The sequence below is a fragment of the Protopterus annectens genome, chromosome 1.part2 (genome assembly GCF_019279795.1).
Source record: "Protopterus annectens isolate FY-2018-M chromosome 1.part2, PAN1.0, whole genome shotgun sequence".
Taxonomy (NCBI): Eukaryota; Metazoa; Chordata; order Ceratodontiformes; family Protopteridae; genus Protopterus; species Protopterus annectens.
Window position 1 is genome coordinate 1,182,650,947 of NC_056727.1, and position 72,089 is coordinate 1,182,723,035.

The window sequence follows — 72,089 nt, forward strand, 5'->3', positions numbered from 1 at the left end:
TTCAGTGCAGGCATGGCTAAGCAAAACAGTCATTGTCTAAGTATATAACTGACAGTGGTAACATGAGTATAAATGTAGTGGGTGAGAAAAAGAGTAAAAACAGGTAACAGATATATACAGAGAGGTAAAGAGAAGGGTTTTATTGGGTAATGAGGAATAAAACATAGCAAAACACATTGATCATGCTACAATATTAAGATGGCTAGAAGGAGAAACTTGTAGAAGAGGTTAGTAGATGTGTAATGTGTGAGCAAGAAAGTGAGATTGATGCAAAGACATATAGCCTTGGTATGGCTTTGGTTGTTGATGGTTGAAGGTATTGGAGCAAGTAAAGGGAACCTAAGTAGATTACATAGAACAGAATGAAAAAAGGCTAATGATTTAACCATTATAAGACGGTAATTAAGGTATGACTATACTAGGTCAATAGGTGCAGAGCTGTATGACTGGTTATTAATCATGATTTGTCAAACCAGAGGCATTGTGATGATTTTTTAAACTGTTCTTTTAAAGATTTTCTAAAATCTGTTAGGATGAAGTGGTTCAAATGACCTCAGGTATTTTATATCAGAATTTGTTCCAGGATTAGTGTAAGCCCTTTCAATAGATGGTGATGTGAAAGCTGGTCTAATGAGGAGATTAGAGTCAGTGGATCTGAAACAGTATTTTTCCAGTATTGGAGTTATTCTTTAAGCAAAAGACAGTAGCATTCATTTAATAATTTAAAGATCAACATATTGACTAGAAAGGCTGCTCCGTCTTTTTCTAGCAGCCAGATGCATTTGTTGAGGGTGATGCAGTTATGCCCATGAGGGGGGAGTAGATGAATAAAGTGCAATATTTTATTCTCAATTTTTTTTTTGAGAAAGCTGTTGATTCCAAAGGTAGTGCAAGGATATGAGGGCCAGAGATTACGCCATTCTAAGGTGCAAAACATTGACATACACCACATTATGTCTTTTGTTAATACGTTGGAAATATTATAGGCCACTTTGAGCTGAATAATAACCTTCTATAAGTGAGTTTCTGCATGAAAGAGAAAGAGAGACGTTGGTCTAGAATTCCATGTAATTTTGCTGAGTTACCTCTAGATGATGTTAATTTTAAGGGTCATAAATGTGTAGAGGCTGACTGTGTGAAGGCACCCATTTGCCCAAATATCATGCATGTTGATTTGTCAGTATTTAAGGAAAGCTTACCTGAGCACATCCAAACCCAGATTAGGATAAAGTTACTTTGTAATGAGATTTTAATTTTGATTAGAGAGGCGTATGCTGTAGGGATGACAATGTCATCAGCATAGATGATAACATTTAGGTTAGGTATATCTTAAGGGAGTTTCTTAATGGACAAGGAGGGCAGCAGTTGTCCAAGAACTGATACCTGGGGAACACTGACAGTGGTGGGTAAAGGCCTGAAGTTACTGAAGTCAGAGTCTATTAAGAAGATCCTGTCCAAAGGCATGCATCTGGAACATTTCTCCACAGGCCTCCTCTGAAAATGGGCTCTGTTTCAAGTCAGACTTTCCTCATAAACAAATGTTAAATAAATAAATAACTAGTTTTTCAACCCCGTGCAGGACCTCATATAAGAAGTTGTTCTTTGAAAACTTCTGAAATAATATGTTGTGGTCATTTCAGTCAAATACTCTTTTGAAGTCTATGAAAATTGTTTCAGTAAACTAACCTTGTTCAATGCTCTTAAAGATGGCAGTGAATAAATATATTTCTGTTGAGGTGCTATATTTTCATGTAAAGCCATACTGTACATCAGTTAGAATGCCATATTTGGATGTGTAATGCAAAATTTGTTTGCATTCCAATTTCTTAAAGAGGTTAGCCAAAGCATCAAAGCTGGCTGTTGGCCTAGAATCAGCTTTAGCCTTCCGAGTGTAAATATTTGGTAGTGTTGTTATGAGTGCATGTATAAATTGGCTATGGATATCTCATTGCAAACAGACAGAGAGGTTAAGTATGTGAGGAAGTGGTGCTATGATCGTCTGCTCTCACGTGTAAGAAGAAGTTAAAGATGAATAATGTAGAAGTGTAATGTAGAATTAGCAGGAATTTTTTTCAAGCTCTTTCTTAATCTCCTTTATGTGGCATTTTAAAGTGGAACTCTTGGTATTCTAGGTAGTTATGCAGAGGTCCTGTTGGTTTGAGCATGGTAATGTGACTGAAGGGTACTTGGATTTGCTGTGGTGGATATATACACGCATATATATATATATATATATATATATATATATATATATATATATATATATTTTTTTTTAGTATATCTAGCTTGGTTTGAATTGAAATTTTTTGAGTATTGTTCTTGAATTTAAATGTGTTGGTCCCTGATAAATGTTAACAGAGTTTCAGAACTGCTTTGATAAGTGTATATGCGATAGTTAGAGTTTTCTACAGTAGCTGGCTTTGGCTAAGTTGATGTTTTAGCATGAAGATTGTTTTAGCATTGAAGAAATTATTATGCTAATTTTGGCTTTTAGGATCTTCTTTTTGTCAGTTCTAGCCTGAGCCTGTCTCTGCTCTTTTAGTTGTTGTATGATATTGGGTACTAGTCAGGTATGCTTTGTTGCTTTGTTTAATTTAATCTTCTTGTGGTTAATGTGTAAATGGGTAAAGAACATTTTGTATGTGGGCCATGACTGAAATGAAAGTGTAGAAGAAAAATCCCAGTAGAAGGAAATGCTTGGCTTAAAAGGATTGTAATAAAACAATCCTCAGGATTCACGAATGGCCGATTTCAGTGCAGGAACAGTGTAGGAGCTTCTGCATGGAAAATGGCTGCCGAGCGATTCAGGAAAGTGCTGTTTTCACATGCACAAGCGGCCCTACACTGTTCCTGCATGGAAAGCCACGCAGGATGCAAATCACCTTATTTTCTGGTAAAAAAACATGCAAATGAGGTGATTTTGTGTTCCAAGAAGCTGGCCCGACTCTGTGCAGGAACAGTGTCAGAGCAGAAATGTATTCAGTTAGTAAATGAATACATTTCTGCATCTGAACAAACAGAGGCAGGACAGCTCATGGAAAGCATGTATTACAGTCAAACACACATGCCAATGGCCAAATATAAGGCCATTGGCATTAATAATATATATTTTTTTAATAAAATGAAACTTTTTTTTTTGGCCTCTCACGGCCGTTTAAGTTTAGGGCAGTGGCGCGTAAATGGAATTGTGCCGAAAATAAAAAATGAAATTAGAAAAGTCAATTTTAAGATAATTCTGCATTTTGCCACTATAGTCAATGGCATTCAGAATGTAAATAATACCAGGGAGCACTGGTTTTCAAGGGGAAAGGGTCCATCTAAGTGCAGTAACTAATGACTTACACACTGGGGTATGCAAATGAGGGGAGTTATACTGAATCACAGATTTCCTCAAATTGTCAGCTTGTACCTAACTGTCTAGGTGCAGCAATACAACAGTGCATGTATAAGAGCTGAATGACTTCATAAGGGTGTGTGTCATGCTTGCTGTAAGCTCATTGGAACTCTGTGGACCATGTTTGCCCTTAGCTAAGCACAGCTAAGGAAGGGGGTGTGTCAGATGTGCCTGTGTACATAGCCTAAATGGGTGTGCACGCCGCACACTGGGTTTTAAACAAAACAAAAAAAAAATAATAAAAAAGAGGAAATGGCATCACTGTTTACATTTGAGCACAGGGTATGCACGGTGCAACTTAGGGCTTAAATAGGGAGGAACTGGGAAGGGGAAACAGCAGTAGGAAGGCAACCAAGGTGAACTAGCATAGCTGGCAGGTGGAATGTATCAGAATCAACCAATTACACATGCAACAGCCCAGCACACTAATATAAACTATGCAAACACCGTACAGACTGTTTTTTCCACAAACTCTACACCACCGGTGTACACAGATGGGGGACTTTTAACTGGCAAAACTAACTAAAAATGTTAGAGGCTGTTACTGCTTTACTCCATCAATATGTGCTAGAGACTGAGGATGGTGAGGAGGAGAATGCTGACAACCCACCCACAGTGAGGAAGAGTAGAGTGTACAGACCCAGGGTAACCTATCAGAGGCTGCATGATCTGGAAATAGTAGAGCGCTATAGGGAGGATGGGGACATTCTACAGCAAATCTTTGAGCTGTCCCGGCCACGCCTTACACACAGAACTAATAGAGGGGAACCCATCACAATGGATGCCGAGGTATATCTAGGCTTAAGAATACTAACCACAGGTATCTTCCAAAGACCACCTGGGAATATCATGGGGGTCTCACAGGCATCAGCATCCAGGGGTACTCCACCAGTTCCTGCATGCCATGACACAACATGCCAATGAGCACATATATTTCCCCACTGCCTGTGAGGTGCTGACCACATGTATGCATCTCTTCCACCATATAGCAGAATACCTTGAGGTGAGTTGGTGCTATAGACTGCATGCACATCCACATCAAAGCACCACCCGGTGAGTGGGGCAGGGTCTACATAAACTGCAAGGGCTTCACCTTCGTCAACTGCCAGGTTGTGTACGATGCCCAGAGAATTATCATGAATGTGTGTGCTGGCAGCCCTGTAAGCTATCACGACTCCCACATCTGGCATTGCTCACACTTGTATCAGACATTTGCCAGGGGGGACATCCCATATGGCCATCTAGTGGGGGATGCTGGCGATGCACTGGAGCTGTGGCTGATGACACCCATCAGAAATGCACACACACCCGAACAAGAACACCATAATGAGGCACACGCACAAACTAGGATCATTGTAGAGCGTGTGTTTGGGATGCTTAACATATCTGGTAGTGCCTTGCAATACTCTCCAGCTACATGTACACAAATGTTCATAATATGTGTCATGCTACACAATATGATCCTGTGGAAACAGCTGCAGCAGGAACGGCATGGGGCAGGGCCACACAGCCCCCACCATTGCCAAGGCCAGCACAGGCACAGAGGGACTTGGAGGAGGAACATCCTGAGCCTGCCCCTGTAGGCAGAAGGAGGCATGCACAGTATGCCCAGGCCTTGGCAAAGAGGCAACACATAGCACACACACTGACACTGTAGGAACCCAGGGACTGATACCTCTCTCTGACTCGCACATACAGTAAAAGGGATGCCAAACATCAAACTACCTGAGCTTTACCATGTACAGGGAGTGTACTATGTGCATCCAACATAGTCAGCCCTCCAGCACTGTCCTCAATACTGGCCCAGCAACATGCTAAGTCACTCTTCCTATCAATTACTGAATGGAGTAGTATGTTATCATACTTGTATATATGACATGGATGCAAGCATTCAAGGGCATTTGGTGGCTGAATTGGATAGCAGCAGACAGCTATATGGGACAGCAGGAAATTCATAAGAAATACTGGTGTCAACATGCTAGGCAGCACTACACAAGGTGACAACCCCCATTGGAGTACATGTGATGGCCCAAAGAACTGTGGGTGTGAATAGGTCACACACGTGGATGACATTGAGGGTCACATATCCACTACCAGCCTCACCTAGCAGGAGAGGTGTAGACGACCATGAAGAAAAGCTGGGCTAAGGCTCCCAAATGATGGCAGTGGTGAACTGCCCCCTACCAGACCTACACAAACATACTACAACAGGTCTGGCAGTTGCATTCCAGTTCTGAAGGGAAAGAAGTCTGAAACTGAAATATATGCTATTAAGATCTAGCATGTGTACTCTACTGATATCCCTCCTGTCTACATGATAGGTCACAATACAATATGAAATGGATGCCAACAGAGTAACCAAAATACCAGTACAGTCATTTCAAATGTTAAAGTCTGCAGGTGTGCACCCCCCTCCCCACAATCCCATGTAGAAATGCAGTAACAGATGGCCTGCAGCATTCTCAAATGGCCTACAGTCCTCTGGCAAAGGTCCATGCCTCACCCATAGTGCCAATGTATGGAATGTCAGGGGGTCCCAATTAACAGCCTAACAGTAAACAGAAAACAAATGCAAGGCCATGTTGACAAATGCAAGTAGCATGCCTCCCCATGTCCTACTGCATGGACTGTGGATCAGGCCATAAATACTACTGGGATAAAGGCCTAACTATAGGGATACCTCTGAGATATTGCTTACATAATGTTAGGTGGAGGAGAGAATAACAGAGGGGGGGATGTAAAAGCATGGATGTCATGGAGTGTGTGAAGTCTGAAACTCTAATATCTGCCCATACTACTCCCGACTGCAAACCCATGAATGAATAGCCAAAAAACCACTTGTAAACCACAGTGTGAAGGTAAACTGACCAGATATATGAGTCCTGCCTCTGGATAACCTGGGTGTATATGTACAGCTGAGAGGTATGGCCCCAGCAGGATATGGCCATTCCATGAAGTTGAGAAAAGCACAAGGAGGGGAACCCCAGACAGCGTGCTAACAAGGCGCTGCACCATTTACACAGAACCAGCAGTCTACTGTCTGTAGCTACCCCTCCACAATGGCAGGTGTGTGCCAGAATGTGTAGTCTGTATGCCTCAGAATATTTGTCTCATCTTCATTCATCTTGTATTTTGTAATAAATAACTGTGAGCAAAGAATGATAACTGTCAGTAGGTGATGACATGACACATCACAGTGTAAAACAGTACATATGTCAGAATATCTATGCTGCAACCAAACATGTCACACAAGCAGCACAAACAGCAATAGTTACAGTATCCCCTGTATGTTAAGCCCATTGAGTCTCCATATTTGCGACCTATCTACCGATATCCTGCAGAAACAGTTTGCTAGGTGTAGCTGTAGCACACAAAACCCTGAAGTGGAGTCCAACCCTACCTGGAATGGATGCACACACTCAATATAGAAGGTCATACTGGGCATGCTCCTACACTTAGAGAAATTAAACCCATGTCTCACAACACAGTGGACTATATTGGTTATTCGCAGCTGTCTGTGCATACACACCAAATTGTACACCATTGATACTTCACACACACACATTGGATAGGAATACACACACATATCCAAGGCCAACATAATATAATATGTCAAACATACACAAACAGAGACATGAGGAAGAGAAAGACACACAGCAACATAGAGAATCCCATTATGAGGCCTGTCCCACCCACTACACATCCCATTGGCCTATATCACATGATGTGCTGAGGTCATTCACTGTAGAAACACCTTTGTTTAGCCCTCAGCCATATATTGTCAGTGGTGCTTGTGATAACTTTGTAACACTACAGTACAAAAAGGTATCCATCTGACAGTTATAATCTCAGTCCTGTCAAATCTAAAGTTGTGTGTGTGTGTGTGTGTGTGTGTGTGTGTGTGTGTGTGTGTGTGTGTGTGTGTGTGTGCGCTTCTAGATGAATGTGGTTGAGGCCATTCACACTCACTAAATCTCCCGTGCCCCTCCTTCAGCACTACTGCTGATGTCACTCACATTCAAAGATACCTTTGGACAGCTCTCCAGCATATAACCTCCGTGGTGCTTGCAATAACTGTGTAATAGTATAGTGTAGCAAACTAGTTAGGTAGTAATTCCAATCCTGATTCTGGCAACTGTGTAAATGTGAGTGTTTGTGTGAGAGAGTGAATATATCCTTGTAGAGACCTGATTTTGTGGTCATTCAAACTTACAACACTTCCCTTACCCCTCCTTTAGCACTGCTCCTGATGTCACTCACCTTCAAAGAGACCTTTGGACAGCTTCCCAACATATAAGCTCTGTGGTTCTTGCAATAACTGTGTAATACTGCATAATAATATAGTGTCGCAAACTAGTTATGTAAGAGTTCCAATCCTGATCCTGGTAAATGGGAGTGTTTGTGTGAGAAAGTGTGTGCATTCCTGTAGACAACTGATTTTGTGGTCATTCATACTTACAACACTTCCCTTACCCTTCCTTTAGCACTGCTGCTGATGTTCTCACCTTCAAAGATACATTTGCACAGCTCTTTGACATGTATGTTCATTGGCATGCGTGATAAATGTGGAACAATATAGTAGCAATAACTACATAGGTATGAGTTTGAATCTCATCCCTGGCAAGTGTTTGTGTATGTACATATGTATGGCTGTACCTCAATGATTTTGGCCCCATTTGCACCCAGTACACATCTCTGTGCCTGACTATAACAATCCTGCAGATATCATTCACCTTAGAAGTTCCTGTTGGCAGGCCTAAATCACGTAAGGTCAGTGGTGCATGTGCTAAATGCTTGACATAATTGTCCGAAAAGATAGTTAGATAGAGGTTTGAACCTCACCCCTGGCAAATGTAAATGTGTCTGTAGGGTAAACTACTTTTTGTAATCTCTCACCCACTAAATCACCCAATGCCAGTATTTACAAGGGCTGGTGATGTTCATCACCTAAGAAGTACCTTGGGACAGCATCCATCCTATAAGTTTCATGGCACATGCAATAAATGCGGTACACTGTAATAACACATAGATACGTGGGATTTTAAACTCAGTACTGGAAAGTGTGTGTGTGTCTGTCATCAGTATCCTGTGTGGGGGTTGGTGTGATTGTGTAATAACAGGATCCATTGGGGTGCAGGGTTTTGCTAAATTATTATGTTGAGGACCTAGTATATGTCACAATGTTCACATTACAAGGTCAACAGTTGTCAAACACCATAGACGTTGGTGTAGACAATCCACAGCCCTAAATGTCTAGTGCTATGTGTAATGACTACATGACAGTATGGATTAGTGAACAGTATAGGCAACCCTTCTATTACTCAGAGACCACTCTCTACCCATGTATCATACACAAACATACTTGGCTAGGCAACAACCATTATATTGGTAGTTCCCCTGCATATTGCCTCACAGATAGTACCCACGGTGTGATTGCAGTGGACTACATGCCTGTTGACCACAACAGTGCCACTGACATCAGAAAGTACTTGATGTGTTAGATCTCCTGACTGAGTGTGTGTTATCCAGCAAGTAAAAGGACATGGCACCCTGTTCCATCCCCTCAGTAGGACAATCAATGTGTACAGTGGCCCTTTACACATGTTCCCTACTGGACACCTGCAACAACTGTAGAGTCTACAAATGTACCCCACAAAAGGAATACCATGCCTTATACACATGCCCTGTATTGACAGACCCCACTAACTTCAATGAATACCCGTATCATACTGTCAATGTAGGTGCAATCACTACCTCAGTTACATAGCCAGGTTTCACCAAATGAGGTCAGGAATGTTACATCAGAAGATACCAATCTGTCCACACAACATGCCCCAGAGACCTCAAGCACACTTCCACACGTCAAAGAACATGCATGTGGGACATGTGCCCAACCCAGACACTGTCCATGCTATGGAATATAGATCACATACATGGGAATCAGTGCACATCACTGGACCCCTACAATATAAACCTGGATGAGTGGATGGAGAATACAATACCCACCCCTGGGGACCACTCCAGTGACTATACTCCTGAGCTACAGAGGGGACTATTGTCATGTGGCCTGATACCAGGGGTTTCCTTTGGGCTAGCCTTATAGAGCCTTCAGGCCCATTCAACTACTACACACCTATGAAGCAATGAACCTATGGATCTCAGTACTGGCAAGTGTGTGTGTGTGTGTGTGTGTGTGTGTGTGTGTGTGTGTGTGTGTGTGTGTGTGTGTGTGTGTGTGTGTGTGTGTGTGTGTGTGTGTGTGTGTGTGTGTGTGTGTGTGAATAGTAATCCTAGTGTATTTGGGTGATGAATATCCCCCTGTGGCTGTGGTTATTAGCAATTTGAGGTGTGTCCAAACCAGAACATGTACCATTCTCCATTCTACAACAGATGTTGTATATCAACATGTACCTATGTACAACCCTCAGCCCTATAATCTATGAGGCATATGAAATCACTGTGTTAAAGACCAGGGATTACTGTGCACATACTATACCCTGTCTATGACATGGTTAATGTGTCACCACACTACCATACCCTGTGGCTTTGCTGCAGGGCCACATCCTGGTGACACACAGATGCCTAGAATGGAAATGGGATACAGCATGTGAGAACACATTCACTCAGCACTTCACTTGTGGGGGGAGAGAGGGGTAAATCTGGCACTGAGTGTGTTGCCAAGACTGTGGCCAATATCTGTTGTCTCAGGATAGATATTAGCTTTGTGCAGTAACTTGCAGCACTTGTGTTTAATTCTGTGGAGGTTGTTGATGTAACTATCAAGGCCTTTGTGACTGCCATCAGTGTCTGTTGCATCTCTGCTGCCATAGATGCCTGTTGGGGATTTCATGAGGGATCCAAAGTTGTGTTTGAGGCTAATAAGGGGAGTTCAACAGTCATGGGACACCACCTTTCCCCTGCAACAGTGTCCTCCTTCTGATGTACACTTTAATAATGGCAGGGGACCATCACATTGTCTCCCAGTGTTTGGAGGACAGTATCTGGGTTCTGTTGGCTCTGGCTAGTACCATGCATTCATGTACCTGTTTGTACAGTGCCTATGTGTATGATTCCACAGTCATGGAGCTACATCCTATTGCCGTGGGTGCAGTGAAGACATCCACCCCTGTTTTCATGGTTGCAAAGTCAGCTTTGGAGAGGTCTTGCCAGATGGTTATCTCTGTGGGGGTTGTGGCTGACATGTTGAGTTCCATATTGATTGCAGCCTGCGTGAATCTCACCATGCAGGGATTGGCATCTGAGGATGAGCAACCATCCTATATTTAAGTGGTCAACACAGGTCAAGGTTGTTGCATCCTCTACCAGGGGTCAGTATGAGCTGGTCTAGTGCCATGGAAATGATGAATCCCAGAAGTTTTGGGCCACTGTACTGGTGACTGGCTACATTCTCCAGGTGATGGAGGTGTAGGTGAAGACTCATATTATGTCAGTGTTGCATTGGACCATCAGAGATGGCAGGGGGTTGAGGAATGTGCATTGACAGTCTAGGGACATAGATGTGGACCCATAGTGGCTATGGTCTGGATTGCACTACTACCCCAAGGCAGTTGTACCAGAAGTATCTCCAATGCATTATGATGGGATACTAGTCTGGAGGTGTTCCTATCCATAATGAATATGGAGACAACACCACCTGTGAAGGTGTGGTGTGGTCCATGTTTGGGGGCTGACAGCTGTGGAATGTGTCATAGCCTGATACTGCATGTCTGCTGTTGGCTGCTGTGAGCCACCTCTCCATTACAGCAGACATGTGTCCTCCACTCCAACAACTGCTATGAGTGACTGCATCCTGACAGTTAGATGTCAATTGTTGAGCAGCATTACCCTCAGATTGCATACATGTGTAGCTGTTATGGTGGTAATAACATTAGGAGCACTGCCTAATAAGGTAACATAGGGGTGGCAAGACATTTAGCCAGTACCTGGCAACCCAGTGGTGACAGATGTAGGACATCCATGGCAAGTCATTGGATTCTGTCAATCATGCCACCCCAAGCAGAGAGGTCATGGATCCCCTGAGAATGACACATAACACTTAAGCCAATGTTGCAGTCAACCATCTGTTGATAGTACTGCAGCATCATTCTGGATGACAGCGGTACACTGCCCAGGGCTACTGTCACACGTGCCTGGACCACATAATCAGAGAGTTCAACCATGTCTTCTGTCATGTAGTCCAGGGAGGTGTGTCCCAAGTCATTCACACCCACTTGAATATGGAGTAATACTCGTAGTTGTTGTGGAGTGACATGACTGGTTGTGTCATGTGTTAGATGCTGGCATGTGATTGATATTTGGCTGTTACCTGCTCCATATTTAACTTAGTTTGTGGGATGTGTGTGCCTCACTATTGAGTTTCCCATGATCACTGTATTGTGCAAGGTGGTTAGCCTTAGGGGCTTAGGTTGGAGGCACACTGTGTAGGTTGCATATGTGTCAATTGGCATGTGCCATGTCGCGGTGTCTGAGTGGGTGTCTGCTTTGCTGGTCTGTGCTGTTTGGGTAGATGTCCATTAAGTGCCTCTGGGAAGGTGGGTGTGTGGCTTTTCACTGTATGCCATGGCTGTCAAAGTGGGTGCCATGGTGAGCTACGTATTCCACATGGTATGGTGCAGGTGTTGATCTTATCCTCTTGATCTGCTAGTCAAGTCTTTGCTGGAGAGTGCATATGTCCACACTGGGTGATATATGGGTAACCCTCACAGGTCTGAGTGTTTGGAGATTAGAGGGGAGGGTTGTCTGTGTACATGAAGCAGTTGCAACAGTGCCCCAGAATGGACAAGTGCGCCAGGTTAATGGGTGAAAGCACAGATAACCACCATTCAAACATGTCAGGAGGGGTGGACATAACTAGTAAGTACTGGGGCGACATCTGTGATGAACGAGTACTGCTTACAGCTCACAAGTGTGACACATTTCTTGAGACAATAACCTGGTGAAGTGCCAAGCCATAATGCTAGTTGAAGTGCAAGACAGAAAGAACTAGCATAATGTACTTGTGGAACAGAAGGTAGACTGTCTGCCACCTGTAATACTTTACCACAGCTGTGCAGTTATCAGCAGCTTTGGCCATGTGAAAGTTTGGTAAGCTCTGTTGCATGTGTGGTAACTGCGTAACACTACAGTATACATACCTAGATAGGCAGGAGTTCTAACTCCAATACTGGCATGTGTGTGTGTGTGTGTGTGTGTGTGTGTGTGTGTGTGTGTGTGTGTGTGTGTGTGTGTGTGTGTGTGTGTTTGTGTATGTATGTATGTTTGTGTGAATCATGTACCGTTTGGCTCATACCATTTCTGACCTGTGTACTACTCTTTACACTTCCCTTCACTCCAATTTAGTAGACCTGTTAATGTCATCCACCTCAGAGGTACCTTTGGTAGAGTTGGAAATGTATAAGCTTTGTGACATGTCTCATAATTGTGTAGCACTATAGTAGGAATACATAGATATGCAGGAGTTCTAGTCCCAGTACTAAGTTCTTATCCCAATACTAGCAAGTGTGTGTGTGAATCATGTACTGTCTGGGTCATACCATTTTTGACCTGTGTACTACTCTTTACACTTCTCTTAACTCCAATTTAGTTGACCTGTTGATATCATCCACCTCAGAAGTACCTTTGGTAGAGATGGAAATGTATAAGCTTTGTAGCCCATGTCATAACTGTGTAGCACTATTGTAGAAATATCTAGATAGGCAAGAGTTCTAATCCCAATACTGGCAAGTGGAGATGTGTATGTGAATCATGTACTGTCTGGGTTATACCATTTTTGACTTGTATACTACCCTTTACACTTCCCTTCACTGCAATGTAGTAGACCTATTGATGTCATCCACCTTAGAAGCACCTTTGGAAGAGGTGGCAACGTATAAGCTCTGTGATGCATCTCCTAGCTTTGTAGCACTATAACAGGAATACCTAGATAGGCAGGTTTTATAATCCTAATGCTGGCAACTGTTTGTGTGTGTGTGAGGATCATATCATGTCTGGCTTATACCATTTTGATGTGTATACCATACACAGCTGGTGACCACTTCCCCCTGCCATTACTTTATATAGTGTGGTAACAGCATCTGCCTCACATGCAGCAGGTTAAACCATTGTACAGTCCTCTGTACAGATGTGTCTGGAATATCCATATGTGTAAAACCTATACATGGTCAGAAGTGGTCTGTGTGCCTTAACAATACCCATGTATGTGATATTATAGCCAAATAGGCCACAGTGAGTATGCTGACACATATGACAGCATGAGGTATCATACCTGACTGAAACATCATGCTGATATATCATCTGCCTCCCTCACAGGTGGCCTGCCTTGTAGGTGCAATACATGAGTACAGATGCTTGGTTTTACAAGTGAACCGTACCTGTTATGGGCCACATTAAAGGCTGGAAGAGGTGTGGACTGTCATATTGTGGTCGTAATTAGTATGTAACAAGAACATCTTGCATCTTAAGAGGGGTGTGTACACAATTTATATCCACTGTATACCAGTAATATGTCATGCATTACCTTACCTTAGGCCATTTGTCCAGCACAATTTGGTGGCCTCTGTCCAGATGTCTTTGCACTGACAAGTTGTGAGGTATGCTACAGGAATGTTGAATTCACATCAGATAGGCCCCAGTGGTGACCAAAATGGTGCAATACAGTTAACCCCAGCACAAGTGAACACTGACAACAAGCAATATAGCTATTACATAAAGCAATATAGCTATTACTGATGGTTGTGTGCATGGTAAATTGCATGCGTTTCACATGCCTGAGGTATTGCCAGGCAACAACAGAACATTGTAATACTCCCCAGCTTCAGGCTGCTCTCCCATATGCAGACCAGAGGGTCCTAGGTAGTTGTGAGAGGGAGTTATTGTCAGCAGATGCACATGTTGCCTTGGTATAGGATGGATGCAGCATGTCTGCACATCTACAGTACTAACTGCAATAATATACAATGTCCTGTCCTCACCATAGATGTGTACCTCTGTGCAATAGAAACCCCCCCATCCACAACTGCAATTGTACCTGACACATGCATGTAGATACAGTACAGATACATGTATGTCTGATAAACTAGTGTACTAATCCCCAGTGGGCCCTTACCTGCACGCTCCTCATCCAGTGTGTGTGTGCAACCCACCTCCACAATGCTTCCCTCACTGGCTGGTACTTGTGCAGTTGGAACATGACACCACAATAACTCATTTCATAACAATTTCCACCTGTAGTGTGACCTATAGCCTGTAAAATTCAATTGAAATGTAACACCCGGGTCTGTGAAAACATATGGAAATAATACTAAGTACAATAAGCCAGTTGAATGAGTGTGCACACTCCTTAAACTGATATGTTGTGTATGCACCTCTAGAGATGGTTACAGCATTCATCCATCTTGGTCTGGACTCTTAACATCATGGCACATCTTCACTTGGCAATAGCTGGTCACCTTCCTAGAAACACCTTTGATTGATCTTCTGTGGTCTGATTGTCATACAGCACACATACCTGGTAGTCTAACAGGGGTGTGTACACTTGTGATATCCAATGTATATAAGTGTGGATATAGCTGGTAGTGGTAGGCATGGACAGAGGGTCATAACACAGGTGGACACTTCTCTGATTAATAGCTGAATATCATGCCTACTCAGGTACCCATATCAGTGTCAGGGCACTGCAACAGCCAGTAGATTTACACATTTCTGACTGTTGTATGCACTGACACTGATATTACACACATGTGCAAAATGCACAACCTATGTACCTGAATGCTAGAAATCCATGTGATTTAGTTTTGTGCCTTCCTGCTGAACATAAGCATACATACATGTGCTCAGGGGATTCCTGGTATATATTTCTACAGTCTTGCCGCTCAATCATACTTCTCAACCTGTTACAGCAGTATGTCTGGACAATGGCACACATAAATGTGTGTCAAAGGGCACATCAGTATTGATACTGTATTAATATAGCTGCACCATACATTAGTATGTTGATTGCACAGTAGGGTTTGACATCACTGTGATAACCTGGAAGATGCCCAACATTCATAAGTAGGCTATTATGTTACAATGCCATTGCTCACAGACCTGCCAATGGTTTGGCTGACATAACACAGGTATATGTGTATGTGACTACAGATATCAGTCACAAATGTGCTTGTTGTCCAGCAGAACAATGTACAGTTGAAAGTTATAAAGTCAATATATCACATGCAGTTCAACACATGTCTGTAACACTTCTGTACTATGCACATGCCCTCTATAGGTGTCTTAGCTTTACAAGACAAACATGTGTCATACTCATAATCACAGGTAACATGGATATGGAAAACATCCCATTAACTGGCCTAGCAGTGGCACAGTCACAACTGTTTGACAGACACCCCTGCAGTTGTCATGTATGAGCTGTCCTTTCCCAGGTGAGTCAGGCTCCTGAGCTGTGACCCCACCTCACAACCTCTCAGAGCATCACATCTGGACAATGCCTAAAATGATGGGGGGATAAATAGGGACAGACTTTAAATATACCTGTTACAAACATAGGAAGTTCGTAGAATGATACATGTATCATTACTGTGAATATTCTTAAGGATGTGGAGTCTTAAACACAAATGTTTGTCATTACCTGATGACTTCACTCATCAGCTATTTGCCAGAAAAGTACAGATCTCAGGAGGAACATACAAAAATACATGATGGCAAAATGTGGACATTCTGTGAAGATCTGTACAGTTCAAAGGTATGTCTGCAATATCTCCCACTGCTGAGAGTATGGCTATAACAGCTGTTTAGCAGGACATTAGTACAGCATGTCTTGTTGGGACATATATTCCTCCAAATCATATTTCCCATTATTACAGACTAAGTACTACATTCAATTACTTGCTTCCATGTTCCACTTACCTTTTTTCTTTCTTCTCTTTTCCACTTTATGTTTCATTTATTTCTCTCTCTCTCTGTGCACTACAGGGATAGAGCTGGTTTGAATAGGTGACAGCATGGCTTTTGTAGGTGATGCACATGACCAGGTGATGGCCTGTGCACCTATTGAGGTTCTCCACTTCCTAATTGCATGCAGAGCAGCTGTGTAGTTCTTCCAATAGCCAATGTCATGGCAACACACTCCTTTAAATGAGTACTCCATGTGGGTGTTGGCCCTTTCCCTTACTTGTGAGGAAGACATCCTGGAGTTCTGTGAGCTACTACCTCTTACAATAAGACTTGTGGAGACAAGTCAATTAAATGGTGGGGAAGGTTCAAGACTTAGGTGCAGAATGTGAGTATTGCTGTTATATATTTGTAATACTGCAAGTTTAACAGGGTTTGTCTCCACATGCTACTTCTGCATGGGTTTCAGTCTGACAAAGTTGTCTCTGCATAGCTCTCAACTGTAGGGCCATCCACATAAGGGCCACAGGTTAGCCTGTTATGTATGGGCTGTTCCCCAGACAGGTGTTGTCCACGGCAAATCAGTAGCATACTGGGGTGATTGCATTATGTAGATGGTAACATCCATTTGTTTTCTGACTTTATATCCCTCAGAAAAGATATGTTACAACAAACCCTGTAACATCAGCAACTTTCTCAGTGTATAACAACAATATTTCATGTATGGCCGTGTTTTTGGGCTTCTGTCTACCAATTATGTCAGGCTTTGTCCAGTTGTCATACAGCAGTAGGTGAATAGGTATACTGGGGTATCATTATTTAGTGGTGTAATTCCTGCTGAGGGGAATGGCTGGGAAACATGTTGAAGTCTGTACATTCAAGAGATAGGTGTTTAGAGAATGTGCTTAGATGGCCTTGTAACATATTTTATGTAGGGGACAATAACATGTTTTAAAACTGGGCTGTTAGAACATGTCACACGTATTACTGATAAGAAATATGTCAGTTCTATAACTGTACATTTGAATAAATCACACCATGGGGACGGTAGTGGGTCTCAAGGTATTGTTTCTGAAAATGTCTGTTCCTCAGTGTGATGAAACATTCATAAAACAATTGTTATGTACAGACTCAATGCATTAATATTAACTGTGATACTTTATCCCGTAGGGGGTTAAATGATGAGTGTAATTGGAGGCCGTGTATTCAATTATGTAATTAGGTGTTAATTGCTTCTTGTGATTAAGGTATGTATTTCTGGTAATGTTTGCTCCTTGAAGGCTTTGGCCAAGACATCAGAGTATAATAAACATGTGTGAATTACTGGCTGGTTGTATTTTTCTTTGCTATGTTCAGACATTTTATTTGTTTTGCTAAGAGATTGTTGTATGTCATTGTATATGGCCTATCAAGATTTTGTAGCAGTGTACTGTTCACTTATTTATTTGGACTGTGGGGGGGGGGGGGCAGATGTGAGTGTCATGGCTGCTTTTTTATCCAACTGTGCATACTGCCACATTTGTGGTTGGTCTATCAGCAGCATATGCTTGTATGGGCATATGTATGTATGTATCTATATATATATATATATATATATATATATATATATATATTTACATGTGTGTATATTACATTTTATATATATATATATATGTGTGTGTGTGTGTGTGTGTGTGTGTGTGTGTGTGTGTGTGTGTGTGTGTATATATATATATATATATATATATATATATATATATATATATATATATATATATATATATATATATATATATATATACATATATATATATATATATATATATACATATATATATATATATATATATATACATATATATACAGATATATATATATATATACATATATGTACACATATATATATATGAATATATATATATATATATATATATATACACTTCAGTATTTATTGTTAATATATCTATATATTGTTGTACACATATATGGATCTCCCTACATATCTCACTCTCTCTCTATGTATGTTTCTGTTCAGATATATATATTTATAGATACCTATCCTTCCTAATTACACACTTGTCTCTTCCCTATTCTAAACTAGCTGTAAAGAAGGGTTTGTTTGAGAAAACATCCTCAAACATTGCAACTGCGGTGGCTTACTGGTAAATTGCTTGGGCTATGGTGTGTAGGGTTGTAGGTTCCGGACCTGCAAGGGCTGTTTATTTTGTTGCTAGGCAGAACAAGGACTGTTGGATACAGAGTGATTAAGGCAGTTTTGAGCAGCTTTGAGCAGGTTTCCATAGGTTTGCCCGATGGTAAGCGGTGCTAACATACATTAAACAAATAGGCGCTTACACTGTGTCAGCTTCACTTACCAGTGCGCAAATCTGCTTAGCATTCACATTTAAGCAATGCTTACACTTGCTAAGCATAGCTTAGCCCTGGTAAACAGTGATCACATTCCAGTCTGATAAAATAGCATGGTAATGACAACTTTAATAAGTGTATTTAATTCCCTGTACATAACATGCTTCTATGTGTTGTCATTACAGTAGCAAGGGGTGTGAGTATACTGTATGGGACACCACAATCTTTTCTCTTTGGATTTGTTTCATACATGGGTAGTATCCCAGGATATATGCAGTCACACTTGCATGTTACACCAGCTTCAGTGCACTGGTTGATAGAAATAGTTTAATGCATATGGTATCATTACGTCAGTACTTTTAACAGTGCTTTTTCAAGTAAGAGTAGATTGCAAATTGTAGTACTGGAACCATACACCCCTGCATGCAAAGCTGGACTATGAGTACTGAGAATCACGTTCTTGGTGTTTAAGCTGTATGTTTATATATATCTCCTTTTGGATATTGATCTGATATGTTAATATTAACTGTAGACTACTATGTTTTTTGGACGTGTCATTGAGGACTGCTGTCATATAGTAATGGCATACCTTTCAGTTTCAGACATGTATCTTTCAAAACATTCATCCTAATGCATAACCGGTCAGCTATCTACTTTCTGTCTGTCCTCTGTACAGATGTGCAGATGTCAGGTATTGCTACGGCCATACCACTATGTAGGTGCCCACATTTTATTGTGCTGTGGGCTTGGACACTGCTGCTAGTACCGACATATGGGACATTCCTTAATGTGGGCCTTGCCCCATTTCCTTGCCTGTGTGAGGGACATTACAGAGGTGGTGGCCTACAGATTCACATACAGTGGGTGGCAATACATGACAGGACAGGACATGTGGAGACAGCCAACCAACATGGGTGACATATCCCCAGATTTGTGAACAGATTCTAGGTCATCAGTGCTGTTAAACACATGGTGGATTGATAGATTGATAGGGTTTGCGTGGACATGCATTTAGTGTATAACGTCACAACTCACAGTGATATGTTTCTGACATACCTCTTCATTGGCACACTATCTACATTCTGGCCACATGCCTGTCTGTTATGTTTTGTGTCTTTACCAGACAGTTGGTGTCCTTGGTAAATCAGTTGTGGACTCTGGGGAATGCAGTCAGTAAATACTCACATCTACTGGTATTACTGATGTCATATTCCTCATAAAGGATATTGCAACAAACACAGTGACATCGGCAACTGTCTCAGTGTATGACAGCAGTATGTCCAATCTACTCTGTGTGTGTGCCTCTGTTCCCACCTAGTGATATAGGGGTTGATGCCAAGCTTAGTGAGTGGGGAATGTTATCAATGGATTTGGGCACATCAATGTAGGCTGTGTGCCACCTTGCCTTCATCCACAGCTCAGGTGACTGATGCCAAGAAGTTGACCAGGTTGAATGAGCAGGTATGACCTACCCTTCACAAAGGTAAACTGTGTGGGATCCTGAGTCTGCAGAGCCCCATATCCCTGTTTATTAGGTGCATGATAATGCATTCCATAGCTTCACATAACAGACTTGTCAGGCAGTTGAGGCGGTATTTCCCAGGGTCTGTACTTACACCTCATATGTGGAGAGGGGTGACTGTAGCAGTGCACAATTTGGTAGGGACAAAGCTTGAGGTGAGGCTGTGCTTTAACAGGGCACACAGGTAAGGTGCCAGGTCACTCTGTAGTTCATGTAGAACACAGGCAGGGGTATTCTCAGGTCCCATAGAAGCTGTATTCTTGGCCTTGGACAGTGGTGTTTTAACCTGTGCTGCACTAATACTAGGTGCCTGGTGGTGTACTGGTATTGTGATTGGTCCTTTGTGGGGGGAGTGAGGGGTAATGTTTGCTCTCAAGATGCCAGCCAGTATATTGGCATTATTTGTTGTCTCAGTTTGAGAGGTCCATCGTCTAGTAGCTCAGAACAATTCTTGGCATTGCCATGGAGATTCTTTACATAACTGTATGAGGCCTTGTGGTTATCTTTACTATGTGCTCCAATTTTGTTCTCACAGCTAATGTTGTAGTATTTGATGAGGGATCTCAACTATTCATTGAGGCTGATAAGGGTTTATTTCCTGTCTTGGGACTTCATCTTATTCCATATCAGTTCCCTCCTTCTGTTGTACAGTTCCTTTATAGCAGGGGATGACCAGATCAACTTCCTTTTTATTCAAGATGAGGGTCCTGGTTGTATTGGGTAAGGCAGTATCCATGCATTTGTGAATGTGTTCATAGTCCATTGTTGTTTGATTCAGCTGTCATGCAACTAGTCTCCATTTGCATGGCTGCTGTGAGGTTTTCCACCTCTGATTTTATGTGGCCATAGTTAGCTTTGGAAAGGCTTTTCATACTGGTTACCTGTGCAGTGGGGATAGGAGGGCTGTGGATTTTCAAAGGTGATTACTTTGTGTTCAGATATAACAAGGGAGGTGTTGACTATTGGTGTAGAGCAACAGTCACCCCGTGTTAGGAAGGCCCAGGTTGATGTGATGGGCATGTGCATTGGTACATGAGTAGCTTTCCCACATAATGGTGGGGTAGTTGAAGTCAACCAGTATTATAGTGTTAGGTTGGACACTAATATTCTCCAGGGTGTTTATGGACATGGAATGTGAGTCTTGGGACATGTATGGGGACCTATAGCAGCCTACAACTTGATCCACTGTCTTACCCAATGTTAGCTACGCCTACAGGATCTGTAATGCATAATGTTGGTCTACCACTCTGGAGGTGTGTGCATCCTTTATGATTATGAAAATACCACCATCTTTAGAGGTTCAGTCCACGTTCTGCAGCCAAAAGTTGTGAAATTAATTATAGGCTGGTATTGCAGGGGTGATTCCTGCTGCCTTTAACCAGGTTTGTGTTACAGCACAGATGTCATTGTTCCCTTTTTTAAGAAATACTACCAGTGAGTGAATTTCCAGGTTAGAATTCCAGTGTGCAGCAGCAAGACCCTCTGATTGCATGTCTTTGTAGCTGTCATATATCTCTGTATATTTATGTATGCACACACACACACACACACACACACACACACACACACACACACACACACACACACATATATATATATATATATATATATATATATATATATATATATATATATATATATATATTTAACTAATTTCCCTGCTGTTGGATGGCTGTACTAACTGATATGTTTGGAATGTCATCACTATTTTGTAGAGCTCAGATGGTGTAATGGTACATTGCTTTGATCATAGTTTACAAGGCCCTGTGTCCAGGACTTGGGAGGCCTTATTATTTTGTTGCAAGGCACAACAGTTCTGCTGTGGAGAAAGGGATAAGGGCAATAATTACAAGAGGTCCCTAGTTTGGGCCCCTTCACGCCCATTTACACAGGCTTTGGTCAGATTTGTTGCAGTAAGAGGTTCAGACTGTGGATCCGATGTCCGACTGCACGTCATACATACATATACATCTCTCTCTCTCTTTATTAATATATATATATATATATATATATATATATATATATATATATATATATATATATATATATATATATATATATATACACATATATATATATATATACACATATATATATATATATATTATACATTTTCCCTACTGTTGAATGACTGTGCTGCATGATATGTTTGTAAAAACATCATGCATATCTGTAGATCAGAGACCTTAGTGGTAAATTGCTGTGGTTATGGTATGCAGGGTCTTGGGTTAAATACTTGCATGTTACAATTATTTTGTTGCTGGGCAGATCAAGGACTGTTGAATACAGAGTGATTAACGCACTTTTATGCAGTTGTAAGCAGGTTTGCACAAGTTTGTGTGGTGGTAACCAATGCTAATTTTCCTTTAAATATACTTACAGACAGTTAGCCATAAGAGTGCTTAATCTGTGCAGGCATTGCCTAGTGCCATGCAAATACACTTAATCCCCTCTTACTACTGCTTAAAACAGCTTACTCCCACTTACCCCTGTGCTAATTTCTTTAAAAGAAAAGAAAAAAGGGGTGATAGGAAAGTGGTGAAAAAGGGGACACAAAGAGGGAAAGACAATAGGGAAAGTAGCTAGGGATGTGCAGAACGGGTGTAGGGAAGGTCCATAGCTGTCCATTTCTTCTACAGCGACAGCTGTGCATATATACTGATTTTGGAGGTATATTTGGACACTCAAACCCCTGAGAGAGGGATGAGGACAACAATAATGTGTTGTGAAGCCAATTATACCAGATTACATGTGTCCAGTGGGACACATATGAAATGGACAGCTATGTATAGGGCAATTTTTTTTTTAAACAGATTGCCCTTTTTTTTTAAGGTGAGCGTGGAATGTTGGGGAAGGATAGCAGGTATATTTGAGGAGGTAGGTTGGGTAGGGAGACAGACAAGACAGCATACAAGAGTGCTATATGACACATGTGGGGGGTAAACACCTTGGATGAGGAGGTGTGTTTGGAAATCAGAAGACCATGAGCCCCCAAATGGAAACAGTGGGACTGAGGTCCCCACCCCACGGGCAGTCACCACTGCACCTTCACGGCCCCAAAGGTGGCTGTGCTGGGGACTGAGCAGTAGGGGGCAGGCTGACTCTCTAATTGTGCCACATGGTGCACAAACTGGCATAGCAGATCTCCAAACTCCTTTTGGAGCTCACTACGCACCTTTCCCAGGATCTGGCTTTGGGTGATGGTATCCTGTCCGTGCCCCCTCCGAGGGGGGGAACAAACCCCATCCCCTGAGGTGGTTTCACCTGGAGGTGGTGCAGGGCCAGTGGAAGAGGAAGTCCTGGGGTGGGTCCCAGATGTGCTGAGGCCCAGTGCCGCTGCCAGATGAGGTGGGAGAAGTGGGTCTGCTGGGACTGGCCTTCCCAAACGTGCTATGGTGTTGCAGTTTTAGAACATATGTGGGTTAGTAATAGTCAACACAATCCAGGATTAGTTATGACAGGATGCACAGATATTCCCATTAACCCAAAACAACAGATTTGGGACAGTTGCATAGCAAACAGAACACATGCATATATGGAACCACAGTGGCCATTACAACGGCATGCAGGTTACATTTATAGCAACAGGCCACCAATGACAGTATTTTAACATGGAACATTAATAGAAACACATTTCAATATTTGTTGAACAATAGGACATATGTCCCAACAGTAGGTTTGGTGTAAAACTAACATTGATTTATGTGTTTAGATTATTGTTGCAGATATTGTGGGGGGGGGATGTCAATTAACAACTTTTATACCCTTGCAGTGCTCACAACTTTAATGATCATTGCTCTAATCAATACTGTACAGGTATTATTACAATACCCTATGGCCTTGGTTTGGGCAGTGGTATGTTTATACACAGTGGATAATTCAACTGTCTTATAGCTACTTTCTACTTCTCTTACCTGGAAGACCTGTAGGGGGAATGTTTGTTAACACTACCTGACTGTTTCTACACATATTCACAAAATCCTAGTTAAAATTATGCATACAGCTTACTACAACTCCCGGGATTCGAACCATGGCTCTGTCTGCTAAAAATGCAACAATTTGTGTTTCTTCAGAGTAAGCTATCAAGAAACTGCTGTCACTGCTTTCAATGTTTGCTGTCTAAGTCTCTCTTGGTTGTACAATCTGACCTTGTAATTACAACATTCTTATGCAGATATTACTAGACATGTTTTTTATGTAGCACAGTGTGGGAAACAGCGGTTAACCCAACATTACTATTCAGATATTAGACCTTGGTGAATGCAACATCTCATGCCATACAATACCAGAGTAAACACAACCAGTCCAAGATTTAGAACTTTATTGCCAGGCAGTTACATTTTTTATTTAAATGTGACCTATATGGGACTATTACAGTCATATTGTCTGGTTTATTCAGTACAAACCATATACATTTTCCATACTACCAGGTGACATTCTACTCTTTTATATTTATTTGGTATGACTACTACAAGCAGGATTGTTACTCACCAGCCTCGCAATGCAGCCTTTGCAACCTACTGGCATTGGCTTCCTGATTTGCAGCCTGCTCAGCTGGAGCTTTAATGAAAATAAAGAAACATTTAGACATACTTATCCATCACATACACAGCCTGGACTTTGGTAAAAAGTTATTGCTATGAATACTTACACACTGCTGGGACATCAGTCCGAAGGGTACCAGTGGCACTGGTGAGATCACAGGAGAGACTTTCCCAGGCTTCTGCTTTATATTGGGAGCCCTTGTACTGGTCCTGCAGCAGTCTCATGGCATGTTTTTTTACCATGAGTTCTACCATGACCTTGGACTCCTGTATGCCCCAGCACTGTGCCCAAAAATGCATGCCCTCTGCAACACCCACCATAGTGCCTACAGTCGAGAGCTACAACCAGTTATGAGCTGTATTCCCGCTTGCGGGGTTTAAATACAGCTGATATTCTGCTCTTTGCCATGATTGGATGGTTTTAAATATGCTGAGCTAGGCTAAGCTACAGGCAAATCTGCTTAGCTAAGATTGATAGTGCTTATAGGGGCAGGTTCAGCACTGCTAAGTAAGGGGCAAATCCACTTAGCTGGGCTACTCATTGCTTACTATTCATATGTACGCAATGCTTACACCTGGTTAGCATAGTTGTGCAATGCTTAGCATTGCTTATGTTTTATTTTATTGAACTACCACCTGTATGGGATTGATTCATCATTCATTACATAATATAAATGTATTTACCTTCCCTGATATCCCCCAATGTGCTGCAATTGCATGTATTGTTGCGTGCCTATACTGTATGGGGCACTTGCATTTATACGGGTGATTTCGCTACTTTATTACACTGATGCCTCACATCTGGGCCTAATACACTACTCTGGTTGAGAAATATAAGTTACTTCCTACATAAATATACAAATAAATTAAAAGTGTAATGATTTCTTACCCTGACGGGTTGAGGGTGTTACGAGTGTTCTTGTTCTATTTAAATTGCCATATGGCAATTCTGGTGTGCAGTGGGTGTGTATATTGTGAAAGTACTGTTCACAGACACACCCCCTGCACTCTTACACAGAACCATGTCCATATTACAGCACGGCAGAATGCTTTCATGAATAAGCATGGCATGCTGCCATGCTGCACGGGAACGGTCCCTTCCGTGCAGGAATAAGCTATTCCTGCACAGAAGTTTACTGAATCCGAGGGAATGTTTTAATTCTTTACAAAGCTTTCAGGCTGATGCTCTTCTTCAGTGTGTAACAAAATACAACTTAATCAACCCCTCCAATATACACATTCAAATGAAAGTGTCTAAAGATTTTTCTGGACCAGTGGAGGCAAAGAGTGAACTCCAGTCAGTTGCATGGAACTCTCGAATCAGGATATCTTCAATGGATTCAAATAATGTATCTTGTAGTTATGTATCTAGGAGATAACTTACCTTTTTAAGCTGCCTGTAATTATGATTAGACAGTGATCTCTGAGTCAGTTTAGGCGAACCTGTACAAAATGGCTTTTATCAGCAAAGTCAGTAATGACAATGTCTAGCAATGAGTATCTGTAATAGGTACAGTCTAGTCCTGTTCTTTTTGCTGCTATTTGCGTTAGATGTTTAGGTAATGAGAAACTATTTAGTTCAGTTTGTGGTGTTCAAAGGAAATAAAAGTTAATATCTCCTAGAAACAGAACTTTATTTTGTTTAGTATTGTCTGTGATAGTCCAAAATGAATATTAGATGAGCAATAAAAGCTGGAGATGGAATGTGGATGATGACTAACATATTTTAGAGTGACTAGAGAAGAATGCTTGTATTTGTGACCAGTGGATGCAAGAATCTCTGATATTCAGTTATCAATCACTAGAAATAGTTGGTTGCATGCACAGCTGTATGTATTGCTTCCTATGGCTTATCGCTTCTACACACAGCTTCATGTTACAGTACATACTGGTAATGTACCACTGGATTTCAGGCAAGTCATGAAGTGTACACAGCACTGATATATCCTGTAGAGAAGACACACTTTGTAACAGTGCCAGTATGATCAAACAGAGGTTTAAAGCTGAGTTTTTTGTTTTACTTTTTTTTCATTTGTTAATCAGATAAGCCCACCAGATCCAAGTCACATCCATTTTCAGAGGCAATCTGGGAGTACTGTCTGATTAAGTGACTTGCTAGAGACACACAGCAGGAAATATGAAAGTGGAGGCACTCAAACCTAATACTGTTGACTACAGGAAGAAGCTCACAAACATCTCATATCCTTAATACCCTGCATTAACTGCCAGGCTATAGAGATTATATAAGGCTTCCTAGCTAACAAACAACAGTTTTCCATTTTGTTGTGAATAAGAACTGCTGAGACACACTTTTTTCTGAAACATCATACTACTATATATAACATTGTGCCCCCCCCCCCCCATTCACAATAAGTTAAGAATCATTGGGACTGAGTTACAGGAGGACAACAGAAGGAACATATGGGAATGGTACATGTTGTTATTTTGCCTGTTAAGAAACTGCAATGCTCTCATAGCTTAGGCCAGGTGTATTTGTGCGGGGGTGTTTCATAGCAATGTTGCATATCCTGCCTTGTAATGTCACAGCTTGCACTGCTTTTTTCGAGACTGTAACAGTGCATCAAATACATTGTTTCACAGTTGTTTTGTTTGTCAGTCAAGATAACTTAACCTGTATTTTCCTGATATTCAAGTTGAGGCTTTAAAACCTTGCTTTCGTAAACTGACACCTGTTGATGTTACTACATATTCATTATGCATTATTTCAACATTGCACATGCCAATCAAAGTGTTATCTGCTTAATATGTTGTTTTGAGATATATGGAATCCTAGAGACTTGTGACTTATGCTCAACCATTGTGACTTATGCTCAACCAATATGGCAGTTTCTTGCTCTGTGGTATGCTTAGATGAAATTTATAGATTTTTTTATGTGTTAGCACTCAAGCATCAATTTCCATATCTGCCTTATTTTGTTAAAATACATATAAATAAGTCTAGTGAACTCTACTAGTCAACATATAACAATGAAAATCATTTGTCCCTGGGATTCAATAAATCTTACATGGAGTGTAAAAATAGTGCAGCTGCTCCTGCACGGAATATGGCTGCCGAGCGATCCAGTAAACAAGCTTGGGGACATACATGAGCTTGGCAGCACTATTCCTGCATAGACACCACTGAATAATGCTAATTATCTCATTTTCTGGTGGAAAGCATGCAAATGAGGTGAATTAGCGATTCAGTATGCAGGCAGGCATCCATGCAGGAATAGTGTTAACTGCAGAAATGTATTCGGCTACTAGCTGAATACATTTCTGCAAAAATCATAATGGAGGCATGACAGCTCAAATAAAGCATGGATTATAATCTTTAGTCATGCCAATGGCCAAATAAATGGCCATTGGCATGGAAAAGTGTTGTAAAATTATAAAAATAAAAGTTTATTTTTTTTGGCCGATCTCGGCAGTTTAAGCATCAGGCAGCGGCACGTAAATGGGATCATGCCAAAAAAAAAAGAGGCGAAAAGGCAATTTTTAGTGAAATCTGCATTTTGTCATTATAATCTATGGCATGCAGAATCAAAGCAATACCAGGGAACAGTGGTTGCTAAGGGGAAAGGCTCTGGTGTAGTGCAGTAACTAGGGATTAAGGCAGTGGGGTATGCTAATGAGGGAAAATTACTGGATCACAAAAAGAATCTAAGTACCAAACTGCACCTAACTGTGTAGGTGCTATAAGGCAGTGAAGTAAGCAGGAGGAGCAGCAGACATGAAAAGGGGGTGATTCATGCTTGATGTAAGCACATTGGAGCTCCACAGCTCCCAGATAAGCTTAGCTAAGCACAGCTAAGGAAGGATGTGTGTCTCAGGCTGTATTGATTTATTCCATGAAATGAAGAGCATGTTCACATCCAGAGAGGGCAATTTCTTAGTAATTACATTAGCTAAACAGGTTTGCATGGCACGCACATGGTCTAAACCCCCCCTAAAAAAACAGAAATAGTAAGGCTGTTTACATAGTGGCACTGGGTTTGTGTGGCATACCTCAGGGCTTAAAGGGGGCAGAAATGGTAAGGGAAAAAAAAGCAAAAAGGAAAATAGCAGAATAAAAGCAATCAAGTACAACTAACATAGCTAGCAGGTGGAATGCATCATAGTCAGCCAATCATATTGGCAGCATCTGGAGCACAACAGTATAAACTATGCAAACAACTTACAGTCTGTTTTTTCCCCAAAACCGCTGCACCATTGGTGTACACATGCGGGGGAATTATAACCAAAAATGTGTTAGGGGCTGCCATTGCTTTGATCCATCAATATGTGCTAGAAGCTGAGGGCAGTGGGGAGGATAATGCTGACAACTGCCACAGACCGAGGAGGAGGAGGAGAGTGTTCAGACCGAGGGTAACTTACGAGGGGCTACATGATCTGGAGACAGTAGAACACTACAGGGTGGACAGAGACATACTTCAGCAAATCATCGAGCTGTGCTGACCTCAACTCAGACCCAGAGCAACAGAGGGGAACCCGTCCCAGTGGATACCAAGGTATGTGTAGCCTTAAGAATACTAGCTACAGGTACTTTCCAAATACCTACTGGAGACATCATGGGGGCCTCACAGGCATCTGCATCCAGGGTACTCCAACCAGTTCCTGGATGCCATATTACCACATACCGGTGAGCAGATTTTCTTCCCCAACTCCCGTGAGGCGAAGACCAGCTATATGCATCTCTTCCACCATGTAATGGAAAACCTAGAGGTACTGGGTGCAATACACTGCAAGCACATCCGCATCAAAGCACCACCTGGTGAACAGGGTAGGGTCTACATAAACTGCAAGGGCTTCCCTTCCATCAACTGCCAGGTCATGTGCAATGCCCGGGTCATTATCATGAATGTGTGTGCTGGCAGGCCTAGAAGCTATCATGACTCCCAGATCTGGCATTCGTCACAGCTTTACCAGGCATTTGCCAGTGGGGGCATCCTATATGGCCATCTGGTGGGGGATACTGGCTATGCACTGGAGCCGTGGATGATGACACCCATCAGAAATGCACACACACCCACATAAGAATGCCATAATGAGGCACATACACAAACCAGGATTATAATAGAGCGTGTGTTTGGGATGCTCAAGTCACGGTTCCACTGCCTTAACATATCTGGTGGAGCCTTGCAGTACTCTCCACCCACATGTGCACACATGTTCATAGTCTATGCCATGCTACACAAAATGGTCTTTTGGAAACAGCTGCAGCAGGAACAGCACAGGGAAGGGCTACACAACTCCCCACCATTGCCAAGGTCCCCACAGGCACAGAGGACTCAGAAGAGGAAGCCCCTAAGCCTGCCCCCATAGGCAGACAGCAGCAGGCCCTGTATGCCCAGACCTTGGCAAAGAGGCAAGGCATAGAACACACAATGACACTGTAGGGACCCAGGGACTGACACCTCTGTCTGACTCGCACACACAGCAAAATGGATGACACAGACATCACATTACCTGTAACTTACCATGTATATGCAGTGTACTGCGTTCAGCCCTCAAGCACCATCCTCACAACTGCTGCAGGCACAAGGTAAGTCAATCTTCTTAACAATAAATGAATGGATTACTTATCATTTGGTAGCATATCTATGGAAATGCTACATGCATGCGAAGGAATGGGGTGGCCTACTGGAAGGGCAGCAAACAACTGTCAGCTATGTGGAACACCAGGAAATGTCTACTCAATACTTGATTCCCCACACTATGCAGTATCGTTTAGGGTGACAAATCCCACTGCAGTATATGTGAGGGGGCCAACTAAGGGGGGGTCATAGGTGACATGCATGGATGTCACTGTGGGGATCCCATACTCACTGCCAGACTCACACAGCAAGTCAGACATAGAAAACCATAAAGGAATGTCTGGCAAAGGCACACACATGGCGACAATGTTGGAATACCCCCCTACAGACTTACACAGTGATATCACAGCAGGTCTTGCAGTTGAAGTAAGACTCTCTGAAGGGTAAGAAGTCTGAAACTCAACTGTAGGGCATTACAATCTAACCTGTGGTCTCTAGTGATATGTCTCTAGTCTCCAAGGCAGGGTACAATACCATGCTAAATGGAACCAAAATATAAAGCAAATATCAGCACAGTCCATGCAAATGTGTATTGTTGACAGGTGTTCCCCCCCACACACACACATATTCACATAGAAATGCAGTAACATGTAAGTTTTTAGGGTAATAGCAGCAGAGCACACATTGCCAGAGCTGTCCCAATCAACATGATAACTTGTCCACAATATGCAGGGGTCAATGAGCTATGCATATGTGTGGAGAATACTTGTCAGAATGTGGCCAGCAACTTCTCATGGCTGTTGTGTCCTACTGGCCTAGATACAGTACTGTGGTAGACAGGGCCATGTTCCATGAAATGCAGTGCCAATGATATTGCATGTTAGCTACACATATGGTGGGAGTTGTACACACTGTTCAGATGTCAACATCCATTACTGCCAGGAAGCTGGATAGGTCATGGTACAGGGGGCCACACATATGAACAGTACACAGGTTGGAGTAACCTACATAGTGCCTACCATACCTCACAACTGCACAGACCTTTTTCATAATGTACACAGGTTTGCATCATATCTGTGGTGTCTTTATTCTGAAATAGTGGTTGCCTGGCAAATCAATGGCAAATCACGAAAGTCTAAAGTCCGAGAATATTGATGGATTGTAGTCACAGACTTCATACCCTGTACAAAAATGCATGCTAATGCTAAGTCTGTTATTGCATCATCCTTCCAGGTTTGTAAGGCTAATAGTTACAATGGTCTGTATATTTAGGCCTTTATCACCCAATTACTCATGGCCTTGTCCAGATGTCTGCCTCACATATGTAGAGAGGTATGGTGCCTAGTAGCACAGCAGGGTGTTCTATCACTTACCATTGTCACCCTAGGGGGGTCCACAGCCTGGCAGCCTGGGAACATATGAGTGACAGAACGAACTGGCTCACTACAGATGGCCTGCAGCAGTCTCACATAGCCTACAGGTCTCTGGCCAAAGCCCTTGCCTCACCCATAGTGCCTTTGTAGGGAATGTCATGGGTCCATACTATCAACATAACACAGTCAACAAAATGCAAATGTAAGCCCATGCTGCAAAATGCTAGTAGCATACCTCTCAACATCACAGAGGAAGAAATCTGGACAAAGCCATGCATAATGTTGGGATAAAGGCCCAACTATAGGGACACATTTGAAATATTGGTCTCATAATGTTAGACAGTTGATAGAATAACAGAGGGGGTGTGTAGTAGCATGGATGTCATGAAGGGTGTGAGGTCTGAAACTCTAATGTTCTGTCAGTATTCCCTGACTGCAACCCTGAGTGATTTGCAACAAATATACTAGAAAACCACAAATTCAAGGGACACCGACCAGATGTAAGAGGCATGCATCTTAATAATCTGTGAGAATCTGTACAGTTGACAGTTATGGCCACACCAGGATATGATCTGTCAGGTAAGAAGAAAACTGCACAACCAGGAGATCCCCAGCCAGCATATCACCAAGGTGCTGCACCCTTTACACAGCATCAAAAGTCAATTGGCTGTAGCCACACCTCCCAACTGGCCGGATTGTGCAAGAATGTCTAGCCTTTACCTCATAATATAGGTCTGTGCATCATCCATCTTGTATTTCTGTGGTAAATAACTGTGATGATCCGATTATATCTGTCAGTAGGTAATGACACAATACAGTACAGTGTCAAACATTACATATGTCAGACAATGTTTGCTAAAACAAACCCTGTCACACAAGCAACTCATACATTGATAAGAGCAATAGTTACAGTACCCCCCCCCAATATGGGGAAACAATGGGCCATACATGGGGGGGTACTGTAACTCAAACATTGATAAGAGCAATAGTTACAGTACCCCAACATGTTTGGCCCATTGTTTCCCGATATTGGCAGCCTATCCCCAGATATCTTGCACAAACAGGTTGCAAGGTATGGCTGTAGTACACAGCAACCTGGACTGGAGCATAACTATCCCTGGAATGGATTACCACACTTACTATAGAAGGTCATACTGAGCATGCTCTTGCACTTAGAAAAGTTAAACCCATGTCTGAAACCACATCGGACTATATATATCTGTATTGTGCAAATGTCTTTGCATACACACAGATATGTAAACTTAACTGTCACCACACAAACACACGTCAGACTGGATCACCCACAGCCAGCTGTAGGTGGCACATATGTAGTATATCTGCATCTGTTGTGTGTGATACACCCACACATATATAAGGGCAGCATATTACAATATGCCAAGCATACACATACATAAACATGGGGAAGAGAGGGACAGACAGTGATAGAGTGAAACACACAGGAAGACAGACACAGACAGTGAGTCATACACAGGTATACCTTGAATGGCATAGAGTGATGTCCTGATGCAGACAGTTGCATACCAGTTGTAAACACTGGCATATGCCAGCATGAAGATGAGATTCATTGTCTGATGGTACTGAGGTGGGGGTTGGAATATCACATCACCTACCTTTGTGTGTGTGTGTCTGTAGGTCTAAGTATTATGATGCCTTACACACACAGTACACTTCCCATTGCCCTACTTTACAATATCTGCCAGTGTCATTCACCTTAGATGTACCTTTGGCGTGGCTTCATTCCTGTAAGCTCTATAATGTGTGGGATAACTGTGTAAAGCTATCATTACAAATAACTAGATAGATAAGGGTTCTAATCAAAGTCCCGGCATATGTAACAGTGGTCATATGTGGGTTAGTGTGTGTTTGTGTGTGTGTGTGTGTGTGTGTGTGTGTGTGTGTGTGTGTGTGTGTGTGTGTGTGTGTGTGTGTAGGAATAAGTGCTTTAGTCCATTCCCACCCAGTGCACCTCCCATTGCCCTATTTCACAAGTTCGGCTGATGTCATTCACTGTCAATGTACTGTTGGACTGGCCTGTACCCTATAAGCCCTGTGGTGTGTGCAATAACTGCCTAACACTATAGTGTAAATAACTAGTTTAGTAGGATTTCTAATCTCAGTCCTGGAAAATGTAAAGATGTGTGTGTGTGTGTGTGTGTGTGTGTGTGTGTGTGTGTGTGTGTGTGTGTGTGTGTGTGTGTGTGTGTGTGTGTATGTTTGTAGGTTAAAGATGTTGAGCCCATTCACACCCAGTCAGTACACTTGCCATTGCTCTACTTTGATGTCAGTAACCTTAGAAGTACTATTGGGCAGCCTACAACCTTACAAGCTTTGTGGCATGTGCTATAATTGTGTAACACTATAATACAAATAACTAGTTAAGCAGGGGGTTCTAATCTCATTTCTGACAAATTTGAATGTGTGTGTGTGTGTGTGTGTGTGTGTGTGTGTGTGTGTGTGTGTGTGTGTGTGTGTGTGTGTGTGCGCGCGTGCATAATTTTGTGGCCTCTCTCACCCAGTACATCACCCATTGCCATACTTTACAATAGCTGGTGATGTTCTGCACCTTAGAAGAACCTTGGGATAACCTTCACTCTATAAGCTCCATGGTGCATGTGATAAATGCATAACACTGTTGTAGCAGTAACTAGATAGGTAGGGGTTATAATCCCAGTCCTGGCAAATGTGTGTGTGTGCAAGAACAGTATCTTGTAGGTGGCTGGCTGTGTGCTTGTGTAAGAACCATATCCATTGGTGGGTGAGTTTTGCCATTTTTTGCTATCGCCCAAACAGTACACATCCCAATGTCCACTTTACAAGGCCCACTGTTTTCATCCACTGTAGAGGTAGCTGTAGACACTCTGCGGCCCTGTAAGCTCTGTGCTATGTGCAATAACTATGTAACAGTATGGAATAAATAAGATAGGTGGCCCTTCTAATCCTTGGATACTATTCCCCACTCAGGAATCCTAGACAAACACATTCTGCTAGGCATCAACCCCTATATCACTAGGTGGCTTGCAAACTGGCTCACAGATAGAACCCACAGTGTGAAAGCAGAAGACTCCATGTCAGACTGCCGACCAGTCACGAGTGGTGTCCCACAAGGTTTGGTCCTGTATCACCTTGCGTTCGAGATCTACACCTCTGAAGTTCAGCCCAACACAAAGGGACTCTGGCTGACAATGTTCGCAGATGACTGCAAGGTGGGTGCTATTATTACCTCCCCACATGATATTGACATCCTGCACAAAGGTGTCATTGAGACCTATGACTGGTGTCAGAACCCTGGACTTTAGCTCAATGCCAGAAAATGTACCCCCATCCCCTTTGGGAACAACATGGTTCCCATGAAGTACTACATTGATGGATGGTAGTCCACTGAACATTTATGTTGTTATAAGAGAACTGGGAACACAGGTTGACAGTGAACTATCTGTTAACCACCACAGTGGCACTGTGTTCATAAAGTCCTTCTATATGTCACATCTCCTGACTAAAGGTGTTGCATCCAGGAAGTAAGAGGTCATTGTCTCCCTGTACTCTCCCCTCATTAGGCCAATCAAAGAGTACAATAGTCCATTCCGCATGTACCCCACTGGACATCTGCAGCAACTGGAGAGGCTGCAGAAGTACCTCACAAGAGGATCCTAGGCCTTAAACACTTGCCCTAAAGGGGTAGACTCCAATAATTCCAACTATTCTCTGCCTCATATTGGCTACTTAGAGGCGATCTCTGCCTGACTTACACAGCCATGTCTGACTCAGCTCTGTCAGGAATGCTACAGCTGAAGAAACCAATCCATTCACACCACATGCCCCAGAGACCTCAACCTCATTTCCACAATCAACAGAACATGCTGGAAGGACAGGTTCACAACCCAGAGACTGCCCACGCTATGGAATAGACTTCACATACATGTCAAGCAGAGCACACCACTGGCCTTCATCAAGAGAAATCTGGATGAGTGGATGGGTAAAAGAAATCCCACCCCGAGGATTACTCCAGTGGCTATACTCATTAGACACACTGGGGACTATCATCAGGTGGTACAATGCCAGGGTATTCCCATGTGCTAGGCTTGTAAAGACTCCAAGGCCATTCACCTAGTAGACACCTATGAAGCTATGAACCTATGGATCTCAGTAGTGGCAAATGTGTGTGTGTGTGTGTGTGTGTGTGTGTGTGTGTGTGTGTGTGTGTGTGTGTGTGTGTGCGTGTGTGCATTAGTTTGTATAAAACAGTTTGTGAGTGTGTAAACATGTGAGTGAACGTAGTCTGAAGCCCATCTCACCCAGTACAACTGCCACTGCCATACCTTACAAATGCTGGTGATGTTATTCACTATATAGGTGCCTTGGGACACTCTTCACCCTGTAAGTTCCCTGGTGCATGCAGTAACTGCATAACACTATAGTACCAATGACTACATAGGTAGGAGTTCCAATATGACTCCTGGCAGATGTATGTGTGTAAATGTGTATATTTGTAGGATACAGCATTTTGAGGCCTCAGTCTCCCAGTACACTACCTATTGTCATACTTTACAAGGGTCTGTGATGTTGTTTACCTTAGAAGAACTGTGGGACACTCTTCAGACTATAACCTCCATGGCACGTGCAATAAATGCATAACACTGTATTAGCAATAACTAAATAGGTAGGGGTTCTAATTTCAGTCCTGGTACACATCCCAAGGTCCACTTTCTAAGGCCTGCTGTCTTCATCAACCATAGAAGTATCTGTTGACACTTATCAGCACAATAAGCCCCATGCCACAAGCAGGAACTATGTAACAGTATGGACTGACTAACAAGATAGGCAGGGCTGCTAGTCTCTGCCCTGGAAAATGTATATATGAATGTATTTGTGTATGTAAGTGTGCATAACTGTAGGTTTGAGTATTTTGAGTCCATTCTCACCCATTGCTATACTTTACAAGGCCTGGTGATGTTGTTCACCTTGGAATTACCTTGGGACTCTCGTCATCCTGTAAATTTTGTGGCGCATGTGATAAATGCATAACACTGTATTAGCAATAACTAGATAAATAGAGGTTCTAATCCCAGTCCTGGCAAATGTGCATGTGTGTAAGAACAATATCCTGTGTGTGTTTGAGTGAGAACTATATCCATTGGTGGTTGTGGTTTACAATTTTAAGCCATGGTACTCCCAGTATATGTCCCAAGGTCCACTTTACAAAGGCCGCTGTTCACATCCACCATAGAGGTATTTGTGGATACTCTACAGCCCTATAAGCCCAGTGCCATGTGCAACAGTTTTGTAACAGTATGGAATGAATAACATGATAGGCAGGACTGCTAATGTCAGTACTGGAAATTGTGTGTGCATTGGCATGTATAGCAGTGTTTCTGAGTGGGTAGATTAGTAGGTGACAGTCTAATGAGTCCTCCACACCCAGCACACACCCCATTGCCATACCTCACAATGGCATGTGATGTTATTCCCTTTACAGCTACCTTGGAACAGTCATCACACTATTAGTTCTGTGCTACCTGCAATAACCATATAACACTGTAGTACCACTAACTAGATAGGTAGGGGTTCCAAATACAACACTGGCAACTGTGATCCTGTGTGTGTGTGTGTGTGTGTGTGTGTGTGGGGGGGGGTGTAAGAGAGACTTGTGTGTGTGGGAACAGTATTCTCTGTGTGTTTGGTCAACACAATATCTTCTGGGGGTGTGGGTTTTACCAATCTGAGGTGTGTTCTGCCCACTACACATACCATTCTCCACTTCACAAGGCCTGCTGATGTCAACTACCATAGACTTACCTATATACACTCCTCAGCCCTATAAGCTCTGTGGAACATGCAATAACTGTTGCACAGACCTGGTAAATGTGTACATATGCTGCTGTACCTCGGCTCTGACAAGATCGATGTGTTACCACTCTGCCATATCCCTCATTGACAATGTCCACCTCCTGCTGATGCATAGACACCTAGAACACAAACAGAATTCAGCATGTGAGACTACAGTCAATGTTGCTAACACCAATAATACATCATGGCTGAAAAGGTACACACACTCTGAAGTGTACCCATTATAATTGCAAGCTGATAGTACCTTACACAGCATTACATAACTAAACTGTACTTAATTCACCCTGTGCATGAGAACTATATTAGCATGCCCCTGCATTGGTGGTATGGATGACAGAGATGTGGCACAGGTATCATCATATGCACAGGGTGCTGTGTGGGTTTGCCAGAGGCCTAGGCTGGGCCATATGGTTGACATCAATTGTATTTGTTTGGAGGGGTGTTTTATGAATGGGCCATGCAGCGGTGGTGCGTGTGTGTGCCTGGAAATCATGTCATGACATTTTTCCCCCTTTAATGTGACTTATAACCTGTGCAATTCAATTAAAGAACAAACACATTGGTTAGGGCTAACATGTAGAAGGTGATATATGTACAATAGGCTGGTTGCATGAATGTACACACCCTTAAACTAATACTTTGTTAAAGACCTTTAGATTTATTAACAGCAGTCAGTCCTCTTAGGAAGGTGTCTACCAGCATGGCACATCTCGATTTAGCAATATTTGTACACTCCCACTTGCAGAAGCCCTCCAACTCTGTCAGATTGTGAGGGCATCACTTGTGCACAGCTCTCTTCAGGGCACCCCACAGATTTTTTTATTAGATGTAGGTATGGACTGTGGCTGGGCCATTCCAAAATGTTGATTGTTTTGGATGTGGATGTTTGGTTTGTGTCATTGTTGTGTGGAAAGGTATAATTCCTATTCACCTACAGCTTTCTAGCAGACACATGAAGATTTTGGGCCAAAACAGACTGGTATTTGGAACTGTTCATAATCCCCTCCATCTTTGGTAAAGGCCCACTTACTTCCAGCTTATGAACATTACCCCCAACGCAAGACACTGCCATCACCATGCTTCACCATGGTGATGGTGTTCTTTTGATGATGCACAGTGTTGTTACTGTGCCAAACAAACCTTTTGGAATTGTGGCCAAAAAGTGCAACCTTGGTCTCATTACAACATAACACATTTTCCCACATGCTTTTGTGAGACCTAATGTATTGTTCTTGAGAATTTCACCATACCTGGATGTTGTTCTGTGAGAGAAAATGCTTCCATCTTCCAACCCTATCCCATAGGCCAGACATGTGGAGAATACAGGAGATTGTTGTCACATGTAGTACACAACCAGTACTTGCCAGAGATTCCTTCAACTCCTTTAGCATTGCTGTAGGTCTCCTGGAAGCCTCCCTGACCAGTTTGGGTCTTGTATTTTTGACACATTTGGAGGGACATCCTCTTCTTTGCAATGACATTGTTGCCCCATATTTTCCCCACCTTTTGATGACTGTCTGTACTGTGTTCCATGGCATATGCAATGCTGTGGAGATGCATTTGTACCCTTCTCCGGGCTGATATGTTTCAAAAATGCGATCCCTTTGCTGTTTCTTAAGCTCTATGTGAATCATGGCTGTTGCTGTAGCAGGCAACTGAGTTAATGTCAGGTAAATCCGGGTAGGACAGCTGACCATTATTTGGTGTTAATCAAAGAGTCCCTGTAATTGATTTCAGGTGTGTACCCAAGAAGATATAATGCTATAATTATATCGAAAGCTGCTGCAATACAGTATTAGCTTCAGCCTGTGCACACTTATGCATTTTGCTTTTTGTATGTTTTACATTTGTCATAATTGTTCCCTTAATAGATTTGTTTGTTTTACAACTGAATTGTACAGGTTATAGGTCACATGAAAGGTTGGAAGTGTTCAGAAATGTTTTATTGTGTTCTCATTTTTGTATATCACAAATACCTGGCATTTTAACAGGTGTGTGTAAACCATTTATATGCATTGTATAACACTAATTTATAAAATATGCCCCTAGTTTTGGGCATTTGTTCCCCCATTCTATCAGTCTTTGTCCAGATTTCTTGCAATGACAGGTTGTGAGGTATGCTACAGATATGTTACATCTCCTGCAAATAGGCCTCTGTGATGGCCACTGTGATGCAATGCAGTTAACCCCACCACAAGTGAACATGTAGATTTTGCAATATGGTTGAAAGTAACAGTTGTGTGCATGGTAAAATGTATGACCTTAACATGCCTGGGGTACTGGTGAGCCACAACAGGACAATCCAATACTCACCGGCTTCAGGCTGCTGTTCCACATCCAAACCAGAGGTACCTATGTAGTTGTGGGGGAGAGGTATTGTCAGCAGACTCACATTTGTCATTGGTACAAGATGAATGCTACTTTCCTGCAATGTACAGTACAGGCTCTGATAGTACACAATTTGCTGTTCTTCATCATAGATGTGCACTTGTGTGCATTAGTAAACCCCACCCACAAATGCAGTTTGACCTCTTATATGCATCTAGATACTCTACAAAAGCCAGTATGACTGCTACAAGATTCAATTGATGTACACTGTGGCCTTACCTGGATGTTCCTTGCCTGTTGCCTGGGTGCCACCCACCTCCACAACCTGTGTTTCTTGTGTTGGCTGGTGAGTGGGGGCTACACCAAGGTTGGCAAGGAGCTCATCTATTGCCATAGGTGTAGCCTGTGTGGCAGGACCCCCACCTGTAGCATTATGGTCCCTGACCACGGCAGGGACTGTAACGCTACAGGTGGGGGTCCTGTAACATTATGGTCCCTGCCATGGCCAGGGACCATAATGCTACAGGTTAGGGTCCTGTAGCATTATGGTCCATGTAGCATTACAGTCCCTGGCCATGGCAGCAGCCATTTGCTGGGCACAATGTATCAGACCAATTGCACAATGCCTGACCTGATCGTATGTGCGGCCATGGTGGCCGATGTTGTTCACCCTGTGGACCAGCTCATCCCACAGGGCAGTTCACTCCCACAGATCCTGTTGCCTACGGCTAAACATCACCTCATGGTGCTGGATGATAAGGTTAATAATAGCCTCATTTTCAACTGCAGAGTACTGGGGCTGACGGACATGTGGCATGTCACCTGGAAGACATAAACAGGGAAACACATTACAGGACCTCATACATTGGGTCAACGTTCTTTACAAAACCTAAACATCAACATTGTTTATCATTAGCCAACATCTATCGGCACAGTATGAGCTTGCATTGTACTCCTGGTCCTGATGTGTCCTGCTCCCCCCCAATGAGAGCCAGTCAATTGCATAATCCAACATTCATCTTCCACCTTTGTGTAGAGGGATGATGGTGACCATCTTACTTGCAGATGGAATGTCAATGGTGCTTAGGCTTTGCTTGAGTACAGCGTATAATGGAGCTGGGAGCATATGCCTGAGTTCATGTAGAATGCAGATGGGGATGCTATGAGGTCCCATGGAGACCTATTTTGTTGCCTTTGAGTAGGCATTATGTACCTGCTTCCTGATGATGAGGGGAGGGGGGCAGGTGCTGTTCATGAACATGTATACCAGTGGGGGGATGGGGGGATGGTGTTTACATTTCACCTGTCTGCAGCTGGTTGCCTATATCTATGCCATATGTGCATGTGGTTTATTGTCCACCACTACAGAGCAGATTTCTGTGTTTCCTCTGGAATTGCGGACACATGTGTGGAAGGCCTAGTGATTTGCCTTGGTGAATGTGTCTGATTTGTACTCAAAGGCAGCCTTAGGGTACATCACCTGTGCCATTATTTGCTTGTACAGACCAAGGTGACATTGCTTCCGATGAGGCACCTGTTCCTTCTTGGCCCATCCAGCAATTATTTCCATGTATTATGGTATTTGTGTATTGCTGCCATCCAGCACAGGTGTTTACCCTAACTTGAGGGGGATGATGTTGTCCTGTCAGGTACTGCTGAGTCCATACAGCTATGTGGGTGCCCACATAGTATTGTGGTGTGGGCCTGGACACTGCTGCTAGTTCCAACAAATGGGATGTTAGCTGTACAGCTACATCTACTTACTCTGTGGGGATTTATAGTCATTTGTGTACAGTTCATTCTGTTTGACACTGTAAAGGGGAGGGAGGGAGCAGAGGAGTTGGTGACCAGAACAGTGATGACTATGTGGTCAGATATTACCAAGGAGGACGGCACTGTATGAGTGCTACAGTGGCTACTCATGTTGGATAGGACCAGGTACATGAGATTTCCACCTGCCGTAGGAGTGTTGACTGGCTGATCCACTGCATTGCCATTGACAAAGCAGAGGAATCTATTTGCATTCATGTTCTGGTGGCATAGGTCAGGCACACTATGGTTAGGTATTTGAAGTCACCCAGGAGCAGGGTAGATGATTGAATCCTGACAGATTCCATCAGGTCCCAATAGGTGTGGTGGGTGTCCATAGTTATGTTTAGAGGCCTGTGTCTAGCTATGAATTGAGTAGGTGTTTTGTCAACTGATAACTGCACTCAGGATGTCACCCATGTGACATGCTGTTTGTCCAGCCTGGAGGTGTGTATGTGTATGCTAATGTTCAACACTCCACCTCCTGTGGCTTTGCGGGCCTCCATTTGGGGTCTACACGTATGATGGGATGAGTGACCTGGCAAGGTTGGTGTGATTTCTACAGCTAGAAAGCAGGTGTCAGTGACTGCACAAATAGCATCCTGCAGGACAAGGTACACTTGCATTGACATGGGTGTTATGATAAGACATCTAGCTGCTTTTAGAGCAAAACATCTGCATAAAGGCACACATCAGTGGTGGGCAAAGGCCAGTAAATAGTGTCACTTTATGAATCTAGCTGAAACACACTTATTTGCCAGCAAAGACGGTGTCACATTCACAAGTGTACTCTTCAGAATATGACATCTGACAATCAAGTGTATGCTAATTTGTTATGACTTCAGTCTTTAATGGGTTGCCAGTGATGTGTCAGACAACAGACAACTGTCTCAGGCATTGACTACAAATATGAGGCAGACATATGGTCAGTCTTCAAAACTCTGGACAGTTGTCAAGTATGGGCTCAGTATATCACATACAGTTCAACACACACATCTGCACGTGTCATGTACTATACACATACCCAATGTACATCTCTTACATTTGTAAGACAAGCATATGTATCAGAGTAGCAGTCACAGGTGACATATGAGTAATTACAACATCCTAAGTAGCTGGCCTACTAGCATACTTCCTAACTGTACCGAATTACTCAGTTTTTACTGAGTTTCGGGGTCCAAATAATGGGTTTCCATGATTCCCAAGTGGCACCCCTTCATTTCCAATTTTTCTCCAAGCTTTTTTAATTTTTTTTCTTTTTGTGCTTTTTGAGCTGAAGTCATCACATGTGCAATTATGTCAGCTCCGTCAGCCTGTCGGAATTGAGCTCTAGGGCTCACATGCACACATTTCTGGCTGGCTATTTGAATGCATCTGATCTAATAACTAGCTTTTTCTGGACTCTGGAGTTATCTGTGCACGCACTGCATGGAGTTATTTCTGCTTGAGTTTAGTTGCAGAGCTTAATTGTTTCTCATTACTGCAGAGCTTTTAAGGTACATTTCTCATTATTAGCTGCAGATCTAGCCTAGTATTGCTTTTATTTCTGCTTATCCTGCTTGTGAAATGTGAATGTTAGCTACAGAGCTTTTGCTTAAAATGTGAACGTTAGCTGCAGTGCTTTTAAGGTGAACATTTCCCGTTATTAGCTGCATAAGGTGAGCATTTCTCATTATTAGTACTATTACTGCTTTTATTTATTGAGCTGCTCATGAATGTTAGCTGCAGAGCTGGTACTGCTTTTCCTGCTTATGAGCATTAGCTTTTAAAGGTGAACATTATTAGCTGATTTCTTGAGCTGCTTATGAACGCTAGCTGCAGAGCTGGTACTGCTTTTCCTGCTTATGAATGTTAGCCTTTAAAGGTGAATGTTATTAGCTGATTTCTTGAGCTGCTGCTGCTTATAAACATTAGCTGCAGAGCTGGTACTGCTTTTTCTGCTTATGAACATTAGCTTTTAATGTTTTTAGTGGATTTCTTGAGCTGCTTAGGTTATATGTCGATTCTGGGTAGTGTGTGTGTATGTGTAAATGCCTCCAAGTGTGTGTGAAAATGCCCCTGGTGGCTAGAGGTACTCAGGCTCAAACCCTGTACCTTGGGTACAGGGTAAAAAGAGCCTAAAGTCCCTAGCCACCACCACCTGTGAATTTATGCCTCATATTTTTGTTCTGTTCCTCATTGCATCTATTTTTTTTTCAGGATGTTTGTGGCAAATCGCTAAAGGATTGAATTCATTGAATAATGACAGGCATTTGAATTTCAGACTTCATATTCTTCAGAAATAAATGGTAACACAAAACCTTTTATTCTACAGATTTTCTAAGTTTATAAGATCAGTATTTGAAATGTGTCCCTATTTTGGGGTTGTATTCCCCCTGGCTTTGTTCAGGTTTTTTGTGCTAAGATGTTGAGAGCTATGGTGAGAAGTGAGAATTAAATTCACTAAATGACAGCCATTTAAGTTTCAGTCTTCCTATCTTTTAGGAAACTGCTGATTTAGCATAGTGGTATGTTGCTCTGACTGTAGTGTACAGGGTCCTGGGTTCAAGACTTGCCAGTGAAACGCATGGTGGTAACACTGCATTTTATTCTAGCAACTTTCCAAAATTATACAAGCAATGTTTAAAATGTGTCCCTGTTTTTTGGCCTTTTGTCCCCCCCCAAAAAAAAAAACTGAAATTGAAAATAAGTGTGAGAAGCTGTGCAATATGCCTATGGCTTACACTACTGTCATTATATATATATATATATATATATATATATATATATATATATATATATATATATATATATTATGTGTGTGTGTGTAAGCAGACTTTTATGATGGAAATGTTCTGAACTGGGCAGTTATGTCAATATTGGTTCATGCATTTTGTTTCATTGCCTACTGGAAAAATGTTCAAACAATACATTTAAAATGCTCTCTAACTTAAGGCTAACAATTGTGCTGTATTATACAAGGAATATAATTTAATAAAGTCAGGTAACTTAATTCTAACAAGTGTGCTGTACTATACAAGGAATACAATTTAATAAAGTCAGGAAGGTGTATCAAAGAACGCATGTATGTTTCTTGTTTTGTGTGCAAGGGACCTATGATTTGAAAACAGCCCAAAGGTAATCTTTATCCACCACTTGCCAGATGCATTTTCTTTGGATATGGTGTGGGTTTCAATGCTGTTTCAATGAATGTGAGTTTCAAGGGCAGAGAAGTTTTAATGCCAAGTCTATATTTTCATTGTGAGACAGTATTGCTTTGTTTAGCAGATGTCAATTAGCGTTTGTGCATTGTGCTATAAAATGTAAAAATAAAATCCAAATAATTGTAGAATTAAGCAGTATGCAAGCACACATTAGTGTATATGGTAAATGGGATGAAATAGCCAAGTAATGGGACATTGGAATGGCTGCAGGGGTCTCTGGTGCCATATTTTGGTTGTCTGTTCTTCAGTTTACCTTTGAAAGTTGGTATCCCACAATTCCACTGGAGTGGGTGGGGTTATGTAATTATGGATGCAAATTTTACATTAATCAGTGTACAGATTTCTACCTATTTTTCATGGGCCTTGTCCAGATTTTTTAATGTTTCCAGGTTGAGACGTATGCCTACCAGTGACACTCAGTACTGGACAGCAGAGACTCCAGTAGTAGTCATACATTAGCTGACTTTTGCTGGGATGACTCAGAGGCCAGAGAGGTGCTCCATTTCAATGCAGGCAGGGCAAACAGTAATGGCCATAGGTGCCAGACAGCAGCATGTGAGTCTAGCAGGTCTTGTTGCAGCCTAGTGTTTAATGTCCCATTTGACATAATTGCATCCCCCCTTCTGCATTCCATTACATGCTTACATGATTGACATACCTGTTATAGTAAAAACACAAATCTGCTAATTTCTATGGATATATTTGTCTCTCTTTGGATTGAGTTATACCTGTTATAGTGCTCAGGAGTTCCCTCACAACAATGCAAATGGTTAGGTTTGTGCAGTCACAGTCTGTCTTTGTGTAGATGGGTTGAGACCTGTGTTACATAGGCATCAGCTTGCCTTTTGTAGGTACTGCTCATGACAGTAGGTGGGCAGTGATCATTTATTTAATTTCAGTGACCATGAACACTGAAATACTGACAAAATATTAGAGAAATTCTCTAATAGTATGCCAGATCGTGTTTAGAAAGTGCCGTACGGCACTTTCTGAGTGCAGTGGGCATGTTCATAGTCCGTGCACTGCTTCAACATGCCCTCTGCCCTCATTTACGGTTCGTGTCCATTTAGCCTAAACAGCAGCGCACCTTCATGAATATGTTTTGTATCATACTCAGACCTGTTAAGGTACAAACAACAGCAGAAAGAAGAAAATATATCACAATTATGGAAGAATGAAAGAAAATGTTAAACCTCCAAACACTAATCTGAATTAATCTGCTCTTTAGTTTCCAGCATTTTTAACAGCTATGTATAATGAAAGGAAAACAAAAAAAGAAAAAGAGAGCAAGAGAGAGAGAGAGAGCGCTAGAAGCCAAGATCCCATAGGGTACCTAGTGAATTCATTAGCACAGGCCATTTAATTGGTTACTAAAAGTTAGTAAGGCCACTTATCATGACCAGTTCATGCAGCACGAGCAGTCCTTGTAATTCATTTTATGCATAAAAATGCCTTTAAGACAAAAAGATAATTTGACAAATCCATCATTCATGGGGTGCATCAGCTACTGTTTAAAAATACAGAGCAATATAATTTGTATTAGTCTTGGAGGGAATATAGCCCAACAACTAAAATATGCTGACTCCAAGCAAAAGGAATTTAATGTATGGCAATCATTTTCTACTCTGTCATGCTTGAAGGCAATGACAGTCCATGACATCCTTTACATCCCATGAAAGATGTTACTCCAAGAACATCATATACAAATTGTATTTTACATTTAGTTAAATATAGTTGAACTATGTTATCTAATGCATTTATTTATTTATTTTACATTTGCTTATTGGAATGGTCCAACTGGGACAGTGCCCATTTTCAGTAGACACCCAGGGAGAAAAGCTCTAGTCTAAGCTTACATACAAATTATCACAATAAGTAATAGAAATTATAAACAAAATTGACAAAAAAATGAGTGTTAACACATTTACAGGATAAAAATATAAAAACAAAAATATATACATAGTATCAAATAGAACAGGACTTTAAACACTTGAATATAGACAAATATATGGTTGAATTTATACAGTAAACTCTCAGTTAACTGGAACTCAAGCAACTGGCAAAAAATATTGAAGAAATACAGTACAATTTTCATGTGTTGCACTTTCTGTTTTCACCCTGCAGAAACATACCTTATGTTTTAGAGTTTTAGAATTTTAAAAAGGAAGATAGGAATACAATTCCTCTCCCCAACCTGAGAACAAGTCAAACCAAACAAATAGTACAGGGTGCAGTATTAGCCAGGCCTGTTTTTAGTAGTAATTGTCAAGCAACCAGAAACTACAGTTATCTGGCATCTACCAATCCCCATGCGTGCTGGTTAACTGAGAGTTTACTGTAATGTGCTCAATGACCCAAACTGGCAGCATCAGCTAGCCTTAATTCGCAAAGCAAGATGCCTTATTTAGCTTGGGGTGTTATATTTAATTGGGTAGGAAACTGACTAGTATGACTTAATCCAATAATATTTGAAATGGAAATCTAAAATCAGAAGACTTCATGTAAGTACATTTAGCAGCACATAGGAAAGACATATAACATGTAGGCTACTTGTTGTAATACAGAAAATCAGCAAATTAATTTAATAATAATGTTTGGTGCTTTACTTCCCTTCCCTTCCCTGACCTGCCTACAGTTTCACTTTAATTCAAAAATATATGTTTGCAAGGATGTATAGACAGATAGATCAAAAGATAAATAGAAAGATATAGATACAAATATAGATATACATAAATTTATCCAAGGGTGAAAATGATACTGCATAAGGCACTTTGTTTCATTCACTTAAATCCATTAAAATATCTCTAATGCGTTGCACATGTGAAACTTAGCTAGTTCCTGCAGACCTAAGAATACCTGAATTACTAGCATGGACAGTTCTGACTGAGCTAAGTGTAGCTATAAAAAAAAAAACTAGTCAGCTCAAAAAGCATATGTATAATGATACTTCATATTGACCCGATGTTCATCTCAACAAAGAAGGGTAGTTACAATGCCAACATTAAAATATTACCCAACATAATATTAAAATTTGCAGTATATTTTAATCATCAATCTGTTTTATTTTGAGCTCTTGGAGTGAGTACAGTAGAAATGTGAGGGGAGGGGGATTTTGAGACAGTAATGTATAGTGCATACAAGGACATGCCGAGAGATCATTGGTACAATGCACTATAATTAAGGAATTCAGAGAGAGGTATATGCAAATCAAATGAAGTAGCAGCATGACCTGTGAATTATACACAAGAAAATGTAGTGACATTTTTGATGTAATTTGGTGTACGTCATACCCAAAGTTTCCTACAAGAATGTGTCCTACAGAGTATGAGGTCAGCACCAGCAACATACCACACCATGTGGTAGAACAGCCACCAACATACCACACTATGTGGTAGAACAGCCACTACGTTGTGCCAGAAAAGGCGACAAAAAGGTCAAAGCATTATGGTTTCTGTAGTACACATAAGATCATATGAACATGGCTAGAACATAGAGTAGTTAGAAATCTACACTATAGTCACAGAGCATTGGAGATGTACCATTGTAATGCAAGTCTGTTCAAACCAAGGAAAGTCCACCATCATGCTTGTATATAAATAATATGGAGTAGTGTTTGAGGGCATAAGGCTTCTCCAAATACTTACCTTTATGCCCCCAATGAACAAACATGTTTCAGTATTTCATGAGTCAGTGATCAAAGATCTACATTTCAAGATTAATCAGTCTAGAATTTTGAATCATAATCTTTCAGCTGTGGAGCAACATGCACTTACTAACCTGAAAAAGAATACCAATATTTTAATTTTACCTGCTGGTAAGGATGGGGCAGTAGTTATAATGGACTCTAGTTACTACTCATTTGAGGCATATAGACAACTAAAGGATGCAAGACACTATATAGATATGCCACTTGACCCCACCAGTAAGTTTAAGAAGGTATGATTAGTGAATCTGTAGCCCAGCATTTAACAGTTGTAGATCCTCAGAACCAGCATTTATATCTGCTGCTGAAAATACATAAGAATTTGGATAGGCCACCAGGTAGACCCATTGTTTCAGGTATGAGTTCTCTCACAGAGCCTTTATCATTTTTTTCTGAACAAATATTTACAGCCACTACTTAAAATGGTTAGAGCAAGAATTCAAGACACTACCCAATTTTTGAAAATAATATCTGATATACAGTTGGAATCGAACTGGATGGTATGTTCATTAGATGTAACATCGTTATATACTAATATACCTCATTGGGCAGAACTTGAAGGATTACAATATTGGGTGGATAAAGCAGATATATACCCCCCAGATTCAACACCTTACTGGTATGTATGGCTGAACATGTTTTGACTAAGAATGTTTTTTACTTCCAGGGGTAATGTTATTGGCAAATACAGGGTACGGCCATGGGAGCTTCTTTTGCTCTCATATATGCCAATTTATTTATGGGATTTTTGGAAGATCAGTTAATTTATAATAGTTCACATAATATTTTCATGGGGGAAATGGATATCTGGAGGAGATATCTTGACGACTGTTGGATGATATGGCGGGCACATGAAACATACCTATTGGAATTTACACAGCAGTACCTTTATGATAATAAATGGGGTATTGAGTTTAAACTTAATTGGAATTTCCAACAAATTAACTTTTTGGATGTTATTATCATGAGAAATTCTGATAATACTTTGAGCTCCGAAGTTTTTTGGAAATACCCCCAATGCAATAACTTACTATTTGCAACTAGTTTTCATCCAAGTCATATCATCAAGAATATACCAAAGTCACAATTTTTACGTATTAAATGCATTTGTTCTATCCAAGAAAAATATCAATACTATGAAGATGATTTGATTCATATGTTTCAAGTTAGGGGCTACAAATATAATAACATTGTCTCTGCTAGTAGTTGGGCTTTGGCACAAAATAGATTGGCATTATTGGAGTATCGTGATAAATCTTGTAGAATCAATGATGTTATTAGATTTGCAACTACGTATGGCAGAAATATTAATATAGTCAGGGACATTATTAATTCCAATTTAAATATTTTATTAGTTAATGATGAACTGTCTCAAATTCTTGCACCTAAATGTCAATTTTTTCTTATCATAAGGGACATATCCTTGGGTTATACTTTGATCACTATAACTATGGCAATAGTGGCCAATGTTTGGATCAGCAGCTTACATTAACTGGGGATAGATTGGTAGGTTCTTTTCTCTGTAGCTGTTGCTCACTTTGCAAGTTTATGCTTAAATTGAAAGAGTTTTCTAGCAAGAACACAAGCAATGTATATGATATAAAAATTTTTGCTAATTGTGGGACAGATTGGTTAGTTTATTTAGCTATGTGTTCTTGCTTATCATTTTTCATAGGCCAAACATCTTGCCCGTTACGAATATGCATGTCGGAGCACTTTAGTGATATTCGAAACAAACGGACATATAGTGTTCTATATAAACGTGGTCACACACAGTTCAGCTAGATTTACTTTTATGGTAAATGATATGACACAGGGGGATAGAACAAATAAATTAGGATGGAAGAAGAAAGAAGTTGGATCATAAAATTAGGCGCACTTTTTTCTCCAGGTCTTAATGACCAATTGTAGGTAAGCTAAGGGAATTGAGGCTAATAACATCTGATTTTTATTGTGACAATTAAGCAAGGTATAAATTGTTGTACTGATGTTTGTGTATTTGTCACTGAGGAAGGCAGGTTTGCCAAAACCAATCTGTTTTTGTTGGTGTTGCCACAATAAACACTGAAATATTTACTCATTTGATGATGGCCTCTTTTTTTGTATTTGGACTGAGGTACTGTGGCCATTTGCACCAGCCATACTTGCGAGGGTTGCTTCATTTCTCCAAATACTTCCAGGATCCTGATTTTCACTGCCTTTCTGAATGGAGTCTGCATATTCTGTCCATGTCTTCGTGGGTTTCCATAGGTGCACTAATTTCCTATCCCCTTCCAAGCATAAAGAATCAGTAGCTACTCTAAGATATCCATATATATTTTGTGTTCTTACAGCTGTCTCTGGCATGTAGATAAGAAGGGCCAAGGACAAAGAATCAAGTAAACAAACGTATATCGGACAGACCCAAGACACACTTGTTTAACTCTGAACAGACCACATAAGGGAAGCAATGAATGTAATACTGACACCATAAGAGACATGTACTGATTGGCCCTCATACTATATTGTTTTACAGTGTATGATCAAACAGACAACATCATAGTATGCATTAGCTGTGCGCACCCCATGTGTGCAGATATATAGCAGGAAAATGGCAAAAAAACAGGCAAAATTATAAACAAGCTGGGAACATTCATCCAGATTACAGCACACTGCATTGTCCACAGCTGCAGTAGTCTTAAACTGATTTTGAATATTGTTTAAACATGCAATGCAGTATTTGGATCTTTATCCACTTCACAAATTATGAAAAATGTTTTATAACTTTCCTTGTTTTAGTTAGGTAGTAGAAAATTCTAGTCAGGATAACATTATGAAAGGGCATCCCTTTTAAAATATAGTGCTCTCCATGATTTAATAAAGCCTATATTTATTCATTGCTTTTCTTCTCAGATTTATTTCAGAAGGTAAATCGTGAAGAAATTTCAGACTGCTGTTGAGCTGAGGAATCATGTTTTTTTCCTCTAATACTATGCGTGTCTGCACAACAATGCAGAAGTTTCACATGCACTTGTCTACAAACTGCATTGGGGCAGGTGCAGAAAACAAATCTCAATATGCCATTTAAATTGTAAAAAAAAAAGGGCCATCTGTCTCATTAAAGATTCTTTGTACCAGCAGAGCCATGTCTGATTGATTTTCAGACACCAGCAATCTACTAATTATCACATTACTTCTGTGGTTTACAGATTCTAGACCTGTAACTTTTTCTTTTTATTCAAGAGTTGATTTTGCATCTGAGTATCTTCATCAGAAGAAATTCTATCTTCAGTATACATACATTTTTTTTTAAATGTTAACAAATGTTTTTAGAAGTCACAAAATCAGATGGATTATGTAGAACACAATATAGATAGCAAACCACCCTAAATATCATGTGTTGTATCAGATTCATAAATCAAAGTCTGAGTACTGATTTTCTTCTGTGATTTATTTTTCCTGGAATCAGAGGTATGTACAATCTCTGGAGTGTTTTGTCAGATTTCTCATAATTCAGGACTAACTCTGTGAGTGAATTTCCAGCCTTCATGGCATCTGTAAGAAGAGTAAACTTCCAGAAGGACTTTGTACTACTTGACAGGTTCTGCATAGTTAGATATGTAGACATTAGCTTCCCTTTTCTTAGTTATAACATACATATATACTATCTGTGTTGTGTGTATTCTAAAAGGCAGCATAAAGAACGTTGTACTGATAATTTTAAATTGACTTTAATTTTAAACTAAACATGTCATGAAATATTTACATCAAATTTAATCCAATATTCATATCCATAAGTGCAGCATTTACATCTCTGGTATCATGGTCATCTCTTCAAGTATCCATATCTGCTTGGTTTTCCCAGATGAACTGGAAATCTAAAATACCTGACGAGTATTTACTCGGGACATCTGCTTTTGGACCCTTTCTTGGAGTTCTACGGCCCGTCTTGGGGGCACAGGTCTGTATTTTAGCAATAGTATTACATTAGACTTTTCTGGCTGTACTTCTTCCATGAACTTTGTAGTTTGGGCCTTATACAAATGTCTCAGGTTTCTGCTGCTTTCCATCTTCATCACAAATAGCATTATCACTGTTGAGTTACTTCATTTTCTTTCTCTGGGTATTCCCAGGCCATACATATGCTTGAATATCTGGTATTTCTTTACTGTTTCTAACCATAGTTCTGTCTAAGCACATTTATAGCTCACATTTTTCTGACATTGAATTAATTTTTAGGCATAAGCACTATAGCCAAGTTTGGTGATTTTCTTTTTCATCGAGTAACTTTTTATTGGTTTCTTTTAGTCAGTTTGTTAAAACTACACATACATACATAATGTGAGATAGTGGCATACTATACTAGGTTTCCCCATTCTTTTACAACTATAGAGGTGGTATGTATATGTGTGTGTCTGTATATATATACATATACATATACATATACATACACACACACACACACACACACACACACACACACACACACACACACACACACACACACACACACATATGGGTGTACATCGAAATAATGAAATATCAAGCCTTCTAACTTCAAAACATCACAACTAAATGCATGATAAATTGAAATCACAGCATCTGCAAACATCAAACCCTGTAATATCAATGTTCATAACACTGAAGCAATGATTATTTAAGGAAAGTAGTCCAGCAATGTTCTGATCAGTGGAACATGCTTATGTTATGATGCACAGCATGGCCTCCAATGTTTCCAGTGTGTTTCACACTACTTGGTTTTGATGTTTTGAACTGCAACGTAACAGGGATTTGATGTTTCCAGTGGTCAATGTTTCAATGTTTTGTGCATTTAGATGTTTTGAAGTTTAAGGTATTGCTATTTCATTATGTCAATATACACCAGTATTCCCAGGGAAATAACACTTTTCCACAGGGGGAATTATGCCCTTTCTCCACTGTTGTGTGATCCCAGAGTTGGTATATATAGTTAGAAGGGGTGTGGGGTGCATATCGCCCACTTAGGTGGGTTTCAGCAGGTGTGCTGTGATTTACTCTTGTTTTGGGCAATCGTTTACTTGCCCTGGGACTACTTATGTGGTTCGTGATTGCGTGTTTCGTCCTTTTTGTCTCGATCTTCCGATCTTTGGTATTGTGGCTTTTCAGGATATAGAAATTGACCCATATATATATATATATATATATATATATATATATATATATATATATATTTATATATCTATCTTTATATATAGTACCTCAGGAAATAACAAACCTAGACTCTACATCCCTTTTCAAAAGACATATCAAAGAACATCTTAAAACTCAATGGCTATGTCCTTGTACTAATCCTGACTGAAATTACTTCTCCACTACTCCCAACCTCCCCCCTTTTCCCAACTTTCCTGCTACAAAACTTATTTTTACTGTAGACAGATTTATCTTTGAGATTGTCTCTAACATTTTTTCTCTTTTTCTCTAGCACATCTTGAATGTTATTTAGTATCTAACTGCAGAATGTTGCTTACCTTGTAATTTTATTGTTAACCAACTATTTTTCTGAAAGATTGTGGTTCTGCTTTTTTGATTTTGTGTTTTCTCTAAATTCATACAAATGTCCACCTTTGTACTTATTGTATTATGCTTATTATGTTTTATTGTTAATGATTGTTTTACTTCTTGTAATTGGAGCTTTTCTCCCTGGGCCTCTACTGAAAACGGATATTTGTCCAGCTGGACTAGCCCGGTCACCAAATGTAAAATAAATAAAAATAAATAAATTTATGTCAGATGATTGAGTTTTCAGAAACTTGAAATTCATATGGTCGAGACCATATGATCGAATTTCCAAAGACTCAAACATCAAAAACAACACAAAAAAACACTAAACTCTATCCTTTCTAAGTTTTTTGCAGAGGGGCAAGCCCCCTGCACCCCCACACCACCCCTGCAAATTAAGTATACCAACTCTGAGATTGCACTACAATGACGAAAAGGGTAAATTTCCAGATCCACACTGTACCACAATCTCCATTCAAAAGCTTTGAGTTTTCATATGGTCTCGACCATATGAATTTCGAGTTTCTGAAAACTTGATCAACTGATAGGTATATATATATATATATATATATATATATATATATATATATATATATATATATATATATATTGATATATGTGTGTGTGTGTGTGTGTGTGTATGTATACCATAAATCACCAAAGAATCCACAGAATAAAAGCAAAGAGTGCACAGACAAATTAAACTGGATATATATATATATATATATATATATATATATATATATATATATATATATATATATATATATATATATCATAGGATAAGATCATAGGAGATAAGTAGGCTATTGACCCAGATGTCATTTTAAGCCTAGCTGTTTCAACCCAATGTAATATTATAGATGTACTAGTCAATACCCAAGATTGCGTTTAGTGATGACTGCCCATGTCCAGGAGGGTTGTGTGCTATCCCCGGTAAGAATTTATGGTGCCCCATCCACATCCACTCATCCAGGTTCCTCTTGAACAGTGGCATAGAGGTTCTCTGTTTCACACAAATTGGTAGCCTGTTCCAAAGACATGACAGTAGCTGGGAGATAAATCTTTCCCCCCAGCATGTCCTATTTAAGTCACAGGCCATATTTAATTCCCTGGAATGGGTAGCCCTAGACCCATTTGATTTACGGATATGCAGTAAGTTCATTTGGTTTGGATCATGGGTTGCTCTGTAGGCCAGGCATAAGTCTCCCCTAACTTGATAAATAAGCAAAAATGAAATAAACAAAGTAACTCAAACAGAATACTGAAAAATGACAGCGAGCAGAAATAAATTAAAAATAATTAATTAGCGCTTTCGTAATGAACTGTGTCAAAACTTCTTCAGATGAAAACACCATCAATTCTTACCTACTTATATATTTTAAAACATGGAGTCACATGATCACTCAACCAATAAATCAATAATTCATTAAAACCAGTTAACTCTCCCCTAGCCTACACTGGGATATGGTTCCGAATTCAATCCATATATTCATGTTAAAAAAGCTTGTTGTGACAAAAAACAAATATTAAAAAATGAAGAACTTCTATGTATTGTTGTTATTATGTACATCATAGAAACATTATTCAGTCCTGGATAAATACATGCTGCCAGTTTGAGTTGCCACAAATGTTCTTTCTCTTCCAATTTTACAGAGGTAGGACCCCCTCTTATTTGTTATTCTATATGATCTATCACTCTGAAACAGAATTTATGTCCTACATTCATGTAAACAGGTTTTTATGCCAGAGCATCTTCTGTTTTAACATTTTTAATAGCATAATTATGCTCATATATTCTATCCCTTAACCTCCTGTTAGTTTTCCCTATATAAAAACTAGGGCAAAAAATGCAGGTTACAAGATAGATAATTCCCTTGGAATTACAATTATATCTACCTTTGCAAGTATATTCATTACCCTTGATCTTAAAATGTGTCCCCGTCATTATAAATCTACTATAAGAACAGGCTTCACAGTTGTACATGCCTCTAGATCTATTATGTGGCACTTTACTATGGTCCAATAAATTCTTAATGTTCTGGCCTCTCTTAAATATCATCTTCGGAGTCCCAATAGGATTAAAATTCAAACTAGGATCTACTGTTAACAAATTCCAATTTGTTTAATAATATCTGTCATATTTTGTATGCATCACTACTAAAGGGTGTAATTAAACACAAGGAAAAGTTGATGTCTTCCATCTTGTCAACTCTACTATTGGTTTTTATCATCAACTCACTCGTTTGGTTAGACTGTGTGTTTGAACTAAAAATGGCTGAAAAAATAACCATTTACCCTTTTGGCTCTAATTTCCAAGAGGAGTTCTTCTAATAAATAATCAGGGTAACCTCTTTTCAAGAAAAATTTCTTTAAAAACTCACATTCCTTAAGAAAAGTACTATCCCTGGACACCATCCTCGCAGCCCTCACAAGTTGGCCCTTGACTAGGGTTCTCTTCTGATGGAATGGGTGGGCACAAGTAAAATGAAGAAAGGAATTAGAATAGGTTTCTTTCCAATATATACTGGCCATGTAACAATGGTTAATCCTGTCCTTTTATAATAAGACATCCAAAAAAGAATTCTTTTCAGACTGAAAATTGCTGGTAAATTTTAAAAATTCAGTGGTGTTATTCATATAAAAAAAACATTCAGTCAAATAGTTCCTTGTTCCCTTTACAAATAACAAAAATGTCATCAAGGTAACAGGTGTAATAAAAAATATATTCTTTAAAGGGATTATTATTGAAAATAAATTCTCTTTCCCCAGAATACCATGACTAAATTGGCCAGGCTGGCTCCACAAGGGGAGCCCATGGCTACACCCTTGGTTTGTAGGAAATATTTGCCATCAAGCAGAAAAAAATTGTTGGTTAATATAATGTCAAGCAATTCCTGTATTAAAGATAATTTATTGGCCTCTATTCCTTTACTTAAAAGTAATTGGCCCACAGTTCATTACGAAAGTGCTAATAAATTATTTTTAGTTTATTTCTGCTCGCTGTCATTTTTCAGTATTCTGTTTGAATAAGTCTCCCCTAAGAAATCTATACAAATTGCAGTGTAGTGTCTGGAATTGTAGTCGGTCTGTGTAAGGCACATGCTGGAGGCCTTTGAACTTCTTTGTTAGAAACCTCTGAGGTCTGTCTAATTGCTGTAGGTGCTTAGTACAGTACATAATGAATGAGGCGTTATACTCAGTTATGGGCCAGGTAAGTGCCGAGAATAGGGAGGTTATAACTTCTTTTGCTCTTAAGGCAATGTCTTTGTTAATCAAGAGAGCTATGCAGAAAGCTTTCCTTACAACGATAGACACACTGTGGTCAAATTTAAGGTCACGGTCAACCTGTGATCCCAGGTCCATTACCACTTTATGGGTACTCTAGGGTATTGCTATTGATTTGATAGTGTGAAGGGACATTGTTTGTGCCACATGGAATGATGATGCATTTCTTTGCATTTAGTTTGACACCGTGACTAATACACCAGTTGTTGGTCTGTGTGAGACTGGATATATATATATATATATGTTCTATATAGATATATAAAGAGATCTACCTATCTATCTATATATAGATATAGATATGAATATGGGAACACATCTTTCAACTTTAAATGGAAAGTGGAGCTTGCCCCTGCATAAAAACATTAATTTTTTGTTTTGCTCCTTTGTGGATTGATGTTTTGGTTTACGACAATTAGGTTTCAATCACTGCTGAACTGACTAATTTTCATTTTGATGGGAAGTTATACTTCCAAATATATATATATATATATATATATATATATATATATATATATATATATATATATATGGGTCTATTTGATATGGCCGAAATTTCAAAATGTCGAAATTCATATGGCTGAGACCATATGATTTTGACATGTCAACCATACAAGTAAAACACATACCACAAAAAACTTACCTTAACACTGCTAGCAGGGGAGCTTTGCCCCCCTGCACCCCTCGGAACTTAAATATACCAAATCTGAGATTGCACTACAGTGTGGAAATGGAAATCTTTCCATTCTGCACTGTAGCGTAATGCCGGTTTCCCATTGTTGACATTTCAGATGTCATTCATATGGTCTTGGTCATTTTGAAATGTCGACCATTCGACAGGAACCTATATATATATATATATATATATATATATATATATATATATATATATATATATATATGTACATACATGATTTATATATATATATATATATATATATATAGGGAGATAGAGAGGTAGGTGCAGATATAGATGTAGATATATTGAATACATCATAACAGCAGATGATACACATGGCAGTATAAAGATATATTACTATAAGTTCAAAGGCATAGAAAAGGTATTGAGATAGTCAGGCATACAAAAATGGTAGGCAACATAAAGTTTGTTTTTGTAGCAGAAGTGCAGATAAGGTCAAGTCAGAGAGTGAAAAAAGAGTAGAAGAGAGTATTTAGACAAGAAGTACATGATTAACTGAGACTGAGAAAGGTGTGTAAGTTTATTGGTAAGACTGAGAAAACGGTGTACAAAGATCTGTAAGCTATGTAACTCAAAACTACTGAAAGTACCATACTTGTTTAGCACGTCTGTAAGTTGAGTCAATATGGAAAAAGACAGCTGTGTATCATGCAGCTGTCTGCAGTAGTATTTTGATAAAAGCAAAATTATAGTATTGTCTGTTATTTAGGTCTCTAACCCTAGACCTCCAATATACCATGCTGGTGTCACTGCCTCTGGAAATATAGGTGTTTTGCGTTTTCTCTTAAAACCCATACCTTTTCAACTAGGAAACCCTCAGCACGGTCATCAATATTAGATACACACACACACAAACACACACACACACACACACACACACACACACACACACACACACACACACACACACACACACACACACACACTCATAAACACACACACACAAAGCCCTCTGCTTAGGCACTGTTCAGAACATAAAAGAGAAAGTATAGTATTAGCTTTGATTTGTGACTCAAGACCAAGACTTTCAGCATACAGTGTTGCAGCGATGGCTTGTGGCACTCAATGCTGGGCTGCGGGCCCTTCAACAAAACCTGTGCTCAAATAATTTTGTTTATTCTTATTATTTTTTTTTTCATTTAAATTATAACTGATATTATTGCTACTACACTAGACTGGAACTCCACACATGCATTTGTGCATGTGTGGAGCTTCGTGTTTTCTTAAAAAATATATTGTCTTCTTGGCAGGGCTGATTTGAAAACTGGCCCTTCATTATTACAAATATTCCTGCATTTCTGAGTTGGAGGAATGCAACTTCAGAGATGTCTAACTGGGCTGCTGCCGTACAAAACAGTGAGGGCTACTTCTTATTGATTCAGGCTGTCTTAGTTGATTGAGGTACTGTAAAGAAAGGGAAGGAAATGGACAGTGATCTCGATTTATAAGGGCAGCAGTAACATATATATGTATGTAGATGTATATGTATATACAGTAGATATATATATATATATATATATATATATATATATATATATTTATATTATATTAGTAAACTTTTTTTTTATTTATTTTATTTATTTTTTCTAACAATGACTATATATGATGTCAACTAGAACAAAAATAATAAGTAGCTCTCAAAAGGAGGAGACAAATTAGGGACACATACAGTTTTTAAAATTAGTATTGACTTCAGAGAATAAGATAATGTGAATTAACATGTTTTTTGAAGTAGAAGCAGTTTATAACCTTAGTGACCTGACAATATTTATTAATTTTAACTTGCCTTTATCCCTAAATCACCCCTAGGGCTTAAATGGGACAGAGTAAGATTCAAAGCAAAATCAGGGACAATTGAGAGATATTATAAAAAATGACTTCTATTAGTAGTGCTTATCACAAATAAAACACTGTACAAATGCCAACAGCCATAAAAAGTTTCAGAACATTTTTGAAAAAGTCCTGATTGAGGATGAAAACGCTAACTGCATAATTATTTTAACTTTAACTGTTTTTCTTTGCGATAAACACCAGTATTAAAAGTCATTTTTTACAAGTATCATCATATTTTGTGATCCCATCGTTCGTGGAGGTGTTGTTGTGGATGATTGTACTTGTTGAGCACTTCTTGGAAGTTTCCTGGTTCTTTTTTTGGTTAATGGTTTGGCATCCTGTCATTATGGCCACTTGATGAGTCTGTCTTCCTCACGTTATTTCTCTAATCACATGAGGAAACAGAATTTAATCTCATCTGCTATGTCAGTGTAATGAGAGATGCAGCTGCCTGTGACAATTGGATGTGTTTATATTTCCTAGGGGAATATGTGAAAAGAAGACCAGTCAAGCCAGATTTCATCAGATACCCAACAATCTTTTTTCTTTATCTGTTGTTGACCTCATGCCAATAGTCTTAGGCATCTAGCTTCACATGGTACCCTATAATACTTTTATTCATCTTTACAGGAATAGGGCTATACCCAAATGCCATTCTGACTCCAAACTATGAAGTAGAAACCTGTTCACTTACACTCAGTAGATCAAATGGGCTTTTGGTGAAAGTAATTTTAACATGCCTTTGACATTTAGTGACCTAAGAGGTACTTGTATTAGTTGGGTGTTGCAGTATTCATATTCTTCTGCAAGGGGAAATGTGAGCAACTTTCTGACCTACATAAACAACTTTCATGAAAATCCTTTTCACTCCAGTGGGAATAACCAGATCAGATTGAGCAATATAGTCAGCCATAGAATGTAGAAAATTTGCAGTCATCATCCGTAGTATGAGTGGACTTCCTTCCCTTCACATTTTTCCTAGGGAAATACATACACATCAAATTGTCACTGGTAGTCCAAAAGGCTGTATTTTGATATGCTTTAGCACACTCACACAACAGCCACTGAACTTCCCTTATGAGACTATGTGGTCAGATATTATGGACCTATATTACAGTGCCACACACTACTTGTTGACCTAGGATATGACAAGATGGTTGTCATTGCTGCGGCTACCAAATTGTCACTACTAGGTAGTGCCCAGGCCTAGACACATTCAACCCCGACCTAGAATTGATATCCTGACATAAGTAGCTCACACTCATATTATTCACAGTCAAGCTCATGACTACTCCTTTGCTTTGCATTGTGAGGCCATACAACAGCTGTTTACTCAATGGGCAAAGACACCATGCCACCTCTATTCAGGCACCTTGCCCCTTCAATTCTCATAATCAGTTATTATTATCTCTGAGTCCCAGAGAATCTAAGATAAGAAGAGTTGCCATCCCTGTTTACAGAAGTTTGAAAAATAACATTTCTAATTCCAGTTTGTAATCATCCGTCTGCACTTGTGGTTCCCTAATGTTCCCTACAGAACTCTGCGAGTAATTTCTGAAAAGGAATGTTCCAAAATTAAGCACACGAACTGGCATGATCTGTACATTACTGTTCTTCTCTGTCCCTTGTTTGCCAGAACTACTGTTGACCTTTCTGTTCTTAGAATGTTAAACCTAGTTATATTCTTCACAGGACTAATCACTACTTGATAGTTGTTTCATCTGGCCATAGCAACACGTTGCTAAAGACACTATCCCTTTGTTAGTACAGTACTGCCAGCCTTATTACTTCACTATAGCCTTAAGCCACTCTGTATCATCAGAATGTCTTAAGGAAACTAGATTATCCCCAATGTCTGCAGTCTTCAAAGAATGTTATAAAATGATTGCTTTTGCTGCAGTTTCTAGTTGCTGACAAACCTAGAGGCTCACTCCATGTTCTCCAGCACACCATCTCCAGCATATATATGCTTTTTTGGAAATGAAATTTTGCTAGATTTTAGATGTTTGCAAAAACCTATTTTTTTAATCAGTGACTACTCTTTTAGTCTGCTGAATTAACATAAAAAAGAAGACAGGTGAGAGCTGGAATACCATATAATTTGCCACATTTGTCTTGTGTTCCAGGATTAGCAGACCTTAAGACGTGGATTTCCATTTCTCTCCAGTTATAACAATACTCTAGTGATGCCTGTGTATTCATGAAGATTATCAGCATTTGTGCCTGCCTTAGCTAGAAAGCTACATAAGGATCTACATCTGTATCAGCAAGAACAAAACATTACATTTTGCTTCTTTTCCCATGACTGATGTCATACCTTTTTTTCTTTTTTGGCATATTTTTGAGGACTGGTAATTTGAGTACTTCAGTATGACTGTAATATATTCTGTCTCATTCCATCTGTCTCTATTTTTCATTATTGAAATACATAATGAGTCATTCCTGTCTTCCCTTATGTGACTTTTGATTTTATGTTTGCTTCATTTATGCACTCCTTCCCTATTTGAACTCTCTAATTTGTCTCCCCTCACTGAGTTTTGATTTCTAGGGCTAAGTGCAATACATCTATACTAATGTATCGTAAAACAGAAAGGTACTGCCAAGTGGCAACAGATTCTAGATTCCTTTCTTGTAAACGTGTGTAAGCTATACATTTTTTTGCAGTAGCTGGCAGCAGTGTTTAAGGAAAAAGTACTGAAATGCTTGGTTCCATATCCAAAGGAGCTGTCTGAATCTACCCACATAAAGATTTCTGTCTCAGATTGTCTTCCTGAGATGTAGTGGTAAAAACAGGAGCTGTTTGTTCTGTCATGCACTTGCTGTCTATTAAACCACTTCTTCCTGAAGGCGTAGGACTGCAAAGCTCAAACCTGAGACTTCAGCAACAAAAGAAAAAGATTGAAAAGAATAGTTCTCGAAAGAAGAGCGAGCTGGCAGGCATTCATTTTGAATCTCAAAAGTCACGCTTTCAACAGTTTTGTTTTGAAAAATTACGGGGTAGGTGGAAGTCTTTTATGATTTGCAGTATTCAGCAATGTATATTGCAACAGCAGCTGAAGGAAGAAAGCACACACGTTGGGTTCTGTCAGAAAATGGGGTTTATCAGCCTTATCAAAACCTTCTGCAGTTTTGAAAATAATTGAAATGGCAAACCAAATTAACTTATTTATACAAAATCACTGTAAGACAGATAATGCATTGAGTGTATTAGATAAAATAACATGTTTTCATGGGGCTCCCTTTACAGAGAAAGGCTCAAGCTAGGAAGTACACACCTTATGTTTTGCAGTGTCTTGTGCCTTTTCTTTTCTGTAGTTAACTGCTCTCGAGTGTCCACAATACATAGTAATTACCAAGAGCATATGAGCATTTGCTTAAGTTTTTTTGTTGTATTTTTGTATGACAAGAGTAATAACATGAAGTTTGTTTCAAGGAAAACTAAAGAGCCTACTCACACTGAATAATTTGAGACCATTAGAAAAAAAAATGGCTGTTGTGGTATAAATTAGTTTTTGTAGGATTTCCAAGTATAAGTTTGCTTTCAAAAAGATACTTTCTTCTCGTTGACTTTCATGGCATACTAGATCCCATTATTATCTGTGAGTGTTAGTTTATGTGATGACTGGTGAGAGTTTAAATACTAATAACCCATGCAGTAACTTAATGAATGCTACTATATCTTTAAAGCCATACCTAACAGTTCAGTGGTGAACATAACTAGTAATGTTTAAAGACACATGTATCTGTGAAAGGGCAAGTCAGCGGTGAACATAATTACCAGTGATGTGGTTAAAGCTATATGTAACTGTGTAAGGGCAGTTCAGTGGTGAACATAACTAGTAATGTTTAAAGCCACATGTACCTGTGAAAGGACAGTTCAGTGGTGAACATGATTACTAGTGATATGGTTAAATCCATATGTAACTGTGTAAGGGCAGTTCAGTGGTGAACATAACTAGTAATGTTTAAAGCCACATGTATCTGTGAAAGGGCAGTTCAGTGGTGAACATAACTAGTAATGTTTAAAGCTACACGTATCTGTGAAAGGGAAGCCAGCGGTGGACATAATTACTAGTGATATGGTTAAAGCTATATGTAACTGTGTAAAGGCAGTTCAGTGGTGAACATAACTAGTAATGTTTAAAGCCACATGTACCTGTGAAAGGGCAGTTCAGTGGTGAACATGATTACTAGTGATATGGTTAAAGCCATATGTAACTGTGTAAGGGCAGTTCAGTGGTAAACATAACTAGTAATGTTTAAAGCCACATATATCTGTGAAAGGGCAGTTCAGTGGTGAACATAACTAGTAATGTTTAAAGCTACATATATCTGTGAAAGGGCAGTTCAGTGGTGAGCATAACTAGTAATGTTTAAAGCTACATGTATCTGTGAAAGGGCAAGTCAGTGGTGAGCATAATTACTAGTGGTATGGTTAAAGCTATATGTAACTATGTAATGGCAGTTCAGTGGTGAACATAACTAGTAATGTTTAAAGCCACATGTACTTGTGAAAGGGCAGTTCAGTGGTGAACATGATTACTAGTGATATGGTTAAAGCCATATGTAGCTGTGTAAGGGAAGTTCAGTGAGCATAACTACTAATGATATGATTAAAGCCATGTGTAACTATGTAAAGCTGTTCAGTGGTGAACAAAATGACTGGTGATATGGTTACAGCTACATGTCACTGTGCAAGGGCAGTTCTGTGTAAGGGCAGTTCTGTGATGAAAATATTTATCAGTGATATGGTTGAATCTGCATTCAATTGTGTAAGGGCAGTTCAGTGGTGAGCACAATTACTAGTGATTTGGTTGAATGCACATGTAACTATGTAAGGGAAGTTCAGAGGTAAATATGATTACTGGTGGTATGGTTAAAGACACATGCAAACGTGGTATAGTGGTGAGCACAATGTCTCAGGAGAGTGAAAGGTTGCTGTGTGCATCTCGATTAATCACTTATTATTAGAACATCATGTGATTTTTTTTTATTCCATTATTGTAAGAGAACAAGTCATTTATACTGACTGATAGTGAGTGAATATGTCATTTAGTGGGCAACATAGTGGCACTGAAATTCAAGCTGATGCCATTAGCGCTTGGTTCTTTAGTTCATTTCCTTAGCTGCGATAACTTTTGTGTGGAGTCTAAATGCCGTTTCTTTGTCTTTATGGGGTATCTCTGATGTTCTACTTTCTTCTCACATTGCAAAGATATCAGTAAGTCATTTGATGATCTTCCAGATTGCCCATTGGTGTACAGTGAATGTGCCTTGTGTGGATATGCATTTTGCAATGACATGGCACCCTATCCTGAATTAGATTCCCTCCTTTATGTCTGTAGAATGTTGGAATACTTCTAGAAATAGATTAAACAGGTAAATGGAGAAAGAATAAATGAAGCAAATAAAAGCCTTTTTAAAGGAATGGTCAGGGACATCTAGTTTTAGCATGCAGGCATTGCATGCTAACAAGGTGATGGGGGTACGTATTAACTTATGGCAGCAAGATACACACATACTTACATACTACCTTATATTATAAGGCTACAATCATAGCACCTAGTCAGTAAGTGCATCTCTATCAGCCACAGGCAAACATATTCATAGAAAAATACCTTTTGTGCCTAATCCATCCATCCATCCATCCATCCATCCATCCATCCATCCAGTGTTGTTAAGTCACATCTGATCCCTATAGTTAACCTATGAGCAGCTACTGACAATCACAGAGTTTACCATGCAAGTAGAGAATGGAAATAGATTGCAATGCTTTCCTTCAGTGTTGTGTACATCAACTGACAAGTTAGGGTCTCTAATCTATGCATTCCCTACTATGCATCTAATATCCACTACTCTTCTTAATACAAAACTAACACACAGGTAAACCACAAAAAAACAGTGGTATACCATAAAAATAAATAAATAAAAACAGCAACTGCTGAAGGAACCACTTTATTAGTAGAAGGTTAAGTGCTTTCATCAGGCCAATGCCCAACTTTATCAGAACAACCATATTTAGTAGATTTCCATTTAAATAGCAAATAATAATCACATGGCACTCAAAACACACATCCCAACCAGGTGTTTCTGATATACATTAAAACAATCTCAAAAATAATTACTACCTAAACCTAATGCAATCTTTAAACATAAAAATACTTAAAACACTATCATCTATAAAATCCATATACATATATAACCTACATAGCTTATTTACACAGGTATCTCACTTGAACACATAATAATAAAAAAAATTATATATATATATATATATATATATATATATATATATATGTATATATATGTATATTTTATATATGTACCATCTTCCAGAGCAATATCTATAAGCTCACTTATATAATTTAGGTGAAAACTAATTCCGCTTTTAGCTTTAAAACAATACCAATGGAGATGGTCTCATTTAACCCAGGGGGCTCAACTGCATTGCTTCTCAACTGCCTTATAAGTTCCCTATATTCTAAAAGCAGCTCTAGTGCCCCCCCAATCAATACTAACCTTTTCAATAGGTGTCTACTTAAAGCTATGTAATGGATTTTTTTTTTATATATGCTTTGCCAGGGCATTCCTGTCATCCACCCTTTGTATATCATACTGATGTTGATATATCCTGGTTTTAACTTTATTTTTAGTTTTGCCTATATAGAAACACTCACATAGTTGACATTTAGCAAGACAGACAAGACACGAGCTTTGACAGTTCACCTTTTGACCCAATGTTATGACCCCACCAACCTGTTACACTCACTCCAATGCCCTCCAAAATGTATTTACATTGATTACACTGGCTACATTTACTCATGCGCCCAAGTGAGGGTTGGTTTTGGGATCTTTCCAAAATTGTCTTGAAACATCGGCCCTTCTTATATACGACTAATGGATTTTGGCCCAATTTTTCCAAGTATTCAGTATCAACTCTAAAGATATTCCAGTTATGGTTTATAATATTTTTAATTCCATCAAACTCTAAGTTATAAGGTAACACCAAAACTCTTTGGAAATTACCACTAACTTTGGCTCTAGATAAATTACTATTGACATGTCCCATGTCATTAGTACCTAAGATGGGACAAAAATAACCCTCCTGCCTTTTCCTAACTACTTCATCAACAATCCTGTCCAAAAAAATATTGGGATAACCTCTATTTAGTAGCATTCTTTTCACTATTAATGTCTGCTCATAGAACAAATCATTACAACTCACCATATGGGCCAGTCTAACCAATTGACCTTTTACTAAAGATTTCTTTTGGTCCAGGGAATGATGGCTATTGAAGTGTAACAAAGAATTACAATAGGTTGGTTTCTGATATAAGTTTGAATCAAACTTATTTTCTTTCCTATTTGTTTATGATGGTACCTTCTAAATAATGCACACGTTCTTCCCCCACTTCCATAGTAAATTTCAGAAATGAGGTACTAGTACTCAAATAATGGTAGAACTGGTTAAGTCTTTCTCTCCCCTCTGTCCAAAGTATAACTATGTGATCCAAGAACCTGCCATATAGTGACCAACAACTAATACATTCTGAGTTTAGAACTACTTAGTGACCAACAACTAATAAATTCTGAGTTTGAACTACTTGCTTCTCCCACTGGGCTAAAACAATATTTGCAAATATTGGGGTGCAAACCACCCCCCATTACTACTCCTTTCTTTTGACGGAATAACTGGTTCTCACATACAGTGAAATTGTTCTCCAATACAATTTCCATCAAGTTGGTAATAGTAAGGATCTTACTATGTTCAAGCCTTGGGGTGCTACACAAGAAGTCATAAAATAACTCTAGTCCCTCCAAATGAGGTATCACAGAAAAAAGATCACAAATATCAATGGCAGCTAACAATAAATTCTCAGAGTACAATTGGTTAGACAGTTTGGATAAAAAATCCAAGGAGACTTTAAAGATGTATCTATGTTCCATTAAGATTCCTTTTGTATGCACATCAATGCATTTTGCTAGGGGGAAAGTTTTAGAGGCCTTTGTATCTACAATAGGCCTAAGGGGAGGATCTAATGATTTTTTGTGAACCTTGGATATTCCAAATATGGTTGAGGGTCCTGGGATGTGAAACCAACAAAAATTCCCTGTCAACAGGAGTAATCTGACCATTCAAAACAAGTTCATCAAGCATTAGATCAATTTTACGATATGCAATGTTCATTTTATTTACAGAGACTTCTTTATATACATCCGTGTAGAATAATGTTAACATTTTACTAACTATTCATTAGTTTCCATCACAAGCAGCCCCCCACCTTTATTTGGTTTCATAATCATTATACTTTGCATAGTAGTGATTTCTTTCAAGAAATAATTCTGCTGGTATGTTAAGTTATGTATCTCGTGATCTCTCATTCTCACACAAATACTCCCTTATATCTTTTTCACACATTTTTTCAAAGACGTATAATAAGGGATGCAATGGCGGATTAAAAGTGCTAGGACATTTACATTCATTGGCATCAACTACTTGACTGTTACATTGAAATAACAATCCCAGGTCCATCTTCCTAATGAAGAACTTAAGCTGTATGAGTGACTCTTCTAATCTAGTTTGTTTGGTAGGGACAAAGGTGAAACCTTTATCAAATAAATCATCCCATTCTACAGTTACATCTACAGTGCTGTAATTTACATTTTAAAATCCCCCACAGTATTCAACATGATCTTACATTTTAGCACTGGATTCACTGCCTGTAGTTGCCTCTCCCCTTCCTCCTGCCATTCCATCTGGTTGTGCCTCTCATTTGTTGATTCCCTCATGAGTATTGGTTGTTCACTCCTTGTACCCCCTGATGGTTCTGCCTCTGATTCATTAGTCTCTCTGACCTCTCTTGCTGTTATATCTTCTATTACAGCTCTTAGTATTCTAATATTTCTACTCTCTTCACAGCTAAAATTTCTTTCCATGTTTGTATATATTATGTCTGTTCGTTTGGAACTGACCACTTGTAGTTCATTTATAACATCTGTATTATGCATTGTATACTCTTGATCCAACTTTTTTTTAACAGGAAACATCTTTATTGAATTATGACGTGACATAGGTGGTCCAGGGATCTAAACCTTGTCATCACAATGAACAAAACATGCTGGAGGGATAGGTTCCTGACCTAGAGACTCCCCATACTCTGGAATAGACTGTCCATACATGTCAAGCAGAGCACCTCCTTGGCCCTCTTCAAGAGGAACCTTGATGATTGGATGGGAGATAGGAAATTCACCCTGGAGATCATGTCAGTCACCCTGCTAGACAGGGGTCCAGGGAAGTAAATACTGTGGGAAGAAATATCCAGGGAATTGTTATGGCTAGGCTTGTATAGGCCCTAGAGCCAATAGCCTAGTACCAACATATGAACCTATGAACCAATGAAAACAAGCCACACTGGCATATTTTTGGTTGCAAACATTAAACATCACATATAATCTTCTATACAGTCTTGTCAGTCAAATGCTATATGGCTCATTCAGTTCCTGCCTTCCTTTAAACCTTACTTACCCTCCAAAACATCACTTCATATGCATTTTTCCCACAGTTCTACCTTTCTCCATGTAACTTGCTCCCATCCTTTTCCAGAGATCTCGCCCCCAGCTCTTCAATCTCAGTTACTATATTTAATACTTCTAGTATGGTTGGCATATTTAACTTCCATTCTCCAGTAACTGCCCCATTGTCAGCCACCAAAAACAAACTCAGCAGGACTTCACCATATTCAGGTAATTCCAATTCTGCATCACATCTTAGAGAAACAATTTCTCTACTAGCTACACCAATCTACTCACCCAGTTTTTTTTTCTGACAGAGTAGTAGGCAGGGAACCTTTAACGTTTAGCAACCCATTACAGCCCCCCAAAAACATGATCCGCATCAACATTTGACTTCCCATCACACCTCCAGCACCTGAAATTCACTTGAGGAAATATTCCCTGGACTCTGCGTTGGGTACAAAAACACTCATGCAAACACCATCAGGCAAAAATCACAAATCATCCAGGCTCTGGCACATATCTGAAAGTCACACAAATATCCTTCCATTGCCTCCCTGCAAACTGCCCATACAGTCTCTCTCCCATTCCCCCAACCTCCTCCAATTGACTTCCACAACCATCATGCAACATTTCACATGCCCCACCAATCACCCATGCAACAGCAGCCTCCGCTCTAAACTCCACCAAAAACTCTGCCAATGTAAGTTCCCACCCAGGATCCCCCATTCCCTTCTCCCTCCCTATACTCTGACATCAGTCCTTTATAGGGAAGGAAATCTCTAGTCTGCAGTCCAAACATATTCTTGGCCTCTTCCCGTTCTATTATCTTTCCATTTCCAATTATTTGTTCCCAATACCTTAGCTACTTTGCCAGTTTTCTCCAGTGCATTCCAGTCCCCTCTTGCTTATCCTCTGTATCCTTAATTGCAGTCATCCCTACTGGCAGACTCTCCTACCTCCATTCCCATGTTGGCTTAGTTCTTAGAATGTTTTCTGCTAATTTATGAATCAAATGTTCTGTAAGGTTATTGTTATTCTCCTTAAGGCTCTCTATCAAAACCTGGACTCTCCTTATTTCTTGAGCTTCCTCCTGTTTTATTACCACCCCTTTCCACTTTGAGTTATAGTTTCTGCTCGGGCTATGTACAGGATCCTTAGCTGTATATCTCTGAAATACCCCTTTAAATCAGGTAATCCAAAACTTCCTTGTTCTGCTGGAAAGATCAATTTATCCTTCTTGACTTTCACCCTCTTACCCTCCCAGATAAATTCCTTCAACTTTTTATTAATTTCTATCCACAACTTCTCCCATGGTTGATAAGAATATATATTAACCTGTATATAAAACTAAAGCAACTAAAACATTTTCACTGCTTGTATCTTGCTATCCATATCCATAAAACAGAGCATCCATTTACTCATTTTTTATATTATCTTTTGTTTAGTCTCTTCCCACGTATCCTTAGCTGCCATAACAGAATCCTTTTAAACCCATACTCCTAAGTACTTCATTTTATCATGTCCCCATAAATATGGGCATTACTGAATCAATGTATATGTGAGTGCACAGTTTACAGCTATTGCCTTTGTTTTATCATCATTAATTTTGCATCCCTTAAAGACTTATAACTGCCTTAGAATGGTCCACAACACTGAAATAATCTTTTCTAGTTTTATTAGGTACAAAAATATCATCTGCAAATAAAACCTTTCTTGATTACCATAAACATCTTTGAATTTATGAGTCCCTTATTTTATTTGCCAGTGGCTCTAAACATAACACAAATAACAAAGGGGAAACAGGACACCCATGCCTGGTTCCTCTGTTCGAACAGAACATAAAAGAGAGGAACCCATCCCCCACACTTTATTTTTTTTCTCTCCAATTCCTCATATATCCTCCTAATCAATCTTATTATTGCCATGGGAAATGCAAATGATTCCATTGCCCTACTCATAAAATCTCAGCTTACTCTGTTGAATGCTTTCTGTGCATCAAGACCCTCCAGCAACAGTGGTATTTACCTTTATTCTACTTCCGTCTGGATTACCACTGCTCTGTTAATGTTATCAAATGTTTATCTCCCCTCCATAAAACCACATCTGATTCATATACATGAATGTTGGCATCACCTTTGCTATTCATTCAGTCATTATAGCCTTAAGCACATTATAATCATGGTTTAGAATTGAATTTGGCCTATATGAATCTGGACCTGATGGTTCTTTACCATCTTTAGATATTACAGTCACCACAGCTTTCTTCCAGGATGTTGGTGCTTTTCCTGCTTTTAAAATACTGTTTAAACCTTCCAGATCTTTAATACTTTCCCCTTCTAGTTTTCAAGCTTTCAGACCTTCAAAGAAATTCCAACTATTCCTGGAAACATTCCAGTAGATTGGTTATACATAACTATTTTTATCTCATTCGCTCCTATCCTAACTGTTAATAATTGAGGCTTATCTACCTCTAACCTTGGCATATTTAATTCTTCCATAAGCATTTCCATTTGTACTTTTTCTTGATTTCCACATTTCTCTGATTTGTACAGTGGTTTTGTAAAATTTCTGAAATATTTCTAATACGTCTACAGGATCTCTGGTTATTTTCCTTGTTATAGGTTCCCTAAGCCTGGCAACAACCTTTTCTGTTTTCTGTTGTCTGAGCCATTGAAATAAAAGTTTTTGTGCTCTGGAGTTATCAA